Source organism: Oryctolagus cuniculus, chromosome 18 (assembly GCF_051225735.1).
Source record: "Oryctolagus cuniculus isolate XC-2025 breed Fujian yellow rabbit chromosome 18, ASM5122573v1, whole genome shotgun sequence".
Lineage (NCBI taxonomy): Eukaryota > Metazoa > Chordata > Mammalia > Lagomorpha > Leporidae > Oryctolagus > Oryctolagus cuniculus.
The window spans coordinates 36,195,242-36,267,330 of record NC_142884.1 but is presented as its reverse complement, the minus strand read 5'-3'; positions in this window follow the sequence as shown (position 1 = coordinate 36,267,330).

Below are 72,089 nucleotides of genomic sequence, written 5' to 3'. Positions count from 1 at the left end.
GTATTTGACTCCAGGTGGAACCAATTCGCGTTTGCCAGCAGAAAACAAAAAGGGTCCTGCTAAAATGCATTCCAAACCTTAAAGTCCATAGAGAATATCCAGAAAACACAAACACACACAGAGGCTGTAGCAAGATCTGGGATTGAGATAGCTACAAATCACCAGATAATTTTGTTTTCATCCAGGAGTATCTGGACAAATTGTTGCAGTTTTGAAGTGAAATTTAACCAAAAAATGACCGTGAAAGTGATTTTGGAGAAAAGCACAATCTTCCTGTTCGGCAAATGTATCCAATGTCATGTTTACTGAAAGAAATATCATGTTTTCTCAGGTTTCTGAAGCTTTCTTCCTAGAAAAATCGAATGTGTGGAGGATTTGACTCCAGGTGGAACCAATTAGCGTTTGCCAGCAGAAAACAAAAAGGGTCCTGCTAAAATGCATTCAAAACCTTAAAGTCCATAGAGAATATCCAGAAAACACAAACACACACAGAGGCTGTAGCAAGATCTGGGATTGAGATAGCTACAAATCACCAGATAGTTTTGCTTTCAGCCAGGAGTATCTGGACAAATTGTTGTGGATTTCGGGTGAAATTTAACCAAAAACTGACCGTGAAAGTGGTTTTGGAGAAAAGCACAATCTTCCTGTTCGGCAAATCTATCCAATGTCCTGTTTACAGAAAGAAATATCATGTTTTCTCAGGTTTCTGAAGATTTCTTCCTAGAAAACTCGAATGTGTGGAGTGTTTGACTCCAGGTTGAACCAATTAGCGTTTGCCAGCAGAAAACAAAAAGGGTCCTGCTAAAATGCATTCAAAACCTTAAAGTCCATAGAGAATATCCAGAAAGCACAAACACACACAGAGGCTGTAGCAAGATCTGGAATTGAGATAGCTACAAATCACCAGATAGTTTTGTTTTCATCCAGGAGTATCTGGACAAATTGTTGTAGTTTTGAATTGCAATTTAATTTAGAAATCACCGTGAAATTGGTTTTGGAGAAAAGCACAATCTTCCTGTTTGGCAAATGTATCCAATGTCATGTTTACAGAAAGAAATATCATGTTTGCTCAGGTTTCTGAAGCTTTCTTCCTAGAAAACTCGAATGTGTGGAGGATTTGACTCTAGGTGGAACCAATTAGCGTTTGCCAGCAGAAAACAAAAAGCGTCCTCCTGAAATGCATTCAAAACCTTAAAGTCCATAGAGAATATCCAGAAAACACAAACACACACAGAGGCTGTAGCAAGATCTGGGATTGAGATAGCTACAAATCACCAGATAATTTTGTTTTCATCCAGGAGTATCTGGACAAATTGTTGCAGTTTTGAAGTGAAATTTAACCAAAAAATGACCGTGAAAGTGGTTTTCGAGAAAAGCACAATCTTCCTGTTCGGCAAATGTATCCAATGTCATGTTTACACAAAGAAATATCATGTTTTCTCAGGTTTCTGAAGCTTTCTTCCTAGAAAAATCGAATGTGTGGAGGATTTGACTCCAGGTGGAACCAATTAGCGTTTGCCAGCAGAAAACAAAAAGGGTCCTGCTAAAATGCATTCAAAACCTTAAAGTCCATAGAGAATATCCAGAAAACACAAACACACACAGAGGCTGTAGCAAGATCTGGGATTGAGATAGCTACAAATCACCAGATAGTTTTGTTTTCATCCAGGAGTATCTGGACAAATTGTTGTAGTTTTGAAGTGAAATTTAACTAAAAAATCACCGTGAAAGTGGTTGTGGAGAAAAGCACAATCTTCCTGTTTGGCAAATGTATCCAATGTCATGTTTACAGAAAGAAATATCATGTTTTCTCAGGTTTCTGAAGATTTCTTCCTAGAAAACTCGAATGTGTGGAGTGTTTGACTCCAGGTGGAACCAATTAGCGTTTGCCAGCAGAAAACAAAAAGGGTCCTGCTAAAATGCATTCAAAACCTTAAAGTCCATAGAGAATATCCAGAAAGCACAAACACACACAGAGGCTGTAGCAAGATCTGGAATTGAGATAGCTACAAATCACCAGATAGTTTTGTTTTCATCCAGGAGTATCTGGACAAATTGATGTGGATTTCGGGTGAAATTTAACCAAAAAATCACCGTGAAAGTGGTTTTGGAGAAAAGCACAATCTTCCTGTTCGGCAAATGTATCCAATGTCATGTTTACAGAAAGAAATATCATGTTTTCTCGGGTTTCTGAAGCTTTCTTCCTAGCAAACTCGAATGTGTGGAGTGTTTGACTCCAGGTGGAACCAATTAGCTTTTGCCAGCAGAAAACAAAAAGGGTCCTGCTAAAATGCATTCAAAACCTTAAAGTCCATAGAGAATATCCAGAAAACACAAACACACACAGAGGCTGTAGCAAGATCTGGGATTGAGATAGCTACAAATCACCAGATAGTTTTGATTTCATCCAGGAGTATCTGGACAAATTGTTGTGGATTTCGGGTGAAATTTAACCAAAAAGTCACTGTGAAAGTGGTTTTGGAGAAAAGCACAATCTTCCTGTTCGGCAAATGTATCCAATGTCATGTTTACAGAAAGAAATATCATGTTTTCTCAGGTTTCTGGAGCTTTCTTCCTAGAAAACTCGAATGTGTGGAGTATTTGACTCCAGGTGGAACCAATTAGCGTTTGCCAGCAGAAAACAAAAAGGGTCCTGCTAAAATGCATTCAAAACCTTAAAGTCCATAGAGAATATCCAGAAAACACAAACACTCACAGAGGCTGTAGCAAGATCTGGGATTGAGATAGCTACAAATCACCAGATAGTTTTGTTTTCATCCAGGAGTATCTGGACAAATTGTTGTAGATTTGAAGTGAAATTTAACCAAAAAATCACCGTGAAACGTTTTTAGAGAAAAGCACAATCTTCCAGTTCGGCAATTGTATCCAATGTCATGTTTACAGAAAGAAACATCATGTTTTCTCAGGTTTCTGAAGCTTTCTTCCTAGAAAACTCGAATGTGTGGAGTGTTTGGCTCCAGGTGGAACCAATTAGCGTTTGCCAGCAGAAAACAAAAAGGGTCCCCCTGAAATGCATTCAAAACCTTAAAGTTCATAGAGAATATCCAGAAAACACAAACACACAGAGAGGCTGTAGCAAGATCTGGGATTGAGAAAGCTACAAATCACCAGATAGTTTTGTTTTCATCCAGGAGTATCTGGACAAATTGTTGTAGTTTTGAAGTGAAATTTAACCAAAAAATGACCGTGAAAGTGGTTTTGGAGAAAAGCACAATCTTCCTGTTCGGCAAATGTATCCAATGTCATGTTTACAGAAAGAAATATCATGTTTTCTCAGATTTCTGAAGCTTTCTTCCTAGAAAACTCGAATGTGTGGAGTGTTTGACTCCAGGTGGAACCAATTAGCGTTTGCAAGCAGAAAACAAAAAGGGTCCTGCTAAAATGCATTCAAAACCTTAAAGTCCATAGAGAATATCCAGAAAACACAAACACACACAGAGGCTGTAGCAAGATCTGGGATTGAGATAGCTACAAATCACCGGATAGTTTTGTTTTCATCTAGGAGTATCTGGACAAATTGTTGTGGATTTCGGGTGAAATTTAACAAAAAAATCACCGTGAAAGTGGTTTTGCAGAAAAGCACAATCTTCCTGCTCTGCAAATGTATCCAATGTCATGTTTACAGAAAGAAATATCATGTTTTCTCAGGTTTCTGAAGCTTTCTTCCTAGAAAACTCGAATGTGTGGAGGATTTGACTCCAGGTGGAACCAATTAGCGTTTGCCAGCAGAAAACAGAAAGGGTCCTGCTAAAATGCATTCAAAACCTTAAAGTCCATAGAGAATATCCAGAAAACACAAGCACACACAGAGGCTGTAGCAAGATCTGGGATTGAGATAGCTACAAATCACCAGATAGTTTTGTTTTCATCCAGGAGTATCTGGACAAATTGTTGTAGATTTGAAGTGAAATTTAACCAAAAAATGACCGTGAAAGTGGTTTTGGAGAAAAGCACAATCTTCCTGTTTGGCAAATGTATCCAATGTCATGTTTCCAGAAAGAAATATCATGTTTTCTCAGGTTTCTGAAGCTTTCTTCCTAGAAAACTCGAATGTGTGGAGTGTTTGACTCCAGGTGGAACCAATTAGCTTTTGCCAGCAGAAAACAAAAAGGGTCCTGCTAAATGCATTCAAAACCTTAAAGTCCATAGAGAATATCCAGAAAACACAAACACACACAGAGGCTGTAGCAAGATCTGGGATTGAGATAGCTACAAATCACCAGATAGTTTTGTTTTCATCCAGGAGTATCTGGACAAATTGTTGTGGATTTGAAGTGAAATTTAACCAAAAAATCATCGTGAAATGTTTTTGGAGAAAAGCCCAATTTTCCTGTTCGGCAAATGTATCCAATGTAATGTTTACAGAAAGAAACATCATGTTTTTTCAGGTTTCTGAAGCTTTCTTCCTAGAAAACTCGAATGTGTGGATCATTTGACTCCAGGTGGAACCAATTAACGTTTGCCAGCAGAAAACAAAAAGGGTCCTGCTAAAATGCATTCAAAACCTTAAAGTCCATAGAGAATATCCAGAAAACACAAACACACACAGAGGCTGTAGCAAGATCTGAGATTGAGATAGCTACAAATCAACAGATAGTTTTGTTTTCATCCAGGAGTATCTGGACAAATTGTTGTGGATTTCGGGTGAAATTTAACCAAAAATCACCGTGAAAGTGGTTTTGGAGAAAAGCACAATCTTCCTGTTCGGAAAATGTATCAAATGTCATGTTTACAGAAAGAAATATCATGTTTTCTCAGGTTTCTGAAGCTTTCTTCCTAGAAAACTCGAATGTGTGGAGTGTTTGACTCCAGGTGGAACCAATTAGCGTTTGCCAGCAGAAAACAAAAAGGGTCCTGCTAAAATGCATTCAAAACCTTAAAGTCCATAGAGAATATCCAGAAAACACAAACACACACAGAGGCTGTAGCAAGATCTGGGATTGAGATAGCTACAAATCACCAGATAGTTTTGTTTTCATCCAGGAGTATCTGGACAAATTGTTGTAGTTTTGAAGTGAAATTTCATGAAAAAATGACCGTGAAAGTGATTTTGGAGAAAAGCACAATCTTCCTGTTCGGCAAATGTATCCAAGGTCATGTTTACAGAAAGAAATATCATGTTTTCTCAGGTTTCTGAAGCTTTCTTCCTAGAAAACTCGAATGTGTGGAGTGTTTGACTCTAGGTGGAACCAATTAGCGTTTGCCAGCAGAAAACAAAAGGGTCCTCCTGAAATGCATTCAAAACCTTAAAGTCCATAGAGAATATCCAGAAAACACAAACACACACAGAGGCTGTAGCAAGATCTGGGATTGAGATAGCTACAAATCACCAGATAGTTTTGTTTTCATCCAGGAGTATCTGGACAAATTGTTGTGGATTTCGGGTGAAATTTAACCAAAAAATGACCGTGAAAGAGGTTTTGGAGAAAAGCACAATTTTCCTGTTCGGCAAATGTATCCAATGTCATGTTTACAGAAAGAAATATCATGTTTTCTCAGGTTTCTGAAGCTTTCTTCCTAGAAAACTCGAATGTGTGGAGTGTTTGACTCCAGGTGGAACCAATTAGCGTTTGCCAGCAGAAAACAAAAAGGGTCCTGCTAAAATGCATTCAAAACCTTAAAGTCCATAGAGAATATCCAGAAAACACAAACACACACAGAGGCTGTAGCAAGATCTGGGATTGAGATAGCTACAAATCACCAGATAGTTTTGTTTTCATCCAGGAGTATCTGGACAAATTGTTGTAGTTTTGAAGTGAAATTTAACCACAAAATGAGCATGAAAGTGGTTTTGGAGAAAAGCACAATCTTCCTGTTCGGCAAATGTATCCAATGTCATGTTTACAGAAAGAAACATCATGTTTTCTCAGGTTTCTGAAGCTTTCTTCCTAGAAAACTCGAATGTGTGGATCATTTGACTCCAGGTGGAACCAATTAACGTTTGCCAGCAGAAAACAAAAAGGGTCCTGCTAAAATGCATTCAAAACCTTAAAGTCCATAGAGAATATCCAGAAAACACAAACACACACAGAGGCTGTAGCAAGATCTGAGATTGAGATAGCTACAAATCACCAGATAGTTTTGTTTTCATCCAGGAGTATCTGGACAAATTGTTGTGGATTTCGGGTGAAATTTAACCAAAAATGACCGTGAAAGTGGTTTTGTAGAAAAGCACAATCTTCCTGTTCGGAAAATGTATCAAATGTCATGTTTACAGAAAGAAATATCATGTTTTCTCAGGTTTCTGAAGCTTTCTTCCTAGAAAACTCGAATGTGTGGAGTGTTTGACTCCAGGTGGAACCAATTAGCGTTTGCCAGCAGAAAACAAAAAGGGTCCTGCTAAAATGCATTCCAAACCTTAAAGTCCATAGAGAATATCCAGAAAACACAAACACACACAGAGGCTGTAGCAAGATCTGGGATTGAGATAGCTACAAATCACCAGATAGTTTTGTTTTCATCCAGGAGTATCTGGACAAATTGTTATAGTTTTGAAGTGAAATTTCATGAAAAAATGACCGTGAAAGTGGTTTTGGAGAAAAGCACAATCTTCCTGTTCGGCAAATGTATCCAATGTCATGTTTACAGAAAGAAATATCATGTTTTCTCAGGTTTCTGAAGCTTTCTTCCTAGAAAACTCGAATGTGTGGAGTGTTTGACTCCAGGTGGAACCAATTAGCGTTTGCCAGCAGAAAACAAAAAGGGTCCTGCTAAAATGCATTCAAAACCTTAAAGTCCATAGAGAATATCCAGAAAACACAAACACACACAGAGGCTGTAGCAAGATCTGGGATTGAGATAGCTACAAATCACCAGATAGTTTTGTTTTCATCCAGGAGTATCTGGACAAATTGTTGTAGTTTTGAAGTGAAATTTAACCACAAAATGAGCATGAAAGTGGTTTTGGAGAAAAGCACAATCTTCCTGTTCGGCAAATGTATCCAATGTCATGTTTACAGAAAGAAATATCACGTTTTCTCAGGTTTCTGAAGCTTTCTTCCTAGAAAACTCGAATGTGTATAGTATTTGACTCCAGGTGGAACCAATTAGCGTTTGCCAGCAGAAAACAAAAAGGGTCCTGCTAAAATGCATTCAAAACCTTAAAGTCCATAGAGAATATCCAGAAAACACAAACACACACAGAGGCTGTAGCAAGATCTGGGATTGAGATAGCTACAAATCACCAGATAGTTTTGTTTTCATCCAGGAGTATCTGGACAAATTGTTGTAGTTTTGAAGTGAAATTTAACCACAAAATGAGCATGAAAGTGGTTTTGGAGAAAAGCACAATCTTCCTGTTCGGCAAATGTATCCAATGTCATGTTTACAGAAAGAAACATCATGTTTTCTCAGGTTTCTGAAGCTTTCTTCCTAGAAAACTCGAATGTGTGGATCATTTGACTCCAGGTGGAACCAATTAACGTTTGCCAGCAGAAAACAAAAAGGGTCCTGCTAAAATGCATTCAAAACCTTAAAGTCCATAGAGAATATCCAGAAAACACAAACACACACAGAGGCTGTAGCAAGATCTGAGATTGAGATAGCTACAAATCACCAGATAGTTTTGTTTTCATCCAGGAGTATCTGGACAAATTGTTGTGGATTTCGGGTGAAATTTAACCAAAAATGACCGTGAAAGTGGTTTTGTAGAAAAGCACAATCTTCCTGTTCGGAAAATGTATCAAATGTCATGTTTACAGAAAGAAATATCATGTTTTCTCAGGTTTCTGAAGCTTTCTTCCTAGAAAACTCGAATGTGTGGAGTGTTTGACTCCAGGTGGAACCAATTAGCGTTTGCCAGCAGAAAACAAAAAGGGTCCTGCTAAAATGCATTCCAAACCTTAAAGTCCATAGAGAATATCCAGAAAACACAAACACACACAGAGGCTGTAGCAAGATCTGGGATTGAGATAGCTACAAATCACCAGATAGTTTTGTTTTCATCCAGGAGTATCTGGACAAATTGTTATAGTTTTGAAGTGAAATTTCATGAAAAAATGACCGTGAAAGTGGTTTTGGAGAAAAGCACAATCTTCCTGTTCGGCAAATGTATCCAATGTCATGTTTACAGAAAGAAATATCATGTTTTCTCAGGTTTCTGAAGCTTTCTTCCTAGAAAACTCGAATGTGTGGAGTGTTTGACTCCAGGTGGAACCAATTAGCGTTTGCCAGCAGAAAACAAAAAGGGTCCTGCTAAAATGCATTCAAAACCTTAAAGTCCATAGAGAATATCCAGAAAACACAAACACACACAGAGGCTGTAGCAAGATCTGGGATTGAGATAGCTACAAATCACCAGATAGTTTTGTTTTCATCCAGGAGTATCTGGACAAATTGTTGTAGTTTTGAAGTGAAATTTAACCACAAAATGAGCATGAAAGTGGTTTTGGAGAAAAGCACAATCTTCCTGTTCGGCAAATGTATCCAATGTCATGTTTACAGAAAGAAATATCACGTTTTCTCAGGTTTCTGAAGCTTTCTTCCTAGAAAACTCGAATGTGTATAGTATTTGACTCCAGGTGGAACCAATTAGCGTTTGCCAGCAGAAAACAAAAAGGGTCCTGCTAAAATGCATTCAAAACCTTAAAGTCCATAGAGAATATCCAGAAAACACAAACACACACAGAGGCTGTAGCAAGATCTGGGATTCAGATAGCTACAAATCACCAGATAGTTTTGTTTTCATCCAGGAGTATCTGGACAAATTGTTGTGGATTTCGGGTGAAATTTAACCAAAAATCACCGTGGAAGTGGTTTTGGAGAAAAGCACAATCTTCCTGTTCGGCAAATGTATCCAATGTCATGTTTACAGAAAGAAATATCATGTTTTCTCAGGTTTCTGAAGCTTTCTTCCTAGAAAACTCGAATGTGTGGAGTATTTGACTCCAGGTGGAGCCAATTAGCGTTTGCAAGCAGAAAACAAAAAGGGTCCTGCTAAAATGCATTCAAAACCTTAAAGTCCATAGAGAATATCCAGAAAACACAAACACACACAGAGGCTGTAGCAAGATCTGGGATTGAGAAAGCTACAAATCACCAGATAGTTTTGTTTTCATCCAGGAGTATCTGGACAAATTGTTGTAGTTTTGAAGTGAAATTTAACCAAAAATCACCGTGAAAGTGGTTTTGGAGAAAAGCACAATCTTCCTGTTCGGCAAATGTATCCAATGTCATGTTTACAGAAAGAAATATCATGTTTTCTCAGGTTTCTGAAGCTTTCTTCCTAGAAAACTCGAATGTGTGGAGTATTTGACTCCAGGTGGAACCAATTAGCGTTTGCCAGCAGAAAACAAAAAGGGTCCTGCTAAAATGCATTCAAAACCTTAAAGTCCATAGAGAATATCCAGAAAACACAAACACACACAGAGGCTGTAGCAAGATCTGGGATTGAGATAGCTACAAATCACCAGATAGTTTTGTTTTCATCCAGGAGTATCTGGACAAATTGTTGTAGTTTTGAAGTGAAATTCAACCAAAAATCACTGTGAAAGTGGTTTTGGAGAAAAGCACAATCTTCCTGTTCGGCAAATGTATCCAGTGTCATGTTTACAGAAAGAAATATCATGTATTCTCAGGTTTCTGGAGCTTTCTTCCTAGAAAACTCGAATGTGTGGAGGATTTGACTCCAGGTGGAACCAATTAGCGTTTGCCAGCAGAAAACAAAAAGGGTCCTGCTAAAATGCATTCAAAACCTTAAAGTCCATAGAGAATATCCAGAAAGCACAAACACACACAGAGGCTGTAGCAAGATCTGGGATTGAGATAGCTACAAATCACCAGATAGTTTTGCGTTCATCCAGGAGTATCTGGACAAATTTTTGTGGATTTCAGGTGAAATTTAACCAAAAATCACCGTGAAAGTGGTTTTGGAGAAAAGCACAATCTTCCTGTTCGGCAAATGCATCTAATGTCATGTTTCCAGAAAGAAATATCATGTTTTCTCAGGTTTCTGAAGCTTTCTTCCTAGAAAACTCGAATGTGTGGAGTATTTGACTCCAGGTGGAACCAATTAGCGTTTGCCAGCAGAAAACAAAAAGGGTCCTGCTAAAATGCATTCAAAACATTAAAGTCCATAGAGAATATTCAGAAAGCACAAACACACACAGAGGCTGTAGCAAGATCTGGGATTGAGATAGCTACAAATCACCAGATAGTTTTGTTTTCATCCAGGAGTATCTGGAGAAATTGTTGTGGATTTCGGGTGAAATTTAACCAAAAATCACCGTGAAAGTGGTTTTGGAGAAAAGCACAATCTTCCTGTTCGGCAAATGTATCCAATGTCATGTTTACAGAAAGAAATATCATGTTTTCTCAGGTTTCTGAAGCTTTCTTCCTAGAAAACTCGAATGTGTGGAGTATTAGACTCCAGGTGGAGCCAATTAGCATTTGCCAGCAGAAAACAAAAAGGGTCCTCCTGAAATGCATTCAAAACCTTAAAGTCCATAGAGAATATCCAGAAAACACAAACACACACAGAGGCTGTAGCAAGATCTGGGATTGAGATAGCTGCAAATCACCAGATAGTTTTGTTTTCATCCAGGAGTATCTGGACAAATTGTTGTAGTTTTGAAGTGAAATTTAACCAAAAAATCACCGTGAAAGTGGTTTTGGAGAAAAGCACAATCTTCCAGTTCGGCAAATGTATCCAATGTCATGTTTACAGAAAGAAATATCATGTTTTCTCAGGTTTCTGAAGCTTTCTTCCTAGAAAACTCGAATGTGTGGAGTATTAGACTCCAGGTGGAGCCAATTAGCATTTGCCAGCAGAAAACAAAAAGGGTCCTCCTGAAATGCATTCAAAACCTTAAAGTCCATAGAGAATATCCAGAAAACACAAACACACACAGAGGCTGTAGCAAGATCTGGGATTGAGATAGCTGCAAATCACCAGATAGTTTTGTTTTCATCCAGGAGTATCTGGACAAATTGTTGTAGTTTTGAAGTGAAATTTAACCAAAAAATCACCGTGAAAGTGGTTTTGGAGAAAAGCACAATCTTCCAGTTCGGCAAATGTATCCAATGTCATGTTTACAGAAAGATGTATCACGTTTTCTCAGGTTTCTGAAGCTTTCTTCCTAGAAAACTCGAATGTGTGGAGTGTTTCACTCCAGGTGGAACCAATTAGCGTTTGCCAGCAGAAAACAAAAAGGGTCCTGCTAAAATGCATTCCAAACCTTAAAGTCCATAGAGAATATCCAGAAAACACAAACACACACAGAGGCTGTAGCAAGATCTGGGATTGAGATAGCTACAAATCACCAGATAGTTTTGCTTTCAGCCAGGAGTATCTGGACAAATTGTTGTGGATTTCGGGAGAAATTTAACCAAAAACTGACCGTGAAAGTGGTTTTGGAGAAAAGCACAATCTTCCTGTTCGGCAAATCTATCCAATGTCCTGTTTACAGAAAGAAATATCATGTTTTCTCAGGTTTCTGAAGCTTTCTTCCTAGAAAACTCGAATGTGTGGAGGATTTGACTCCAGGTGGAACCAATTAGCGTTTGCCAGCAGAAAACAAAAAGGGTCCTGCTAAAATGCATTCAAAACCTTCAAGTCCATAGAGAATATCCAGAAAACACAAACACACACAGAGGCTGTAGCAAGATCTGGGATTGAGATAGCTACAAATCACCAGATAGTTTTGCTTTCATCCAGGAGTATCTGGACAAAATGTTGTAGTTTTGAAGTGAAATTTAATCAAAAAATGACCATGAAAGTGGTTTTGGAGAAAAGCACAATCTTCCTGTTCGGCAAATGTATCCAATGTCATGTTTACAGAAAGAAATATCATGTTTTCTCAGGTTTCTGAAGCTTTCTTCCTAGAAAACTCGAATGTGTGGAGTATTTGACTCCAGGTGGAACCAATTAGCGTTTGCCAGCAGAAAACAAAAAGGGTCCTGCTAAAATGCATTCAAAACATTAAAGTCCATAGAGAATATTCAGAAAGCACAAACACACACAGAGGCTGTAGCAAGATCTGGGATTGAGATAGCTACAAATCACCAGATAGTTTTGTTTTCATCCAGGAGTATCTGGACAAATTGTTGTGGATTTCGGGTGAAATTTAACCAAAAATCACAGTGAAAGTGGTTTTGGAGAAAAGCACAATCTTCCTGTTCGGCAAATGTATCCAATGTCATGTTTAAAGAAAGAAATATCATGTTTTCTCAGGTTTCTGAAGCTTTTTTCCTAGAAAACTCGAATGTGTGGAGTATTAGACTCCAGGTGGAGCCAATTAGCATTTGCCAGCAGAAAACAAAAAGGGTCCTCCTGAAATGCATTCCAAACCTTAAAGTCCATAGAGAATATCCAGAAAACACAAACACACACAGAGGCTGTAGCAAGATCTTGGATTGAGATAGCTACAAATCACCAGATAGTTTTGTTTTCATCCAGGAGTATCTGGACAAATTGTTGTAGTTTTGAAGTGAAATTTAACCAAAAAATCACCGTGAAAGTGGTTTTGGAGAAAAGCACAATCTTCCTGTTCGGCAAATGTATCCAATGTCATGTTTACAGAAAGATGTATCACGTTTTCTCAGGTTTCTGAAGCTTTCTTCCTAGAAAACTCGAATGTGTGGAGTGTTTCACTCCAGGTGGAACCAATTAGCGTTTGCCAGCAGAAAACAAAAAGGGTCCTGCTAAAATGCATTCCAAACCTAAAAGTCCATAGAGAATATCCAGAAAACACAAACACACACAGAGGCTGTAGCAAGATCTGGGATTGAGATAGCTACAAATCACCAGATAGTTTTGTTTTCATCCAGGAGTATCTGGACAAATTGTTGTGGATTTCGGGTGAAATTTAACCAAAAATCACCGTGAAAGTGGTTTTGGAGAAAAGCACAATCTTCCTGTTCGGCAAATGCATCCAATGTCATGTGTACAGAAAGAAATATCATGTTTTCTCAGGTTTCTGAAGCTTTTTTCCTAGAAAACTCAAATGTGTGGAGTATTAGACTCCAGGTCGAGCCAATTAGCGTTTGCCAGCAGAAAACAAAAAGGGTCCTGCTAAAATGCATTCAAAACCTTAAAGTCCATAGAGAATATCCAGAAAACACAAACACACACAGAGGCTGTAGCAAGATCTGGGATCGAGATAGCTACAAATCACCAGATAGTTTTGCTTTCATCCAGGAGTATGTGGACAAATTGTTGTGGATTTCGGGTGAAATTTAACCAAAAAATGACCATGAAAGTGGTTTTGGAGAAAAGCACAATCTTCCTGTTCGGCAAATGTATCCAATGTCATGTTTACAGAAAAAATATCATGTTTTCTCAGGTTTCTGAAGCTTTCTTCCTAGAAAACTCGAATGTGTGGAGTATTTGACTCCAGGTGGAACCAATTAGCGTTAGCCAGCAGAAAACAAAAAGGGTCCTGCTAAATGCATTCAAAACCTTAAAGTCCATAGAGAATATCCAGAAAGCACAAACACACACAGAGGCTGTAGCAAGATCTGGGATTGAGATAGCTACAAATCACCAGATAGTTTTGTTTTCATCCAGGAGTATCTGGACAAATTGTTGTAGTTTTGAAGTGAAATTTAACCGAAAAATGACCGTGAAAGTGGTTTTGGAGAAAAGCACAAGCTTCCTGTTCGGCAAATGTATCCAATGTCATGTTTAAAGAAAGAAATATCATGTTTTCTCAGGTTTCTGAAGCTTTCTTCCTAGAAAACTCGAATGTGTGGAGTATTTGACTCCAGGTGGAACCAATTAGCGTTTGCCAGCAGAAAACAAAAAGGGTCCTGCTAAAATGCATTCCAAACCTTAAAGTCCATAGAGAATATCCAGAAAACACAAACACACACAGAGGCTGTAGCAAGATCTGGGATTGAGATAGCTACAAATCACCAGATAGTTTTGTTTTCATCCAGGAGTATCTGGACAAATTGTTGTAGTTTGAAGTGAAATTTAATCAAAAAATCACCGTGAAAGTGGTTTTGGAGAAAAGCACAAGCTTCCTGTTAGGCAAATCTATCCAATGTCATGTTTACAGAAAGACGTATCATGTTTTCTCAGGTTTCTGAAGCTTTCTTCCTAGAAAACTCGAATGTGTGGAGTGTTTGACTCAGGTGGAACCAATTAGTGTTTGCCCGCCGAAAACAAAAAGGGTCCTGCTAAAATGCATTCAAAACCATAAAGTCCATAGAGAATATCCAGAAAACACAAACACACACAGAGGCTGTAGCAAGATCTGGGATTGAGATAGCTACAAATCACCAGATAGTTTTGTTTTCATCCAGGAGTATCTGGACAAATTGTTGTGGATTTTGGGTGAAATTTAACCAAAAATAACCGTGAAAGTGGTTTTGGAGAAAATCACAATCTTCCTGTTTGGCAAATGTAACCAATGTCATGTTTACAGAAAGAAATATCATGTTTTCTCAGGTTTCTGGAGCTTTCTTCCTAGAAAACTCGAATGTGTGGAGTATTTGACTCCAGGTGGAACCAATTAGCGTTTGCCAGCAGAAAACAAAAAGGGTCCTGCTAAAATGCATTCAAAACCTTAAAGTCCATAGAGAATATCCAGAAAACACAAACACACACAGAGGCTGTAGCAAGATCTGGGATTGAGATAGCTACAAATCACCAGATAGTTTTGCTTTCATCCAGGAGTATCTGGACAAATTGTTGTAGTTTTGAAGTGAAATTTAACCAAAAAATGACCATGAAAGTGGTTTTGGAGAAAAGCACAATCTTCCTGTTCGGCAAATGTATCCAATGTCATGTTTACAGAAAGAAATATCATGTTTTCTCAGGTTTCTGAAGCTTTCTTCCTAGAAAACTCGAATGTGTGGAGTATTAGACTCCAGGTGGAACCAATTAGCGTTTGCCAGCAGAAAACAAAAAGGGTCCTGCTAAAATGCATTCAAAACCTAAAAGTCCATAGAGAATATCCAGAAAGCACAAACACAGACAGAGGCTGTAGCAAGATCTGGGATTGAGAAAGCTACAAATCACCAGATAGTTTTGTTTTCATCCAGGAGTATCTGGACAAATTGTTGTAGTTTGAAGTGAAATTTAATCAAAAAATCACCGTGAAAGTGGTTTTGGAGAAAAGCACAAGCTTCCTGTTCGGCAAATCTATCCAATGTCATGTTTACAGAAAGAAATATCATGTTTTCTCAGGTTTCTGAAGCTTTCTTCCTAGAAAACTCGAATGTGTGGAGTGTTTGACTCCAGGTGGAACCAATTAGCGTTTGCCAGCAGAAAACAAAAAGGGTCCTGCTAAAATGCATTCAAAACCTTAAAGTCCATAGAGAATATCCAGAAAACACAAACACACACACAGAGGCTGTAGCAAGATCTGGGATTGAGATAGCTACAAATCACCAGATAGTTTTGCTTTCATCCAGGAGTATCTGGACAAATTGTTGTAGTTTTGAAGTGAAATTTAACCAGAAAGTCACCGTGAAAGTGGTTTTGGAGAAAAGCACAATCTTCCTGTTCGGCAAATGTATCCAATGTCATGTTTACAGAAAAAATATCATGTTTTCTCAGGTTTCTGAAGCTTTCTTCCTAGAAAACTCAAATGTGTGGAGTATTTGACTCCAGGTGGAACCAATTAGCGTTTGCCAGCAGAAAACAAAAAGGGTCCTGCTAAAATGCATTCAAAACCTTAAAGTCCATAGAGAATATCCAGAAAACACAAACACACACAGAGGCTGTAGCAAGATCTGGGATTGAGATAGCTATAAATCACCAGATTGTTTTGCTTTCATCCAGGAGTATCTGGACAAATTGTTGTAGTTTTGAAGTGAAATTTAACCAAAAAATGACCATGAAAGTGGTTTTGGAGAAAAGCACAATCTTCCTGTTCGGCAAATCTATCCAATGTCATGTTTACAGAAAGAAATATCATGTTTTCTCAGGTTTCTGAAGCTTTTTTCCTAGAAAACTCGAATGTGTGGAGTATTAGACTCCAGGTGGAACGAATTAGCGTTTGCCAGCAGAAAACAAAAAGGGTCCTGCTAAAATGCATTCAAAACCTAAAAGTCCATAGAGAATATCCAGAAAACACAAACACACACAGAGGCTGTAGCAAGATCTGGGATTGAGATAGCTACAAATCACCAGATAGTTTTGTTTTCATCCAGGAGTATCTGGACAAATTGTTGTAGTTTTGAAGTGAAATTTAACCAAAAAATCACCGTGAAAGTGGTTTTGGAGAAAAGCACAAGCTTCCTGTTCGGCAAATGTATCCAATGTCATGTTTAAAGAAAGAAATATCATGTTTTCTCAGGTTTCTGAAGCTTTCTTCCTAGAAAACTCGAATGTGTGGAGTGTTTGACTCCAGTTGGAACGAATTAGCGTTTGCCAGCAGAAAACAAAAAGGGTCCTGCTAAAATGCATTCCAAACCTTAAAGTCCATAGAGAATATCCAGAAAACACAAACACACACAGAGGCTGTAGCAAGATCTGGGATTGAGATAGCTACAAATCACCAGATAGTTTTGCTTTCATCCAGGAGTATCTGGACAAATTGTTGTGGATTTTGGGTGAAATTTAAACAAAAATCACCGTGAAAGTGGTTTTGGAGAAAAGCACAATCTTCCTGTTTGGCAAATCTATCCAATGTCATGTTTACAGAAAGAAATATCATGTTTTCTCAGGTTTCTGAAGCTTTCTTCCTAGAAAACTCGAATGTGTGGAGTATTTGACTCCAGGTGGAACCAATTAGCGTTTGCCAGCAGAAAACAAAAAGGGTCCTGCTAAAATGCATTCAAAACCTTAAAGTCCATAGAGAATATCCAGAAAACACAAACACACACAGAGGCTGTAGCAAGATCTGGGATTGAGATAGCTACAAATCACCAGATAGTTTTGTTTTCATCCAGGAGTATCTGGACAAATTGTTGTGGATTTCGGGTGAAATTTAACCAAAAATCACCGTGAAAGTGGTTTTGGAGAAAAGCACAAGCTTCCTGTTCGGCAAATGTATCCAATGTCATGTTTACAGAAAGAAATATCCTGTTTTCTCAGGTTTCTGAAGCTTTCTTCCTAGCAAACTCGAATGTGTGGAGTATTTGACTCCAGGTGGAACCAATTAGCGTTTGCCAGCAGAAAACAAAAAGGGTCCTGCTAAAATGCATTCAAAACCTTAAAGTCCATAGAGAATATCCAGAAAACACAAACACACACAGAGGCTGTAGCAAGATCTGGGATTGAGATAGCTACAAATCACCAGATAGTTTTGCTTTCATCCAGGAGTATCTGGACAAATTGTTGTGGATTTCGGGTGAAATTTAACCAAAAATCACCGTGAAAGTGGTTTTGGAGAAAAGCACAATCTTCCTGTTTGGCAAATCTATCCAATGCCATGTTTACAGAAAGAAATATCATGTTTTCTCAGGTTTCTGAAGCTTTCTTCCTAGAAAACTCGAATGTGTGGAGTATTTGACTCCAGGTGGAGCCAATTAGCGTTTGCGAGCAGAAAACAAAAAGGGTCCTGCTAAAATGCATTCAAAACCTTAAAGTCCATAGAGAATATCCAGAAAACACAAACACACACAGAGGCTGTAGCAAGATCTGGGATTGAGATAGCTACAAATCACCAGATAGTTTTGTTTTCATCCAGGAGTATCTGGACAAATTGTTGTGGATTTCGGGTGAAATTTAACCCAAAATCACCGTGAAAGTGGTTTTGGAGAAAAGCACAATCTTCCTGTTCGGCAAATGTATCCAATGTCATCTTTACAGAAAGAAATATCATGTTTTCTCAGGTTTCTGAAGCTTTTTTCCTAGAAAACTCGAATGTGTGGAGTATTAGACTCCAGGTGGAACCAATTAGCATTTGCCAGCAGAAAACAAAAAGGGTCCTGCTAAAATGCATTCAAAACCTTAAAGTCCATAGAGAATATCCAGAAAACACAAACACACACAGAGGCTGTAGCAAGATCTGGGATTGAGATAGCTACAAATCACCAGATAGTTTTGTTTTCATCCAGGAGTATCTGGACAAATTGTGGATTTCGGGTGAAATTTAACCAAAAATCACCGTGAAAGTGGTTTTGGAGAAAAGCACAATCTTCCTGTTCGGCAAATGTATCCAATGTCATGTTTACACAAAGAAATATCATGTTTTCTCAGGTTTCTGAAGCTTTCTTCCTAGCAAACTCGAATGTGTGGAGTATTTGACTCCAGGTGGAACCAATTAGCGTTTGCCAGCAGAAAACAAAAAGGGTCCTGCTAAAATGCATTCCAAACCTTAAAGTCCATAGAGAATATCCAGAAAACACAAACACACACAGAGGCTGTAGCAAGATCTGGGATTGAGATAGCTACAAATCACCAGATAGTTTTGTTTTCATCCAGGAGTATCTGGACAAATTGTTGTAGTTTGAAGTGAAATTCAACCAGAAAGTCACCGTGAAAGTGGTTTTGGAGAAAAGCACAATCTTCCTGTTCGGCAAATGTATCCAATGTCATGTTTACAGAAAGACGTATCATGTTTTCTCAGGTTTCTGAAGCTTTCTTCCTAGAAAACTCGAATGTGTGGAGTGTTTGACTCAGGTGGAACCAATTAGCGTTTGCCCGCCGAAAACAAAAACGGTCCTGCTAAAATGCATTCAAAACCATAAAGTCCATAGAGAATATCCAGAAAACACAAACACACACAGAGGCTGTAGCAAGATCTGGGATTGAGATAGCTACAAATCACCAGATAGTTTTGTTTTCATCCAGGAGTATCTGGACAAATTGTTGTGTATTTTGGGTGAAATTTAACCAAAAATCACTGTGAAAGTGGTTTTGGAGAAAATCACAATCTTCCTGTTTGGCAAATGTATCCAATGTCATGGTTACAGAAAGAAATATCATGTTTTCTCAGGTTTCTGGAGCTTTCTTCCTAGAAAACTCGAATGTGTGGAGTATTTGACTCCAGGTGGAACCAATTAGCGTTTGCCAGCAGAAAACAAAAAGGGTCCTGCTAAAATGCATTCAAAATCTTAAAGTCCATAGAGAATATCCAGAAAACACAAACACACACAGAGGCTGTAGCAAGATCTGGGATTGAGATAGCTACAAATCACCAGATAGTTTTGCTTTCATCCAGGAGTATCTGGACAAATTGTTGTAGTTTTGAAGTGAAATTTAACCAAAAAATGACCATGAAAGTGGTTTTGGAGAAAAGCACAATCTTCCTGTTCGGCAAATGTATCCAATGTCATGTTTACAGAAAGAAATATCATGTTTTCTCAGGTTTCTGAAGCTTTCTTCCTAGAAAATTCGAATGTGTGGAGTATTTGACTCCAGGTGGAACCAATTAGCGTTTGCCAGCAGAAAACAAAAAGGGTCCTGCTAAAATGCATTCAAAACATTAAAGTCCATAGAGAATATCCAGAAAGCACAAACACACACAGAGGCTGTAGCAAGATCTGGGATTGAGATAGCTACAAATCACCAGATAGTTTTGTTTTCATCCAGGAGTATCTGGACAAATTGTTGTAGTTTGAAGTGAAATTTAATCAAAAAATCACCGTGAAAGTGGTTTTGGAGAAAAGCACAATCTTCCTGTTCGGCAAATCTATCCAACGTCATGTTTACAGAAAGAAATATCATGTTTTCTCAGGTTTCTGAAGCTTTCTTCCTAGAAAACTCGAATGTGTGGAGTGTTTGACTCCAGGTGGAACCAATTAGCGTTTGCCAGCAGAAAACAAAAAGGGTCCTGCTAAAATGCATTCAAAACCTTAAAGTCCATAGAGAATATCCAGAAAACACAAACACACACACAGAGGCTGTAGCAAGATCTGGGATTGAGATAGCTACAAATCACCAGATAGTTTTGCTTTCATCCAGGAGTATCTGGACAAATTGTTGTAGTTTTGAAGTGAAATTCAACCAGAAAGTCACCGTGAAAGTGGTTTTGGAGAAAAGCACAATCTTCCTGTTCGGCAAATGTATCCAATTTCCTGTTTACAGAAAGAAATATCATGTTTTCTCAGGTTTCTGAAGCTTTCTTCCTAGAAAACTCAAATGTGTGGAGTATTTGACTCCAGGTGGAACCAATTAGCGTTTGCCAGCAGAAAACAAAAAGGGTCCTGCTAAAATGCATTCCAAACCTTAAAGTCCATAGAGAATATCCAGAAAACACAAACACACACAGAGGCTGTAGCAAGATCTGGGATTGAGATAGCTACAAATCACCAGATTGTTTTGCTTTCATCCAGGAGTATCTGGACAAATTGTTGTAGTTTTGAAGTGAAATTTAACCAAAAAATGACCATGAAAGTGGTTTTGGAGAAAAGCACAATCTTCCTGTTCGGCAAATCTATCCAATGTCATGTTTACAGAAAGAAATATCATGTTTTCTCAGGTTTCTGAAGCTTTTTTCCTAGAAAACTCGAATGTGTGGAGTATTAGACTCCAGGTGGAACCAATTAGCGTTTGCCAGCAGAAAACAAAAAGGGTCCTGCTAAAATGCATTCAAAACCTTCAAGTCCATAGAGAATATCCAGAAAGCACAAACACACACAGAGGCTGTAGCAAGATCTGGGATTGAGATAGCTACAAATCACCAGATAGTTTTGCTTTCATCCAGGAGTATCTGGACAAATTGTTGTAGTTTTGAAGTGAAATTTAACCAAAAAATCACCGTGAAATTGGTTTTGGAGAAAAGCACTAGCTTCCTGTTCGGCAAATGTATCCAATGTCATGTTTAAAGAAAGAAATATCATGTTTTCTCAGGTTTCTGAAGCTTTCTTCCTAGCAAACTCGAATGTGTGGAGTGTTTGACTCCAGTTGGAACGAATTAGCGTTTGCCAGCAGAAAACAAAAAGGGTCCTGCTAAAATGCATTCAAAACCTTAAAGTCCATAGAGAATATCCAGAAAACACAAACACACACAGAGGCTGTAGCAAGATCTGGGATTGAGATAGCTACAAATCACCAGATAGTTTTGCTTTCATCCAGGAGTATCTGGACAAATTGTTGTGGATTTTGGGTGAAATTTAAACAAAAATCACCGTGAAAGTGGTTTTGGAGAAAAGCACAATCTTCCTGTTTGGGAAATCTATCCAATGTCATGTTTACAGAAAGAAATATCATGTTTTCTCAGGTTTCTGAAGCTTTCTTCCTAGAAAACTCGAATGTGTGGAGTATTTGACTCCAGGTGGAACCAATTAGCGTTTGCCAGCAGAAAACAAAAAGGGTCCTGCTCAAATGCATTCAAAACCTTAAAGTCCATAGAGAATATCCAGAAAACACAAACACACACAGAGGCTGTAGCAAGATCTGGGATTGAGATAGCTACAAATCACCAGATAGTTTTGCTTTAATCCAGGAGTATCTGGACAAATTGTTGTGGATTTCGGGTGAAATTTAACCAAAAATCACCGTGAAAGTGGTTTTGGAGAAAAGCACAATCTTCCTGTTCGGCAAATGTATCCAATTTCCTGTTTACAGAAAGAAATATCACGTTTTCTCAGGTTTCTGAAGCTTTTTTCCTAGAAAACTCGAATGTGTGGAGTATTTGACTCCAGGTGGAACCAATTAGCGTTTGCCAGCAGAAAACAAATAGGGTCCTGCTAAAATGCATTCCAAACCTTAAAGTCCATAGAGAATATCCAGAAAACACAAACACACACAGAGGCTGTAGCAAGATCTGGGATTGAGATAGCTACAAATCACCAGATAGTTTTGTTTTCATCCAGGAGTATCTGGACAAATTGTTGTAGTTTGAAGTGAAATTTAATCAAAAAATCACCGTGAAAGTGGTTTTGGAGAAAAGCACAATCTTCCTGTTCGGCAAATCTATCCAACGTCATGTTTACAGAAAGAAATATCATGTTTTCTCAGGTTTCTGAAGCTTTCTTCCTAGAAAACTCGAATGTGTGGAGTGTTTGACTCCAGGTGGAACCAATTAGCGTTTGCCAGCAGAAAACAAAAAGGGTCCTGCTAAAATGCATTCAAAACCTTAAAGTCCATAGAGAATATCCAGAAAACACAAACACACACACAGAGGCTGTAGCAAGATCTGGGATTGAGATAGCTACAAATCACCAGATAGTTTTGCTTTCATCCAGGAGTATCTGGACAAATTGTTGTAGTTTTGAAGTGAAATTCAACCAGAAAGTCACCGTGAAAGTGGTTTTGGAGAAAAGCACAATCTTCCTGTTCGGCAAATGTATCCAATTTCCTGTTTACAGAAAGAAATATCATGTTTTCTCAGGTTTCTGAAGCTTTCTTCCTAGAAAACTCAAATGTGTGGAGTATTTGACTCCAGGTGGAACCAATTAGCGTTTGCCAGCAGAAAACAAAAAGGGTCCTGCTAAAATGCATTCCAAACCTTAAAGTCCATAGAGAATATCCAGAAAACACAAACACACACAGAGGCTGTAGCAAGATCTGGGATTGAGATAGCTACAAATCACCAGATTGTTTTGCTTTCATCCAGGAGTATCTGGACAAATTGTTGTAGTTTTGAAGTGAAATTTAACCAAAAAATGACCATGAAAGTGGTTTTGGAGAAAAGCACAATCTTCCTGTTCGGCAAATCTATCCAATGTCATGTTTACAGAAAGAAATATCATGTTTTCTCAGGTTTCTGAAGCTTTTTTCCTAGAAAACTCGAATGTGTGGAGTATTAGACTCCAGGTGGAACCAATTAGCGTTTGCCAGCAGAAAACAAAAAGGGTCCTGCTAAAATGCATTCAAAACCTTCAAGTCCATAGAGAATATCCAGAAAGCACAAACACACACAGAGGCTGTAGCAAGATCTGGGATTGAGATAGCTACAAATCACCAGATAGTTTTGCTTTCATCCAGGAGTATCTGGACAAATTGTTGTAGTTTTGAAGTGAAATTTAACCAAAAAATCACCGTGAAATTGGTTTTGGAGAAAAGCACTAGCTTCCTGTTCGGCAAATGTATCCAATGTCATGTTTAAAGAAAGAAATATCATGTTTTCTCAGGTTTCTGAAGCTTTCTTCCTAGCAAACTCGAATGTGTGGAGTGTTTGACTCCAGTTGGAACGAATTAGCGTTTGCCAGCAGAAAACAAAAAGGGTCCTGCTAAAATGCATTCAAAACCTTAAAGTCCATAGAGAATATCCAGAAAACACAAACACACACAGAGGCTGTAGCAAGATCTGGGATTGAGATAGCTACAAATCACCAGATAGTTTTGCTTTCATCCAGGAGTATCTGGACAAATTGTTGTGGATTTTGGGTGAAATTTAAACAAAAATCACCGTGAAAGTGGTTTTGGAGAAAAGCACAATCTTCCTGTTTGGGAAATCTATCCAATGTCATGTTTACAGAAAGAAATATCATGTTTTCTCAGGTTTCTGAAGCTTTCTTCCTAGAAAACTCGAATGTGTGGAGTATTTGACTCCAGGTGGAACCAATTAGCGTTTGCCAGCAGAAAACAAAAAGGGTCCTGCTCAAATGCATTCAAAACCTTAAAGTCCATAGAGAATATCCAGAAAACACAAACACACACAGAGGCTGTAGCAAGATCTGGGATTGAGATAGCTACAAATCACCAGATAGTTTTGCTTTAATCCAGGAGTATCTGGACAAATTGTTGTGGATTTCGGGTGAAATTTAACCAAAAATCACCGTGAAAGTGGTTTTGGAGAAAAGCACAATCTTCCTGTTCGGCAAATGTATCCAATTTCCTGTTTACAGAAAGAAATATCACGTTTTCTCAGGTTTCTGAAGCTTTTTTCCTAGAAAACTCGAATGTGTGGAGTATTTGACTCCAGGTGGAACCAATTAGCGTTTGCCAGCAGAAAACAAATAGGGTCCTGCTAAAATGCATTCCAAACCTTAAAGTCCATAGAGAATATCCAGAAAACACAAACACACACAGAGGCTGTAGCAAGATCTGGGATTGAGATAGCTACAAATCACCAGATAGTTTTGTTTTCATCCAGGAGTATCTGGACGAATTGTGGATTTAGGGTGAAATTTAACCAAAAATCATCGTGAAAGTGGTTTTGGAGAAAAGCACAATCTTCCTGTTCGGCAAATGTATCCAATGTCATGTTTACAGAAAGAAATATCATGTTTTCTCAGGTTTCTGAAGCTTTCTTCCTAGAAAACTCGAATGTGTGGAGGATTTGACTCCAGGTGGAACCAATTAGCGTTAGCCAGCAGAAAACAAAAAGGGTCCTGCTAAAATGCTTTCAAAACCTTAAAGTCCATAGAGAATATCCAGAAAGCACAAACACACACAGAGGCTGTAGCAAGATCTGGGATTGAGATAGCTACAAATCACCAGATAGTTTTGCTTTCATCCAGGATATCTGGACAAATTGTTGTAGTTTTGAAGTGAAATTTAACCAAAAAATCACCGTGAAAGTGGTTTTGGAGAAAAGCACAAGCTTCCTGTTCGGCAAATGTATCCAATGTCATGTTTAAAGAAAGAAATATCATGTTTTCTCAGGTTTCTGAAGCTTTCTTCCTAGCAAACTCGAATGTGTGGAGTATTTGACTCCAGGTGGAACCAATTAGCGTTTGCCAGTAGAAAACAAAAAGGGTCCTGCTAAAATGCATTCAAAACCTTAAAGTCCATAGAGAATATCCAGAAAACACAAACACACACAGAGGCTGTAGCAAGATCTGGGATTCAGATAGCTACAAATCACCAGATAGTTTTGCTTTCATCCAGGAGTATCTGGACAAATTGTTGTGGATTTCGGGTGCAATTTAAACAAAAATCACCGTGAAAGTGGTTTTGGAGAAAAGCACAATCTTCCTGTTCGGCAAATCTATCCAATGCCATGTTTACAGAAAGAAATATCATGTTTTCTCAGGTTTCTGAAGCTTTCTTCCTAGAAAACTCGAATGTGTGGAGTATTTGACTCCAGGTGGAACCAATTAGCGTTTGCCAGCAGAAAACAAAAAGGGTCCTCCTGAAATGCATTCAAAACCTTAAAGTCCATAGAGAATATCCAGAAAACACAAACACACACAGAGGCTGTAGCAAGATCTGGGATTGAGATAGCTACAAATCACCAGATAGTTTTGTTTTCATCCAGGAGTATCTGGACAAATTGTTGTGGATTTCGGGTGAAATTTAACCAAAAATCACCGTGAAAGTGGTTTTGGAGAAAAGCACAATCTTCCTGTTCAGCAAATGTATCCAATGTCATGTTTACAGAAAGAAATATCATGTTTTCTCAGGTTTCTGAAGCTTTTTTCCTAGAAAACTCGAATGTGTGGAGTATTTGACTCCAGGTGGAACCAATTAGCATTTGCCAGCAGAAAACAAAAAGGGTCCTGCTAAAATGCATTCAAAACCTTAAAGTCCATAGAGAATATCCAGAAAACACAAACACACACAGAGGCTGTAGCAAGATCTGGGATTGAGATGGCTACAAATTACTAGATAGTTTTGCTTACATCCAGGAGTATCTGGACAAATTGTTGTGGATTTCGGTGAAATTTAACCATAAATCACCGTGAAAGTGGTTTTGTAGAAAAGCACAATCTTCCTGTTCGGCAAATGTATCCAATGTCATGTTTACAGAAAGAAATATCATGTTTTCTCAGGTTTCTGAAGCTTTCTTCCTAGAAAACTCGAATGTGTGGAGTGTTTGACTTCAGGTGGAACCAATTAGCGTTTGCCAGCAGAAAACAAAAAGGGTCCTGCTAAAATGCATTCAAAACCTTAAAGTCCATAGAGAATATCCAGAAAACACAAACACACACAGAGCCTGTAGCAAGATCTGGGATTGAGATAGCTACAAATCACCAGATAGTTTTGCTTTCATCCAGGAGTATCTGGACAAATTGTTGTAGTTTTGAAGTGAAATTTAACCAGAAAATCACCGTGAAAGTGGTTTTGGAGAAAAGCACAATCTTCCTGTTCGGCAAATGTATCCAATGTCATGTTAACAGAAAAAATATCATGTTTTCTCAGGTTTTTTAAGCTTTCTTCCTAGAAAACTCGAATGTGTGGAGTATTTGACTCCAGGTGGAACCAATTATCGTTTGCCAGCAGAAAACAAAGAGGGTCCTGCTAAAATGCATTCAAAAACTTAAAGTCCATAGAGAATATCCAGAAAACAAAAACACACACAGAGACTGTAGCAAGATCTGGGATTGAGATAGCTACAAATCACCAGATAGTTTTGCTTTCATCCAGGAGTATCTGGACAAATTGTTGTAGTTTTGAAGTGAAATTTAACCAAAAAATGACCATGAAAGTGGTTTTGGAGAAAAGCACAATCTTCCTGTTTGGCAAATGTATCCAATGTCATGTTTACAGAAAGAAATATCATGTTTTCTCAGGTTTCTGAAGCTTTCTTCCTAGCAAACTCGAATGTGTGGAGTGTTTGACTCCAGTTGGAACGAATTAGCGTTTGCCAGCAGAAAACAAAAAGGGTCCTGCTAAAATGCATTCAAAACCTTAAAGTCCATAGAGAATATCCAGAAAACACAAACACACACAGAGGCTGTAGCAAGATCTGGGATTGAGATAGCTACAAATCACCAGATAGTTTTGTTTTCATCCAGGAGTATCTGGACAAATTGTTGTGGATTTCGGGTGAAATTTAACCAAAAACCACCGTGAAAGTGGTTTTGGAGAAAAGCACAATCTTCCTGTTTGGCAAATCTATCTAATGTCATGTTTACAGAAAGAAATATCATGTTTTCTCAGGTTTCTGAAGCTTTCTTCCTAGAAAACTCGAATGTGTGGAGTATTTGACTCCAGGTGGAACCAATTAGTGTTTGCCAGCAGAAAACAAAAAGGGTCCTGCTGAAATGCATTCAAAACCTTAAAGTCCATAGAGAATATCCAGAAAACACAAACACACACAGAGGCTGTAGCAAGATCTGGGATTGAGATAGCTACAAATCACCAGATAGTTTTGCTTTCATCCAGGAGTATCTGGACAAATTGTTGTAGTTTTGAAGTGAAATTTAACCAAAAAATGATCATGAAAGTGGTTTTGGAGAAAAGCACAATCTTCCTGTTCGGCAAATGTATCCAATGTCATGTTTACAGAAAGAAATATCATGTTTTCTCAGGTTTCTGAAGCTTTCTTCCTAGAAAACTCGAATGTGTGGAGTATTTGACTCCAGGTTTAACCAATTAGCGTTTGCCAGCAGAAAACAAAAAGGGTCCTGCTAAAATGCATTCAAAACCTAAAAGTCCATAGAGAATATCCAGAAAGCACAAACAAACACAGAGGCTGTAGCAAGATCTGGGATTGAGATAGCTACAAATCACCAGATAGTTTTGTTTTCATCCAGGAGTATCTGGACAAATTGTTGTGGATTTCTGGTGAAATTTAACCAAAAACTGACCGTGAAAGTGGTTTTGGAGAACAGCACAATCTTCCTATTCGGCAAATCTATCCATTGTCATGTTTACAGAAAGAAATATCATGTTTTCTCAGGTTTCTGAAGCTTTCTTCCTAGAAAACTCGAATGTGTGGAGTATTTGACTCCAGTTGGAACCAATTAGCGTTTGCCAGCAGAAAACAAAAAGGGTCCTGCTGAAATGCATTCAAAACCTTAAAGTCCATAGAGAATATCCAGAAAACACAAACACACACAGAGGCTGTAGCAAGATCTGGGATTGAGATAGCTACAAATCACCAGATAGTTTTGCTTTCATCCAGGAGTATCTGGACAAATTGTTGTAGTTTTGAAGTGAAATTTAACCAAAAAATGATCATGAAAGTGGTTTTGGAGAAAAGCACAATCTTCCTGTTCGGCAAATGTATCCAATGTCATGTTTACAGAAAGAAATATCATGTTTTCTCAGGTTTCTGAAGCTTTCTTCCTAGAAAACTCGAATGTGTGGAGTATTTGACTCCAGGTTTAACCAATTAGCGTTTGCCAGCAGAAAACAAAAAGGGTCCTGCTAAAATGCATTCAAAACCTTAAAGTCCATAGAGAATATCCAGAAAGCACAAACACACACAGAGGCTGTAGCAAGATCTGGGATTGAGATAGCTACAAATCACCAGATAGTTTTGTTTTCATCCAGGAGTATCTGGACAAATTGTTGTGGATTTCTGGTGAAATTTAACCAAAAACTGACCGTGAAAGTGGTTTTGGAGAACATCACAATCTTCCTATTCCGCAAATGTATCCAATGTCATGTTTACAGAAAGAAATATCATGTTTTCTCAGGTTTCTGAAGCTTTCTTCCTAGAAAACTCGAATGTGTGGAGTATTTGACTCCAGGTGGAGACAATTAGCGTTTGCCAGCAGAAAACAAAAAGGGTCCTGCTAAAATGCATTCCAAACCTTAAAGTCCATAGAGAATATCCAGAAAACACAAACACACACAGAGGCTGTAGCAAGATCTGGGATTGAGATAGCTACAAATCACCAGATAGTTTTGTTTTCATCCAGGAGTATCTGGACAAATTGTTGTAGTTTTGTAGTGAAATTTAATCAAAAAATCACCGTGAAAGTGGTTTTGGAGAAAAGCACAAGCTTCCTGTTCGGCAATTGTATCCAATGTCATGTTTACAGAAAGAAATATCATGTTTTCTCAGGTTTCTGAAGCTTTCTTCCTAGAAATCTCGAATGTGTGGAATGTTTGACTTCAGGTGGAACCAATTAGCGTTTGCCAGCAGAAAACAAAAAGGGTCCTGCTAAAATGCATTCAAAACCTTAAAGTCCATAGAGAATATCCAGAAAACACAAACACACACAGAGGCTGTTGCAAGATCTGGGATTGAGATAGCTACAAATCACCAGATAGTTTTGTTTTCATCCAGGAGTATCTGGACAAATTGTTGTGGATTTCGGGTGAAATTTAACCAAAAATCACCGTGAAAGTGGTTTTGGAGAAAAGCACAATCTTCCTGTTCGGCAAATCTATCCAATGTCATGTTTACAGAAAGAAATATCATGTTTTCTCAGGTTTCTGAAGCTTTCTTCCTAGAAAACTCGAATGTGTGGAGTGTTTGTCTTCAGGTGGAACCAATTAGCGTTTGCCAGCAGAAAACAAAAAGGGTCCTGCTAAAATGCATTCAAAACCTTAAAGTCCATAGAGAATATCCAGAAAACACAAACACACACAGAGGCTGTAGCAAGATCTGGGATTGAGATAGCTACAAATCACCAGATAGCTTTGCTTTCATCCAGGAGTATCTGGACAAATTGTTTTGGATTTCGGGTGAAATTTTACCCAAAATCACCGTGAAAGTGGTTTTGGAGAAAAGCACAATCTTTTTGTTTGGCAAATCTATCCAATGTCATGTTTACAGAAAGAAATATCATGTTTTCTCAGGTTTCTGAAGCTTTCTTCCTAGAAAACTCGAATGTGTGGAGTGTTTCACTCCAGGTGGAACCAATTAGCGTTTGCCAGCAGAAAACAAAAAGGGTCCTGCTAAAATGCATTCCAAACCTTAAAGTCCATAGAGAATATCCAGAAAACACAAACACACACAGAGGCTGTAGCAAGATCTGGGATTAAGATAGCTACAAATCACCAGACAGTTTTGTTTTCATCCAGGAGTATCTGGACAAATTGTTGTGGATTTCGGTGAAATTTAACCAAAAATCACCGTGAAAGTGGTTTTGGAGAAAAGCACAATCTTCCTGTTAGGCAAATCTATCCAATGTCATGTTTACAGAAAGAAATATCATGTTTTCTCAGGTTTCTGAAGCTTTCTTCCTAGAAAACTCGAATGTGTGGAGTGTTTGACTTCAGGTGGAACCAATTAGCGTTTGCGAGCAGAAAACAAAAAGGGTCCTGCTAAAATGCATTAAAAACCTTAAAGTCCATAGAGAATATCCAGAAAACACAAACACACACAGAGCCTGTAGCAAGATCTGGGATTGAGATAGCTACAAATCACCAGATAGTTTTGCTTTCATCCAGGAGTATCTGGACAAATTGTTGTAGTTTTGAAGTGAAATTTAACCAGAAAATCACCGTGAACGTGGTTTTGGAGAACAGTACAATCTTCCTGTTCGGCAAATGTATCCAAGGTCATGTTAACAGAAAAAATATCATGTTTTCTCAGGTTTTTTAAGCTTTCTTCCTAGAAAACTCGAATGTGTGGAGTATTTGACTCCAGGTGGAACCAATTAGCGTTTGCCAGCAGAAAACAAAAAGGGTCCTGCTAAAATGCATTCAAAATCTTAAAGTCCATAGAGAATATCCAGAAAACAAAAACACACACAGAGACTTTAGCAAGATCTGGGATTGAGATAGCTACAAATCACCAGATAATTTTGCTTTCATCCAGGAGTATCTGGACAAATTGTTGTAGTTTTGAAGTGAAATTTAACCAAAAAATGACCGGGAAAGTGGTTTTGGAGAAAAGCACAATCTTCCTGTTTGGCAAATGTATCCAATGTCATGTTTACAGAAAGAAATGTCATGTTTTCTCAGGTTTCTGAAGCTTTCTTCCTAGAAAACTCGAATGTGTGGAGCATTTGACTCCAGGTGGAACCAATTAGCGTTAGCCAGCAGAAAACAAAAAGGGTCCTGCTAAAATGCATTCAAAACCTTAAAGTCCATAGAGAATATCCAGAAAACACAAACACACACAGAGGCTGTAGCAAGATCTGGGATTGAGATGGCTACAAATCACCAGATAGTTTTGCTTTCATCCAGGAGTATCTGGACAAATTGTTGTGGATTTCTGGTGAAATTTAACCAAAAAATGACCGTGAAAGTGGTTTTGGAGAACAGCACAATCTTCCTCTTAGGCAAATGTATCCAATGTCATCTTTACAGAAAGAAATATCATGTTTTCTCAGGTTTCTGGAGCTTTCTTCCTAGAAAACTCGAATGTGTGGAGTATTTGACTCCAGGTGGAACCAATTATCGTTTGCCAGCAGAAAACAAAAAGGGTCCTGCTAAAATGCATTCAAAACCTTAAAGTCCATAGAAAATATCCAGAAAGCACAAACACACACAGAGGCTGTAGCAAGATCTGGGATTGAGATAGCTACAAATCACCAGATAGTTTTGCTTTCATCCAGGAGTATCTGGACTTATTGTTGTGGATTTCTGGTGAAATTTAACCAACAATCACCGTGAAAGTCGTTTTGGAGAAAAGCACAATCTTCCTGTTCGGCAAATGTATCCAATGTCATGTTTACAGAAAGAAATATCATGTTTTCTCAGGTTTCTGAAGCTTTCTTCCTAGAAAACTCGAATGTGTGGAGTGTTTGACTCCAGGTGGAGCCAATTAGCATTTGCCAGCAGAAAACAAAAAGGGTCCTGCTAAAATGCATTCAAAACCTTAAAGTCCATAGAGAATATCCAGAAAGCACAAACACACACAGAGGCTGCAGCAAGATCTGGGATTGAGATAGCTACAAATCACCAGATAGTTTTGCTTTAATCCAGGAGTATCTGGACAAATTGTTGTGGATTTCGGGTGAAATTTAACCAAAAATCACCATGAAAGTGGTTTTGGAGAAAAGCACAATCTTCCTGTTCGGCAAATGTATCCAATGTCATGTTTACAGAAAGAAATATCATGTTTTCTCAGGTTTCTGAAGCTTTCTTCCTAGAAAACTCGAATGTGTGGAGGATTTGACTCCAGGTGGAACCAATGAGCGTTTGCCATCAGAAAACAAAAAAGGTCCTGCTAAAATGCATTCAAAATCTTAAAGTCCATAGAGAATTTCCAGAAAACACAAACACACACAGAGGCTGTAGCAAAATCTGGGATTGAGATAGCTACAAATCACCAGATAGTTTTGTTTTCATCCAGGAGTATCTGGACAAATTGTTGTGGATTTCGGGTGAAATTTAACCAAAAATCACCGTGAAAGTGGTTTTGGAGAAAAGCACAATCTTCCTGTTGGGCAAATGTATCCAATGTCATGTTTACAGAAAGAAATATCATGTTTTCTCAGGTTTCTGAAGCTTTCTTCCTAGAAAACTCGAATGTGTGGAGTATTTGACTCAAGGTGGAACCAATAAGCGTTAGCCAGCAGAAAACAAAAAGGGTCCTGCTAAAATGCATTCCAAACCTTAAAGTCCATAGAGAATATCCAGAAAACACAAACACACACAGAGGCTGTAGCAAGATCTGGGATTGAGATAGCTACAAATCACCAGATAGTTTTGCTTTCATCCAGGAGTATCCGGACAATTTGTTGTAGTTTTGAAGTGAAATTTAACCAAAAAATGACCGTGAAAGTGGTTTTGGAGAAAAGCACAATCTTCCTGTTCGGCAAATGTATCCAATGTCATGTTTACAGAAAGAAATATCATGTTTTCTCAGGTTTCTGAAGCTTTCTTCCTAGAAAACTCGAATGTGTGGAGTATTTGACTCCAGGTGGAAGCAATTAGCGTTTGCCAGCAGAAAACAAAAAGGGTCCTGCTAAAATGCATTCCAAACCTTAAAGTCCATAGAGAATATCCAGAAAACACAAACACACACAGAGGCTGTAGCAAGATCTGGGATTGAGATAGCTACAAATCACCAGATAGTTTTGTTTTCATCCAGGAGTATCTGGACAAATTGTTGTAGTTTTGAAGTGAAATTTAACCAAAAAATCACCGTGAAAATGGTTTTGGAGTAAAGCACAAACTTCCTGTTCGGCAAATGTATCCAATGTCATGTTTACAGAATGAAGTATCACGTTTTCTCAGGTTTCTGAAGCTTTCTTCCTAGAAAACTCGAATGTGTGGAGTGTTTGACTCCAGGTGGGACCAATTAGCGTTTGCCAGCAGAAAACAAAAAGGGTCCTGCTAAAATGCATTCAAAACCTTAAAGTCCATAGAAAATATCCAGAAAGCACAAACACACACAGAGGCTGTAGCAAGATCTGGGATTGAGATAGCTACAAATCACCAGATAGTTTTGTTTTCATCCAGGAGTATCTGGACAAATTGTTGTGGATTTCTGGTGAAATTTAACCATAAACTGACCGTGAAAGTGGTTTTGGAGAAAAGCACAATCTTCCTGTTCGGCAAATGTATCCAATGTCATGTTTACAGAAAGAAATATCATGTTTTCTCAGGTTTCTGAAGCATTCTTCCTAGAAAACTCGAATGTGTGGAGTGTTTGACTCCAGGTGGAGCCAATTAGCATTTGCCAGCAGAAAACAAAAAGGGTCCTGCTAAAATGCATTCAAAACCTTAAAGTCCATAGAGAATATCCAGAAAACACAAACACACACAGAGGCTGTAGCAAGATCTGGGATTGAGATGGCTACAAATCACCAGATAGTTTTGCTTTCATCCAGGAGTATCTGGACAAATTGTTGTAGTTTTGAAGTGAAATTTAACCAAAAAATGACCGTGAAAGTGGTTTTGGAGAAAAGCACAATCTTCCTGTTCGGCAAATGTATCCAATGTCATGTTTAATGAAAGAAATATCATGTTTTCTCAGGTTTCTGAAGCTTTCTTCCTAGAAAACTCGAATGTGTGGAGTGTTTGACTCCAGGTGGAACCAATTAGCGTTTGCCAGCAGAAAACAAAAAGGGTCCTGCTAAAATGCATTCAAAAACTTAAAGTCCATAGAGAATATCCAGAAAACACAAACACACACAGAGGCTGTAGCAAGATCTGGGATTGAGATAGCTACAAATTACCAGATAGTTTTGTTTTCATCCAGGAGTATCTGGACAAATTGTTGTGGATTTCGGGTGAAATTTAACCAAAAATCACCGTGAAAGTGGTTTTGGAGAAAAGCACAATCTTCCTGTTCGGCAAATGTATCCAATGTCATGTTTAATGAAAGAAATATCATGTTTTCTCAAGTTTCTGAAGCTTTCTTCCTAGAAAACTCGAATGTGTGGAGTGTTTGACTTCAGGTGGAACCAATTAGCGTTTGCCAGCAGAAAACAAAAAGGGTCCTGCTAAAATGCATTCAAAACCTTAAAGTCCATAGAGAATATCCAGAAAACACAAACACACACAGAGGCTGTAGCAAGATCTGGGATTGAGATAGCTACAAATTACCAGATACTTTTGTTTTCATCCAGGAGTATCTGGACAAATTGTTGTAGTTTTGAAGTGAAATTTAACCAAAAAATGACCGTGAAAGTGGTTTTGGAGAAAAGCACAATCTTCCTGTTCGGCAAATGTATCCAATGTCATGTTTACAGAAAGAAATATCATGTTTTCTCAGGTTGCTGAAGCTTTCTTCCTAGAAAACTCGAATGTGTGGAGTGTTTGACTCCAGGTGGAACCAATTAGCGTTTGCCAGCAGAAAACAAAAAGGGTCCTGCTAAAATGCATTCAAAACCTTAAAGTCCATAGAGAATATCCAGAAAACACAAACACACACAGAGGCTGTAGCAAGATCTGGGATTGAGATAGCTACAAATCACCAGATAGTTTTGCTTTCATCCAGGAGTATCTGGACAAATTGTTGTAGTTTGAAGTGAAATTTAATCAAAAAATCACCGTGAAAGTGGTTTTGGAGAAAAGCACAATCTTCCTGTTCGGCAAATGTATCCAATGTCATGTTCACAGAAAGAAATATCATGTTTTCTCAGGTTTCTGAAGCATTCTTCCTAGAAAACTCGAATGTGTGGAGTGTTTGACTCCAGGTGGAGCCAATTAGCATTTGCCAGCAGAAAACAAAAAGGGTCCTGCTAAAATGCATTCAAAACCTTAAAGTCCATAGAGAATATCCAGAAAACACAAACACACACAGAGGCTGTAGCAACATCTGGGATTGAGATAGCTATAAATCACCAGATAGTTTTGCTTTCATCCAGGAGTATCTGGACAAATTGTTGTGGATTTCGGGTGAAATTTAACCAAAAATCACCGTGAAAGTGGTTTTGGAGAAAAGCACAATCTTCCTGTTCGGCAAATGTATCCAATGTCATGTTTACAGAAAGAAATATCATGTTTTCTCAGGTTTCTGAAGCTTTCTTCCTAGAAAACTCGAATGTGTGGAGCATTTGACTCCAGGTGTAACCATTTAGCGTTTGCCATCAGAAACCAAAAAGGTCCTGCTAAAATGCATTCAAAACCTTAAAGTCCATAGAGAATTTCCAGAAAACACAAACACACACAGAGGCTGTAGCAAGATCTGGGATTGAGATAGCTACAAATCACCAGATAGTTTTGTTTTCATCCAGGAGTATCTGGACAAATTGTTGTGGATTTCGGGTGAAATTTAACCAAAAATCACCGTGAAAGTGGTTTTGGAGAAAAGCACAATCTTCCTGTTCGGCAAATGTATCCAATGTCATGTTTACAGAAAGAAATATCATGTTTTCTCAGGTTTCTGAAGCTTTCTTCCTAGAAAACTCGAATGTGTGGAGTATTTGACTCCAGGTGGAACCAATTAGCGTTAGCCAGCAGAAAACAAAAAGGGTCCTCCTAAAATGCATTCAAAACCTTAAGGTGCATAGAGAATATCCAGAAAACACAAACACACACAGAGGCTGTAGCAAGATCTGGGATTGAGATAGCTACAAATCACCAGATAGTTTTGTTTTCATCCAGGAGTATCTGGACAAATTGTTGTAGTTTGAAGTGAAATTTAACCAAAAATCACCGTGAAAGTGGTTTTGGAGAACAGCACAAGCTTCCTGTTCGGCAAATGTATCCAATGTCATCCTTAGAGAAAGACGTATCATGTTTTCTCAGGTTTCTGAAGCTTTCTTCTTAGAAAACTCGAATGTGTGGAGTGTTTGACTCCAGGTGGAACCAATTAGCGTTTGCCAGCCGAAAACAAAAAGGGTCCTGCTGAAATGCATTAAAAACCTTAAAGTCCATAGAGAATATCCAGAAAATACAAACACACACAGAGGCTGTAGCAAGATCTGGGATTGAGATAGCTATAAATCACCAGATAGTTTTGCTTTCATCCAGGAGTATCTGGACAAATTGTTGTAGTTTTGAAGTGAAATTTAACCAGAAATTCACCGTGAAATGTTTTTGGAGAAAAGCACAATCTTGCTGTTCGGCAAATGTATCCAATGTCATGTTTACAGAAAGAAATATCATGTTTTCTCAGGTTTCTGAAGCTTTCTTCCTAGAAAACTCGAATGTGTGGAGCATTTGACTCCAGGTGGAACCAATTAGCGTTTGCCAGCAGAAAACAAAAAGGGTCCTGCTAAAATGCATTCAAAACCTTAAAGTGCATAGAGAATATCCAGAAAACACAAACACACACAGAGGCTGTAGCAAGATCTGGGATTGAGATAGCTACAAATCACCAGATAGTTTTGTTTTCATCCAGGAGTATCTGGACAAATTGTTGTGGATTTCGGGTGAAATTTAACCAAAAATCACCGTGAAAGTGGTTTTGGAGAAAAGCACAATCTTCCTGTTGGGCAAATGTATCCAATGTCATGTTTACAGAAAGAAATATCATGTTTTCTCAGGTTTCTGAAGCATTCTTCCTAGAAAACTCGAATGTGTGGAGGATTTGACTCCAGGTGGAACCACTTAGCGTTTGCCAGCAGAAAACAAAAAGGGTCCTGCTAAAATGCATTCAAAACCTTCAAGTCCATAGAGAATATCCAGAAAACACAAACGCACACAGAGGCTATAGCAAGATCTGGGATTGAGATAGCTACAAATCACCAGATAGTTTTGCTTTCATCCAGGAGTATCCGGACAATTTGTTGTATTTTTGAAGTGAAATTTAACTAAAAAATGACCGTGAAAGTGGTTTTGGAGAAAAGCACAATCTTCCTTTTCGGCAAATGTATCCAATGTCATGTTTACAGAAAGAAATATCATGTTTTCTCAGGTTTCTGAAGCTTTCTTCCTAGAAAACTCGAATGTGTGGAGTATTTGACTCCAGGTGGAAGCAATTAGCGTTTGCCAGCAGAAAACAAAAAGGGTCCTGCTAAAATGCATTCCAAACCTTAAAGTCCATAGAGAATATCCAGAAAACACAAACACACACAGAGGCTGTAGCAAGATCTGGGATTGAGATAGCTACAAATCACCAGATAGTTTTGCTTTCATCCAGGAGTATCTGGACAAATTGTTGTAGTTTTGAAGTGAAATTTAACCAAAAAATGACCGTGAAAATGGTTTTGGAGTAAAGCACAAACTTCCTGTTCGGCAAATGTATCCAATGTCATGTTTACAGAATGAAGTATCACGTTTTCTCAGGTTTCTGAAGCTTTCTTCCTAGAAAACTCGAATGTGTGGAGTGTTTGACTCCAGGTGGGACCAATTAGCGTTTGCCAGCAGAAAACAAAAAGGGTCCTGCTAAAATGCATTCAAAACCTTAAAGTCCATAGAGAATATCCAGAAAACACAAACACACACAGAGGCTGTAGCAAGATCTGGGATTGAGATAGCTACAAATCACCAGATAGTTTTGCTTTCATCCAGGAGTATCTGGACAAATTGTTGTGGATTTCGGGTGAAATTTAACCAAAAATCACCGTGAAAGTGGTTTTGGAGAAAAGCACAATCTTCCTGTTCACCAAATGCATCCAATGTCATGTTTACAGAAAGAAATATCATGTTTTCTCAGGTTTCTGGAGCTTTCTTCCTAGAAAACTCGAATGTGTGGAGGATTTGACTCCAGGTGGAACCAATTAGCGTTTGCCAGCAGAAAACAAAAAGGGTCCTGCTAAAATGCATTCAAAACCTTAAAGTCCATAGAGAATATCCAGAAAACACAAACACACACAGAGGCTGTAGCAAGATCTGGGATTGAGATAGCTACAAATCACCAGATAGTTTTGCTTTCATCCAGGAGTATCTGGACAAATTGTTGTGGATTTCGGGTGAAATTTAACCAAAAATCACCGTGAAAGTGGTTTTGGAGAAAAGCACAATCTTCCTGTTCGGCAAATGTATCCAATGTCATGTTTACAGAAAGAAATATCATGTTTTCTCAGGTTTCTGAATCTTTCTTCCTAGAAAACTCTAATGTGTGGAGTGTTTGACTCCAGGTGGAACCTATTAGCGTTTGCCAGCAGAAAACAAAAAGGGTCCTGCTAAAATGCATTCAAAACATTCAAGTCCATAGAGAATATCCAGAAAACACAAACACACACAGAGGCTGTAGCAAGATCTGGGATTGAGATAGCTACAAATCACCAGATAGTTTTGCTTTCATCCAGGAGTATCCGGACAATTTGTTGTAGTTTTGAAGTGAAATTTAACCAAAAAACGACCGTGAAAGTGGTTTTGGAGAAAAGCACAATCTTCCTGTTCGGCAAATGTATCCAATGTCATGTTTACAGAAAGAAATATCATGTTTTCTCAGGTTTCTGAAGCTTTCTTCCTAGAAAACTCGAATGTGTGGAGCATTTGACGCCAGGTGGAGCCAATTAGCGTTTGCCAGCAGAAAACAAAAAGGGTCCTGCTAAAATGCATTCAAAACCTTCAAGTCCATAGAGAATATCCAGAAAACACAAACACACACAGAGGCTGTAGCAAGATCTGGGATTGAGATAGCTACAAATCACCAGATAGTTTTGCTTTCATCCAGGAGTATCCGGACAATTTGTTGTAGTTTTGAAGTGAAATTTAACTAAAAACTGACCGTGAAAGTGGTTTTGGAGAAAAGCACAATCTTCCTGTTCGGCAAATGTATCCAATGTCATGTTTACAGAAAGAAATATCATGTTTTCTCAGGTTTCTGAAGCTTTCTTCCTAGAAAACTCGAATGTGTGGAGGATTTGACTCCAGGTGGAACCAATGAGCGTTTGCCATCAGAAAACAAAAAAGGTCCTGCTAAAATGCATTCAAAATCTTAAAGTCCATAGAGAATTTCCAGAAAACACAAACACACACAGAGGCGAAGCAAGATCTGGGATTGAGATAGCTACAAATCACCAGATAGTTTTGTTTTCATCCAGGAGTATCTGGACAAATTGTTGTGGATTTCGGGTGAAATTTAACCAAAAATCACCGTGAAAGTGGTTTTGGAGAAAAGCACAATCTTCCTGTTGGGCAAATGTATCCAATGTCATGTTTACAGAAAGAAATATCATGTTTTCTCAGGTTTCTGAAGCTTTCTTCCTAGAAAACTCGAATGTGTGGAGTATTTGACTCAAGGTGGAACCAATAAGCGTTAGCCAGCAGAAAACAAAAAGGGTCCTGCTAAAATGCATTCCAAACCTTAAAGTCCATAGAGAATATCCAGAAAACACAAACACACACAGAGGCTGTAGCAAGATCTGGGATTGAGATAGCTACAAATCACCAGATAGTTTTGCTTTCATCCAGGAGTATCCGGACAATTTGTTGTAGTTTTGAAGTGAAATTTAACCAAAAAATGACCGTGAAAGTGGTTTTGGAGAAAAGCACAATCTTCCTGTTCGGCAAATGTATCCAATGTCATGTTTACAGAAAGAAATATCATGTTTTCTCAGGTTTCTGAAGCTTTCTTCCTAGAAAACTCGAATGTGTGGAGTATTTGACTCCAGGTGGAAGCAATTAGCGTTTGCCAGCAGAAAACAAAAAGGGTCCTGCTAAAATGCATTCCAAACCTTAAAGTCCATAGAGAATATCCAGAAAACACAAACACACACAGAGGCTGTAGCAAGATCTGGGATTGAGATAGCTACAAATCACCAGATAGTTTTGTTTTCATCCAGGAGTATCTGGACAAATTGTTGTAGTTTTGAAGTGAAATTTAACCAAAAAATCACCGTGAAAATGGTTTTGGAGTAAAGCACAAACTTCCTGTTCGGCAAATGTATCCAATGTCATGTTTACAGAATGAAGTATCACGTTTTCTCAGGTTTCTGAAGCTTTCTTCCTAGAAAACTCGAATGTGTGGAGTGTTTGACTCCAGGTGGGACCAATTAGCGTTTGCCAGCAGAAAACAAAAAGGGTCCTGCTAAAATGCATTCAAAACCTTAAAGTCCATAGAAAATATCCAGAAAGCACAAACACACACAGAGGCTGTAGCAAGATCTGGGATTGAGATAGCTACAAATCACCAGATAGTTTTGTTTTCATCCAGGAGTATCTGGACAAATTGTTGTGGATTTCTGGTGAAATTTAACCATAAACTGACCGTGAAAGTGGTTTTGGAGAAAAGCACAATCTTCCTGTTCGGCAAATGTATCCAATGTCATGTTTACAGAAAGAAATATCATGTTTTCTCAGGTTTCTGAAGCATTCTTCCTAGAAAACTCGAATGTGTGGAGTGTTTGACTCCAGGTGGAGCCAATTAGCATTTGCCAGCAGAAAACAAAAAGGGTCCTGCTAAAATGCATTCCAAACCTTAAAGTCCATAGAGAATATCCAGAAAACACAAACACACACAGAGGCTGTAGCAAGATCTGGGATTGAGATGGCTACAAATCACCAGATAGTTTTGCTTTCATCCAGGAGTATCTGGACAAATTGTTGTAGTTTTGAAGTGAAATTTAACCAAAAAATGACCGTGAAAGTGGTTTTGGAGAAAAGCACAATCTTCCTGTTCGGCAAATGTATCCAATGTCATGTTTAATGAAAGAAATATCATGTTTTCTCAGGTTTCTGAAGCTTTCTTCCTAGAAAACTCGAATGTGTGGAGTGTTTGACTCCAGGTGGAACCAATTAGCGTTTGCCAGCAGAAAACAAAAAGGGTCCTGCTAAAATGCATTCAAAAACTTAAAGTCCATAGAGAATATCCAGAAAACACAAACACACACAGAGGCTGTAGCAAGATCTGGGATTGAGATAGCTACAAATTACCAGATAGTTTTGTTTTCATCCAGGAGTATCTGGACAAATTGTTGTGGATTTCGGGTGAAATTTAACCAAAAATCACCGTGAAAGTGGTTTTGGAGAAAAGCACAATCTTCCTGTTCGGCAAATGTATCCAATGTCATGTTTAATGAAAGAAATATCATGTTTTCTCAAGTTTCTGAAGCTTTCTTCCTAGAAAACTCGAATGTGTGGAGTGTTTGACTTCAGGTGGAACCAATTAGCGTTTGCCAGCAGAAAACAAAAAGGGTCCTGCTAAAATGCATTCAAAACCTTAAAGTCCATAGAGAATATCCAGAAAACACAAACACACACAGAGGCTGTAGCAAGATCTGGGATTGAGATAGCTACAAATTACCAGATACTTTTGTTTTCATCCAGGAGTATCTGGACAAATTGTTGTAGTTTTGAAGTGAAATTTAACCAAAAAATGACCGTGAAAGTGGTTTTGGAGAAAAGCACAATCTTCCTGTTCGGCAAATGTATCCAATGTCATGTTTACAGAAAGAAATATCATGTTTTCTCAGGTTGCTGAAGCTTTCTTCCTAGAAAACTCGAATGTGTGGAGTGTTTGACTCCAGGTGGAACCAATTAGCGTTTGCCAGCAGAAAACAAAAAGGGTCCTGCTAAAATGCATTCAAAACCTTAAAGTCCATAGAGAATATCCAGAAAACACAAACACACACAGAGGCTGTAGCAAGATCTGGGATTGAGATAGCTACAAATTACCAGATACTTTTGTTTTCATCCAGGAGTATCTGGACAAATTGTTGTTGATTTCGGGTGAAATTTAACCAAAAATCACCGTGAAAGTGGTTTTGGAGAAAAGCACAATCTTCCTGTTCGGCAAATGTATCCAATGTCATGTTTACAGAAAGAAATATCATGTTTTCTCAGGTTTCTGAAGCTTTCTTCCTAGAAAACTCGAATGTGTGGAGTGTTTGACTCCAGGTGGAACCAATTAGCGTTTGCCAGCAGAAAACAAAAAGGGTCCTGCTCAAGTGCATTCAAAACCTTAAAGTCCATAGAGAATATCCAGAAAACACAAACACACACAGAGGCTGTAGCAAGATCTGGGATTGAGATAGCTACAAATCACCAGATAGTTTTGTTTTCATCCAGGAGTATCTGGACAAATTGTTGTAGTTTTGTAGTGAAATTTAATCAAAAAATGACCGTAAAGTGGTTTTGGAGAAAAGCACAATCTTCCTGTTCGGCAAATGTATCCAATGTCATGTTTACAGAAAGAAGTATCATGTTTTCTCAGGTTTCTGAAGGTTTCTTCCTAGAAAACTCGAATGTGTGTAGTGTTTGACTTCAGGTGGATCCAATTAGCGTTAGCCAGCCGAAAACAAAAAGGGTCCTGCTAAAATGCATTCAAAACCTTAAAGTCCATAGAGAATATCCAGAAAACACAAACGCACACAGAGGCTGTAGCAAGATCTGGGATTGAGATAGCTACAAATCACCAGATAGTTTTGCTTTCATCCAGGAGTATCTGGACAAATTGTTGTAGTTTGAAGTGAAATTTAATCAAAAAATCACCGTGAAAGTGGTTTTGGAGAAAAGCACAATCTTCCTGTTCGGCAAATGTATCCAATGTCATGTTCACAGAAAGAAATATCATGTTTTCTCAGGTTTCTGAAGCATTCTTCCTAGAAAACTCGAATGTGTGGAGTGTTTGACTCCAGGTGGAGCCAATTAGCATTTGCCAGCAGAAAACAAAAAGGGTCCTGCTAAAATGCATTCAAAACCTTAAAGTCCATAGAGAATATCCAGAAAACACAAACACACACAGAGGCTGTAGCAACATCTGGGATTGAGATAGCTATAAATCACCAGATAGTTTTGCTTTCATCCAGGAGTATCTGGACAAATTGTTGTGGATTTCGGGTGAAATTTAACCAAAAATCACCGTGAAAGTGGTTTTGGAGAAAAGCACAATCTTCCTGTTCGGCAAATGTATCCAATGTCATGTTTACAGAAAGAAATATCATGTTTTCTCAGGTTTCTGAAGCTTTCTTCCTAGAAAACTCGAATGTGTGGAGCATTTGACTCCAGGTGTAACCATTTAGCGTTTGCCATCAGAAACCAAAAAGGTCCTGCTAAAATGCATTCAAAACCTTAAAGTCCATAGAGAATTTCCAGAAAACACAAACACACACAGAGGCTGTAGCAAGATCTGGGATTGAGATAGCTACAAATCACCAGATAGTTTTGTTTTCATCCAGGAGTATCTGGACAAATTGTTGTGGATTTCGGGTGAAATTTAACCAAAAATCACCGTGAAAGTGGTTTTGGAGAAAAGCACAATCTTCCTGTTCGGCAAATGTATCCAATGTCATGTTTACAGAAAGAAATATCATGTTTTCTCAGGTTTCTGAAGCTTTCTTCCTAGAAAACTCGAATGTGTGGAGTATTTGACTCCAGGTGGAACCAATTAGCGTTAGCCAGCAGAAAACAAAAAGGGTCCTCCTAAAATGCATTCAAAACCTTAAGGTGCATAGAGAATATCCAGAAAACACAAACACACACAGAGGCTGTAGCAAGATCTGGGATTGAGATAGCTACAAATCACCAGATAGTTTTGTTTTCATCCAGGAGTATCTGGACAAATTGTTGTAGTTTGAAGTGAAATTTAACCAAAAATCACCGTGAAAGTGGTTTTGGAGAACAGCACAAGCTTCCTGTTCGGCAAATGTATCCAATGTCATCTTTAGAGAAAGACGTATCATGTTTTCTCAGGTTTCTGAAGCTTTCTTCTTAGAAAACTCGAATGTGTGGAGTGTTTGACTCCAGGTGGAACCAATTAGCGTTTGCCAGCCGAAAACAAAAAGGGTCCTGCTGAAATGCATTAAAAACCTTAAAGTCCATAGAGAATATCCAGAAAATACAAACACACACAGAGGCTGTAGCAAGATCTGGGATTGAGATAGCTATAAATCACCAGATAGTTTTGCTTTCATCCAGGAGTATCTGGACAAATTGTTGTAGTTTTGAAGTGAAATTTAACCAGAAATTCACCGTGAAATGTTTTTGGAGAAAAGCACAATCTTGCTGTTCGGCAAATGTATCCAATGTCATGTTTACAGAAAGAAATATCATGTTTTCTCAGGTTTCTGAAGCTTTCTTCCTAGAAAACTCGAATGTGTGGAGCATTTGACTCCAGGTGGAACCAATTAGCGTTTGCCAGCAGAAAACAAAAAGGGTCCTGCTAAAATGCATTCAAAACCTTAAAGTCCATAGAGAATATCCAGAAAACACAAACACACACAGAGGCTGTAGCAAGATCTGGGATTGAGATAGCTACAAATCACCAGATAGTTTTGTTTTCATCCAGGAGTATCTGGACAAATTGTTGTGGATTTCGGGTGAAATTTAACCAAAAATCACCGTGAAAGTGGTTTTGGAGAAAAGCACAATCTTCCTGTTGGGCAAATGTATCCAATGTCATGTTTACAGAAAGAAATATCATGTTTTCTCAGGTTTCTGAAGCATTCTTCCTAGAAAACTCGAATGTGTGGAGGATTTGACTCCAGGTGGAACCACTTAGCGTTTGCCAGCAGAAAACAAAAAGGGTCCTGCTAAAATGCATTCAAAACCTTCAAGTCCATAGAGAATATCCAGAAAACACAAACGCACACAGAGGCTATAGCAAGATCTGGGATTGAGATAGCTACAAATCACCAGATAGTTTTGCTTTCATCCAGGAGTATCCGGACAATTTGTTGTAGTTTTGAAGTGAAATTTAACTAAAAAATGACCGTGAAAGTGGTTTTGGAGAAAAGCACAATCTTCCTTTTCGGCAAATGTATCCAATGTCATGTTTACAGAAAGAAATATCATGTTTTCTCAGGTTTCTGAAGCTTTCTTCCTAGAAAACTCGAATGTGTGGAGTATTTGACTCCAGGTGGAAGCAATTAGCGTTTGCCAGCAGAAAACAAAAAGGGTCCTGCTAAAATGCATTCCAAACCTTAAAGTCCATAGAGAATATCCAGAAAACACAAACACACACAGAGGCTGTAGCAAGATCTGGGATTGAGATAGCTACAAATCACCAGATAGTTTTGCTTTCATCCAGGAGTATCTGGACAAATTGTTGTAGTTTTGAAGTGAAATTTAACCAAAAAATGACCGTGAAAATGGTTTTGGAGTAAAGCACAAACTTCCTGTTCGGCAAATGTATCCAATGTCATGTTTACAGAATGAAGTATCACGTTTTCTCAGGTTTCTGAAGCTTTCTTCCTAGAAAACTCGAATGTGTGGAGTGTTTGACTCCAGGTGGGACCAATTAGCGTTTGCCAGCAGAAAACAAAAAGGGTCCTGCTAAAATGCATTCAAAACCTTAAAGTCCATAGAGAATATCCAGAAAACACAAACACACACAGAGGCTGTAGCAAGATCTGGGATTGAGATAGCTACAAATCACCAGATAGTTTTGCTTTCATCCAGGAGTATCTGGACAAATTGTTGTGGATTTCGGGTGAAATTTAACCAAAAATCACCGTGAAAGTGGTTTTGGAGAAAAGCACAATCTTCCTGTTCACCAAATGCATCCAATGTCATGTTTACAGAAAGAAATATCATGTTTTCTCAGGTTTCTGGAGCTTTCTTCCTAGAAAACTCGAATGTGTGGAGGATTTGACTCCAGGTGGAACCAATTAGCGTTTGCCAGCAGAAAACAAAAAGGGTCCTGCTAAAATGCATTCAAAACCTTAAAGTCCATAGAGAATATCCAGAAAACACAAACACACACAGAGGCTGTAGCAAGATCTGGGATTGAGATAGCTACAAATCACCAGATAGTTTTGCTTTCATCCAGGAGTATCTGGACAAATTGTTGTGGATTTCGGGTGAAATTTAACCAAAAATCACCGTGAAAGTGGTTTTGGAGAAAAGCACAATCTTCCTGTTCGGCAAATGTATCCAATGTCATGTTTACAGAAAGAAATATCATGTTTTCTCAGGTTTCTGAATCTTTCTTCCTAGAAAACTCTAATGTGTGGAGTGTTTGACTCCAGGTGGAACCTATTAGCGTTTGCCAGCAGAAAACAAAAAGGGTCCTGCTAAAATGCATTCAAAACATTCAAGTCCATAGAGAATATCCAGAAAACACAAACACACACAGAGGCTGTAGCAAGATCTGGGATTGAGATAGCTACAAATCACCAGATAGTTTTGCTTTCATCCAGGAGTATCCGGACAATTTGTTGTAGTTTTGAAGTGAAATTTAACCAAAAAACGACCGTGAAAGTGGTTTTGGAGAAAAGCACAATCTTCCTGTTCGGCAAATGTATCCAATGTCATGTTTACAGAAAGAAATATCATGTTTTCTCAGGTTTCTGAAGCTTTCTTCCTAGAAAACTCGAATGTCTGGAGCATTTGACGCCAGGTGGAGCCAATTAGCGTTTGCCAGCAGAAAACAAAAAGGGTCCTGCTAAAATGCATTCAAAACCTTCAAGTCCATAGAGAATATCCAGAAAACACAAACACACACAGAGGCTATAGCAAGATCTGGGATTGAGATAGCTACAAATCACCAGATAGTTTTGCTTTCATCCAGGAGTATCCGGACAATTTGTTGTAGTTTTGAAGTGAAATTTAACTAAAAAATGACCGTGAAAGTGGTTTTGGAGAAAAGCACAATCTTCCTGTTCGGCAAATGTATCCAATGTCATGTTTACAGAAAGAAATATCATGTTTTCTCAGGTTTCTGAAGCTTTCTTCCTAGAAAACTCGAATGTGTGGAGTATTTGACTCCAGGTGGAACCAATTAGCGTTTGCCAGCAGAAAACAAAAAGGGTCCTGCTAAAATGCATTCCAAACCTTAAAGTCCATAGAGAATATCCAGAAAACACAAACACACACAGAGGCTGTAGCAAGATCTGGGATTGAGATAGCTACAAATCACCAGATAGTTTTGCTTTCATCCAGGAGTATCTGGAAAAATTGTTGTGGATTTCGGGTGAAATTTAACCAAAAATCACCGTGAAAGTGGTTTTGGAGAAAAGCACAATCTTCCTGTTCACCAAATGCATCCAATGTCATGTTTACAGAAAGAAATATCATGTTTTCTCAGGTTTCTGGAGCTTTCTTCCTAGAAAACTCGAATGTGTGGAGGATTTGACTCCAGGTGGAAGCAATTAGTGTTTGCCAGCAGAAAACAAAAAAGGTCCTGCTAAAATGCATTCAAAACCTTAAAGTCCATAGAGAATATCCAGAAAACACAAACACACACAGAGGCTGTAGCAAGATCTGGGATTGAGATAGCTACAAATCACCAGATAGTTTTGCTTTCATCCAGGAGTATCTGGACAAATTGTTGTGGATTTCGGGTGAAATTTAACCAAAAATCACCGTGAAAGTGGTTTTGGAGAAAAGCACAATCTTCCTGTTCGGCAAATGTATCCAATGTCATGTTTACAGAAAGAAATATCATGTTTTCTCAGGTTTCTGAATCTTTCTTCCTAGAAAACTCGAATGTGTGGAGTGTTTGACTCCAGGTGGAACCTATTAGCGTTTGCCAGCAGAAAACAAAAAGGGTCCTGCTAAAATGCATTCAAAACCTTAAAGTCCATAGAGAATATCCAGAAAACACAAACACACACAGAGGCTGTAGCAAGATCTGGGATTGAGATAGCTACAAATCACCAGATAGTTTTGCTTTCATCCAGGAGTATCTGGATAAATTGTTGTGGATTTCGGGTGAAATTTAACCAAAAACTGACCGTGAAAGTGGTTTTGGAGAAAAGCACAATCTTCCTGTTCGGCAAATGTATCCAATGTCATGAGTACAGAAAGAAATATCATGTTTTCTCAGGTTTCTGAAGCTTTCTGCCTAGAAAACTCGAATGTGTGGAGCATTTGACTCCAGGTGGAACCAATTAGCGTTTGCCAGCAGAAAACAAAAAGGGTCCTGCTAAAATGCATTCAAAACTTTAAGTCCATAGAGAATATCCAGAAAACACAAACACACACAGAGGCTGTAGCAAGATCTGGGATTGAGATAGCTACAAATCACCAGATAGTTTTGCTTTCATCCAGGAGTATCTGGACAAATTGTTGTGGATTTCGGGTGAAATTTAACCAAAAACTGACCGTGAAAGTGGTTTTGGAGAAAAGCACAATCTTCCTGTTCGGCAAATGTATCCAATGTCATGAGTACAGAAAGAAATATCATGTTTTCTCAGGTTTCTGAAGCTTTCTGCCTAGAAAACTCGAATGTGTGGAGCATTTGACTCCAGGTGGAACCAATTAGCGTTTGCCAGCAGAAAACAAAAAGGGTCCTGCTAAAATGCATTCAAAACCTTAAAGTCCATAGAGAATATCCAGAAAACACAAACACACACAGAGGCTGTAGCAAGATCTGGGATTGAGATAGCTACAAATCACCAGATAGTTTTGCTTTCATCCAGGAGTATCTGGACAAATTGTTGTGGATTTCGGGTGAAATTTAAGCAAAAAATGACCGTGAAAGTGGTTTTGGAGAAAAGCACAATCTTCCTGTTCGGCAAATGTATCCAATGTCATGTTTACAGAAAGAAATATCATGTTTTCTCAGGTTTCTGAAGCTTTCTTCCTAGAAAACTCGAATGTGTGGAGGATTTGACTCCAGGTGGAACCAATTAGCGTTTGCCAGCAGAAAACAAAAAGGGTCCTGCTAAAATGCATTCAAAACCTTAAAGTCCATAGAGAATATCCAGAAAACACAAACACACACAGAGGCTGTAGCAAGATCTGGGATTGAGATAGCTACAAATCACCAGATAGTTTTGCTTTCATCCAGGAGTATCTGGACAAATTGTTGTGGATTTCGGGTGAAATTTAACCAAAAATCACAGTGAAAGTGGTTTTGGAGAAAAGCACAATCTTCCTGTTCGGCAAATCTATCCAATGTCATGAGTACAGAAAGAAATATCATGTTTTCTCAGGTTTCTGAAGCTTTTTTCCTAGAAAACTCGAATGTGTGCAGTATTAGACTCCAGGTGGAACCAATTAGCGTTTGCCAGCAGAAAACAAAAAGGGTCCTGCTAAAATGCATTCAAAACCTTAAAGTCCATAGAGAATATCCAGAAAACACAAACACACACAGAGGCTGTAGCAAGATCTGGGATTGAGATAGCTACAAATCACCAGATAGTTTTGTTTTCATCCAGGTGTATCTGGACAAATTGTTGTGGATTTCGGGTGAAATTTAACCAAAAACTGACCGTGAAAGTGGTTTTGGAGAAAAGCACAATCTTCCTGTTCGGAAAATCTATCCAATGTCATGTTTACAGAAAGAAATATCATGTTTTCCCGGTTTCTGAAGCTTTCTTCCAAGAAAACTCGAATGTGTGGCGTATTTGACTCCAGGTGGACCCAATTAGCGTTTGCCAGCAGAAAACAAAAAGGGTCCTGCTAAAATGCATTCCAAACCTTAAAGTCCATAGAGAATATCCAGAAAACACAAACACACACAGAGGCTGTAGCAAGATCTGGGATTGAGATAGCTACAAATCACCAGATAGTTTTGCTTTCATCCAGGAGTATTTGGACAAATTGTTGTGGATTTCGGGTGAAATTTAACCAAAAATCACCGTGAAAGTGGTTTTGGAGAAAAGCACAATCTTCCTGTTCGGCAAATGTATCCAATGTCATGAGTACAGAAAGAAATATCATGTTTTCTCAGGTTTCTGAAGCTTTCTGCCTAGAAAACTCGAGTGTGTGGAGCATTTGACTCCAGGTGGAACCAATTAGCGTTTGCCAGCAGAAAACAAAAAGGGTCCTGCTAAAATGCATTCAAAACCTTAAAGTCCATAGAGAATATCCAGAAAACACAAACACACACAGAGGCTGTAGCAAGATCTGGGATTGAGATAGCTACAAATCACCAGATAGTTTTGCTTTCATCCAGGAGTATCTGGACAAATTGTTGTGGATTTCGGGTGAAATTTAAGCAAAAAATGACCGTGAAAGTGGTTTTGGAGAAAAGCACAATCTTCCTGTTCGGCAAATGTATCCAATGTCATGTTTACAGAAAGAAGTATCATGTTTTCTCAGGATTCTGAAGCTTTCTTCCTAGAAAACTCGAATGTGTGGAGCATTTGACTCCAGGTGGAACCAATTAGCGTTTGCCAGCAGAAAACAAAAAGGGTCCTGCTAAAATGCATTCAAAACCTTAAAGTGCATAGAGAATATCCAGAAAACACAAACACACACAGAGGCTGTAGCAAGATCTGGGATTGAGATAGCTACAAATCACCAGATAGTTTTGCTTTCATCCAGGAGTATCTGGACAAATTGTTGTGGATTTCGGGTGAAATTTAACCAAAAATCACAGTGAAAGTGGTTTTGGAGAAAAGCACAATCTTCCTGTTCGGCAAATGTATCAAATGTCATGTTTACAGAATGAAGTATCACGTTTTCTCAGGTTTCTGAAGCTTTCTGCCTAGAAAACTCGAATGTGTGGAGTGTTTGACTCCAGGTGGGACCAATTAGCGTTTGCCAGCAGAAAACAAAAAGGGTCCTGCTAAAATGCATTCCAAACCTTAAAGTCCATAGAGAATATCCAGAAAACACAAACACACACAGAGGCTGTAGCAAGATCTGGGATTGAGATAGCTACAAATCACCAGATAGTTTTGCTTTCATCCAGGAGTATCTGGACAAATTGTTGTGGATTTCGGGTGAAATTTAACCAAAAATCACCGTGAAAGTGGTTTTGGAGAAAAGCACAATCTTCCTGTTTGGAAATGCATCAAATGTCATGTTTACAGAAAGAAATATCATGTTTTCTCAGGTTTCTGGAGCTTTCTTCCTAGAAAACTCGAATGTGTGGAGGATTTGACTCCAGGTGGAACCAATTAGCGTTTGCCAGCAGAAAACAAAAAGGGTCCTGCTAAAATGCATTCAAAACCTTAAAGTCCATAGAGAATATCCAGAAAACACAAACACACACAGAGGCTGTAGCAAGATCTGGGATTGAGATAGCTACAAATCACCAGATAGTTTTGTTTTCATCCAGGAGTATCTGGACAAATTGTTGTAGATTTCTGGTGAAATTTAACCAAAAATCACCGTGAAAGTGGTTTTGGAGAACAGCACAATCTTCCTGTTCGGCAAATGTATCCAATGTCATGTTTACAGAAAGAAATATCATGTTTTCTCAGGTTTCTGAATCTTTCTTTCTAGAAAACTCGAAAGTGTGGAGGATTTGACTCCAGGTGGAACCAATTAGAGTTTGCCAGCAGAAAACAAAAATGGTCCTGCTAAAATGCATTCAAAACCTTAAAGTCCATAGAGAATATCCAGAAAACACAAACACACACAGAGGCTGTAGCAAGATCTGGGATTGAGATAGCTACAAATCACCAGATAGTTTTGCTTTCATCCAGGAGTATCTGGAAAAATTGTTGTGGATTTCGGGTGAAATTTAACCAAAAACTGACCGTGAAAGTGGTTTTGGAGAAAAGCACAATCTTCCTGTTCGGCAAATTTATCCAATGTCATGAGTACAGAAAGAAATATCATGTTTTCTCAGGTTTCTGAAGCTTTCTTCCTAGAAAACTCGAATGTGTGGAGGATTTGACTCCAGGTGGAACCAATTAGCGTTTGCCAGCAGAAAACAAAAAGGGTCCTGCTAAAATGCATTCAAAACCTTAAAGTCCATAGAGAATATCCAGAAAACACAAACACACACAGAGGCTGTAGCAAGATCTGGGATTGAGATAGCTACTAATCACCAGATAGTTTTGCTTTAATCCAGGAGTATCTGGAGAAATTGTTGTGGATTTCGGGTGAAATTTAACCAAAAAATGACCATGAAAGTGGTTTTGGAGAAAAGCACAATCTTCCTGTTCGGCAAATGTATCCAATGTCATGTTTACAGAAAGAAGTATCATGTTTTCTCAGGTTTCTGAAGCTTTCTTCCTAGAAAACTCGAATGTGTGGAGTATTTCACTCCAGGTGGAACCAATTAGCGTTTGCCAGCAGAAAACAAAAAGGGTCCTGCTAAAATGCATTCAAAACCTTAAAGTCCATAGAGAATATCCAGAAAACACAAACACACACAGAGGCTGTAGCAAGATCTGGGATTGAGATAGCTACAAATCACCAGATAGTTTTGCTTTCATCCAGGAGTATCTGGACAAATTGTTGTGGATTTCGGGTGAAATTTAACCAAAAATCACCGTGAAAGTGGTTTTGGAGAAAAGCACAATCTTCCTGTGCGGCAAATGTATCAAATGTCATGTTTACAGAATGAAGTATCACGTTTTCTCAGGTTTCTGAAGCTTTCTGCCTAGAAAACTCGAATGTGTGGAGTGTTTGACTCCAGGTGGGACCAATTAGCGTTTGCCAGCAGAAAACAAAAAGGGGCCTGCTAAAATGCATTCGAAACCTTAAAGTCCATAGAGAATATCCAGAAAACACAAACACACACAGAGGCTGTAGCAAGATCTGGGATTGAGATAGCTACAAATCACCAGATAGTTTTGCTTTCATCCAGGAGTATCTGGACAAATTGTTGTGGATTTCGGGTGAAATTTAACCAAAAATCACCGTGAAAGTGGTTTTGGAGAAAAGCACAATCTTCCTGTTCTGGAAATGCATCAAATGTCATGTTTACAGAAAGAAATATCATGTTTTCTCAGGTTTCTGGAGCTTTCTTCCTAGAAAACTCGAATGTGTGGAGGATTTGACTCCAGGAGGAACCAATTAGCGTTTGCCAGCAGAAAACAAAAAGGGTCCTGCTAAAATGCATTCAAAACCTTCAAGTCCATAGAGAATATCCAGAAAACACAAACACACACAGAGGCTGTAGCAAGATCTGGGATTGAGATAGCTACAAATCACCAGATAGTTTTGTTTTCATCCAGGAGTATCTGGACAAATTGTTGTAGATTTCGGGTGAAATTTAACCAAAAATCACCGTGAAAGTGGTTTTGTAGAAAAGCACAATCTTCCTGTTCGGCAAATGTATCCAATGTCATGTTTACAGAAAGAAATATCATGTTTTCTCAGGTTCTGAATCTTTCTTTCTAGAAAACTCGAAAGTGTGGAGGATTTGACTCCAGGTGGAACCAATTAGAGTTTGCCAGCAGAAAACAAAAATGGTCCTGCTAAAATGCATTCAAAACCTTAAAGTCCATAGAGAATATCCAGAAAACACAAACACACACAGAGGCTGTAGCAAGATCTGGGATTGAGATAGCTACAAATCACCAGATAGTTTTGCTTTCATCCAGGACTATCTGGAAAAATTGTTGTGGATTTCGGGTGAAATTTAACCAAAAAATGACCGTGAAAGTGGTTTTGTAGAAAAGCACAATCTTCCTGTTCGGCAAATGTATCCAATGTCATGTTTACAGAAAGAAATATCATGTTTTCTCAGGTTCTGAATCTTTCTTTCTAGAAAACTCGAAAGTGTGGAGGATTTGACTCCAGGTGGAACCAATTAGAGTTTTCCAGCAGAAAACAAAAATGGTCCTGCTAAAATGCATTCAAAACCTTAAAGTCCATAGAGAATATCCAGAAAACACAAACACACACAGAGGCTGTAGCAAGATCTGGGATTGAGATAGCTACAAATCACCAGATAGTTTTGCTTTCATCCAGGACTATCTGGAAAAATTGTTGTGGATTTCGGGTGAAATTTAACCAAAAACTGACCGTGAAAGTGGTTTTGGAGAAAAGCACAATCTTCCTGTTTGGCAAATGTATCCAATGTCATGAGTACAGAAAGAAATATCATGTTTTCTCAGGTTTCTGAAGCTTTCTTCCTAGAAAACTCGAATGTGTGGAGCATTTGACTCCAGGTGGAACCAATTAGCGTTTGCCAGCAGAAAACAAAAAGGGTCCTGCTAAAATGCATTCAAAACCTTAAAGTCCATAGAGAATATCCAGAAAACACAAACACACACAGAGGCTGTAGCAAGATCTGGGATTGAGATAGCTACTAATCACCAGATAGTTTTGCTTTAATCCAGGAGTATCTGGAGAAATTGTTGTGGATTTCGGGTGAAATTTAACCAAAAAATGACCGTGAAAGTGGTTTTGGAGAAAAGCACAATCTTCCTGTTCGGCAAATGTATCCAATGTCATGTTTACAGAAAGAAGTATCATGTTTTCTCAGGTTTCTGAAGCTTTCTTCCTAGAAAACTCGAATGTGTGGAGTATTTCACTCCAGGTGGAACCAATTAGCGTTTGCCAGCAGAAAACAAAAAGGGTCCTGCTAAAATGCATTCAAAACCTTAAAGTCCATAGAGAATATCCAGAAAACACAAACACACACAGAGGCTGTAGCAAGATCTGGGATTGAGATAGCTACAAATCACCAGATAGTTTTGTTTTCATCCAGGAGTATCTGGACAAATTCTTGTAGTTTTGAAGTGAAATTTAACCAAAAAATGACCGTGAAAGTGGTTTTGGAGTAAAGCACAAACTTCCTGTTCGGCAAATGTATCCAATGTCATGTTTACAGAATGAAGTATCACGTTTTCTCAGGTTTCTGAAGCTTTCTTCCTAGAAAACTCGAATGTGTGGAGTGTTTGACTCCAGGTGGGACCAATTAGCGTTTGCCAGCAGAAAACAAAAAGGGTCCTGCTAAAATGCATTCAAAACCTTAAAGTCCATAGAGAATATCCAGAAAACACAAACACACACAGAGGCTGTAGCAAGATCTGGGATTGAGATAGCTACAAATCACCAGATAGTTTTGCTTTCATCCAGGAGTATCTGGACAAATTGTTGTGGATTTCGGGTGAAATTTAACCAAAAATCACCGTGAAAGTGGTTTTGGAGAAAAGCACAATCTTCCTATTCACCAAATGCATCCAATGTCATGTTTACAGAAAGAAATATCATGTTTTCTCAGGTTTCTGGAGCTTTCTTCCTAGAAAACTCGAATGTGTGGAGGATCTGACTCCAGGTGGAACCAATTAGCGTTTGCCAGCAGAAAACAAAAAGGGTCCTGCTAAAATGCATTCAAAACCTTCAAGTCCATAGAGAATATCCAGAAAACACAAACACACACAGAGGCTGTAGCAAGATCTGGGATTGAGATAGCTACAAATCACCAGATAGTTTTGTTTTCATCCAGGAGTATCTGGACAAATTGTTGTGGATTTCGGGTGAAATTTAACCAAAAATCACCGTGAAAGTGGTTTTGGAGAAAAGCACAATCTTCCTGTTCGGCAAATGTATCCAATGTCATGTTTACAGAAAGAAATATCATGTTTTCTCAGGTTTCTGAAGCTTTCTTCCTAGAAAACTCGAATGTGTGGAGTGTTTGACTCCAGGTGGAACCAATTAGCGTTTGCCAGCAGAAAACAAAAAGGGTCCTGCTAAAATGCATTCAAAACCTTAAAGTCCATAGAGAATATCCAGAAAACACAAACACACACAGAGGCTGTAGCAAGATCTGGGATTGAGATAGCTACAAATCACCAGATAGTTTTGTTTTCATCCAGGAGTATCTGGACAAATTGTTGTGGATTTCGGGTGAAATTTAACCAAAAATCACCGTGAAAGTGGTTTTGGAGAAAAGCACAATCTTCCTATTCGGCAAATGTATCCAATGTCATGTTTACAGAAAGAAATATCATGTTTTCTCAGGTTTCTGAAGCTTTCTTCCTAGAAAACTCGAATGTGTGGAGGATCTGACTCCAGGTGGAACCAATTAGCGTTCGCCAGCAGAAAACAAAAAGGGTCCTGCTAAAATGCATTCAAAACCTTAAAGTCCATAGAGAATATCCAGAAAACACAAACACACACAGAGGCTGTAGCAAGATCTGGGATTGAGATAGCTACAAATCACCAGATAGTTTTGTTTTCATCCAGGAGTATCTGGACAAATTGTTGTGGATTTCGGGTGAAATTTAACCAAAAATCACCGTGAAAGTGGTTTTGGAGAAAAGCACAATCTTCCTGTTCGGCAAATGTATCCAATGTCATGTTTACAGAAAGAAATATCATGTTTTCTCAGGTTTCTGAAGCTTTCTTCCTAGAAAACTCGAATGTGTGGAGGATCTGACTCCAGGTGGAACCAATTAGCGTTTGCCAGCAGAAAACAAAAAGGGTCCTGCTAAAATGCATTCAAAACCTTCAAGTCCATAGAGAATATCCAGAAAACACAAACACACACAGAGGCTGTAGCAAGATCTGGGATTGAGATAGCTACAAATCACCAGATAGTTTTGTTTTCATCCAGGAGTATCTGGACAAATTGTTGTGGATTTCGGGTGAAATTTAACCAAAAATCACCGTGAAAGTGGATTTGGAGAAAAGCACAATCTTCCTGTTCGGCAAATGTATCCAATGTCATGTTTACAGAAAGAAATATCATGTTTTCTCAGGTTCTGAATCTTTCTTTCTAGAAAACTCGAAAGTGTGGAGGATTTGACTCCAGGTGGAACCAATTAGAGTTTGCCAGCAGAAAACAAAAATGGTCCTGCTAAAATGCATTCAAAACCTTAAAGTCCATAGAGAATATCCAGAAAACAAAAACACACACAGAGACTGTAGCAAGATCTGGGATTGAGATAGCTACAAATCACCAGATAGTTTTGCTTTCATCCAGGAGTATCTGGACAAATTGTTGTAGTTTTGAAGTGAAATTTAACCAAAAAATGACCATGAAAGTGGTTTTGGAGAAAAGCACAATCTTCCTGTTTGGCAAATGTATCCAATGTCATGTTTACAGAAAGAAATATCATGTTTTCTCAGGTTCTGAATCTTTCTTTCTAGAAAACTCGAAAGTGTGGAGGATTTGACTCCAGGTGGAACCAATTAGAGTTTGCCAGCAGAAAACAAAAATGGTCCTGCTAAAATGCATTCAAAACCTTAAAGTCCATAGAGAATATCCAGAAAACACAAACACACACAGAGGCTGTAGCAAGATCTGGGATTGAGATAGCTACAAATCACCAGATAGTTTTGCTTTCATCCAGGACTATCTGGAAAAATTGTTGTGGATTTCGGGTGAAATTTAACCAAAAACTGACCGTGAAAGTGGTTTTGGAGAAAAGCACAATCTTCCTGCTTGGCAAATGTATCCAATGTCATGAGTACAGAAAGAAATATCATGTTTTCTCAGGTTTCTGAAGCTTTCTTCCTAGAAAACTCGAATGTGTGGAGCATTTGACTCCAGGTGGAACCAATTAGCGTTTGCCAGCAGAAAACAAAAAGGGTCCTGCTAAAATGCATTCAAAACCTTAAAGTCCATAGAGAATATCCAGAAAACACAAACACACACAGAGGCTGTAGCAAGATCTGGGATTGAGATAGCTACTAATCACCAGATAGTTTTGCTTTAATCCAGGAGTATCTGGAGAAATTGTTGTGGATTTCGGGTGAAATTTAACCAAAAAATGACCGTGAAAGTGGTTTTGGAGAAAAGCACAATCTTCCTGTTCGGCAAATGTATCCAATGTCATGTTTACAGAAAGAAGTATCATGTTTTCTCAGGTTTCTGAAGCTTTCTTCCTAGAAAACTCGAATGTGTGGAGTATTTCACTCCAGGTGGAACCAATTAGCGTTTGCCAGCAGAAAACAAAAAGGGTCCTGCTAAAATGCATTCAAAACCTTAAAGTCCATAGAGAATATCCAGAAAACACAAACACACACAGAGGCTGTAGCAAGATCTGGGATTGAGATAGCTACAAATCACCAGATAGTTTTGTTTTCATCCAGGAGTATCTGGACAAATTCTTGTAGTTTTGAAGTGAAATTTAACCAAAAAATGACCGTGAAAGTGGTTTTGGAGAAAAGCACAATCTTCCTGTTCGGCAAATGTATCCAATGTCATGTTTACAGAAAGAAGTATCATGTTTTCTCAGGTTTCTGAAGCTTTCTTCCTAGAAAACTCGAATGTGTGGAGTATTTCACTCCAGGTGGAACCAATTAGCGTTTGCCAGCAGAAAACAAAAAGGGTCCTGCTAAAATGCATTCAAAACCTTAAAGTCCATAGAGAATATCCAGAAAACACAAACACACACAGAGGCTGTAGCAAGATCTGGGATTGAGATAGCTACAAATCACCAGATAGTTTTGTTTTCATCCAGGAGTATCTGGACAAATTCTTGTAGTTTTGAAGTGAAATTTAACCAAAAAATGACCGTGAAAGTGGTTTTGGAGTAAAGCACAAACTTCCTGTTCGGCAAATGTATCCAATGTCATGTTTACAGAATGAAGTATCACGTTTTCTCAGGTTTCTGAAGCTTTCTTCCTAGAAAACTCGAATGTGTGGAGTGTTTGACTCCAGGTGGGACCAATTAGCGTTTGCCAGCAGAAAACAAAAAGGGTCCTGCTAAAATGCATTCAAAACCTTAAAGTCCATAGAGAATATCCAGAAAACACAAACACACACAGAGGCTGTAGCAAGATCTGGGATTGAGATAGCTACAAATCACCAGATAGTTTTGCTTTCATCCAGGAGTATCTGGACAAATTGTTGTGGATTTCGGGTGAAATTTAACCAAAAATCACCGTGAAAGTGGTTTTGGAGAAAAGCACAATCTTCCTGTTTGGCAAATCTATCCAATGTCATGTTTACAGAAAGAAATATCATGTTTTCTCAGGTTTCTGGAGCTTTCTTCCTAGAAAACTCGAATGTGTGGAGGATCTGACTCCAGGTGGAACCAATTAGCGTTTGCCAGCAGAAAACAAAAAGGGTCCTGCTAAAATGCATTCAAAACCTTCAAGTCCATAGAGAATATCCAGAAAACACAAACACACACAGAGGCTGTAGCAAGATCTGGGATTGAGATAGCTACAAATCACCAGATAGTTTTGTTTTCATCCAGGAGTATCTGGACAAATTGTTGTGGATTTCGGGTGAAATTTAACCAAAAATCACCGTGAAAGTGGTTTTGGAGAAAAGCACAATCTTCCTGTTCGGCAAATGTATCCAATGTCATGTTTACAGAAAGAAATATCATGTTTTCTCAGGTTTCTGAAGCTTTCTTCCTAGAAAACTCGAATGTGTGGAGTGTTTGACTCCAGGTGGAACCAATTAGCGTTTGCCAGCAGAAAACAAAAAGGGTCCTGCTAAAATGCATTCAAAACCTTAAAGTCCATAGAGAATATCCAGAAAACACAAACACACACAGAGGCTGTAGCAAGATCTGGGATTGAGATAGCTACAAATCACCAGATAGTTTTGTTTTCATCCAGGAGTATCTGGACAAATTGTTGTGGATTTCGGGTGAAATTTAACCAAAAATCACCGTGAAAGTGGTTTTGGAGAAAAGCACAATCTTCCTGTTCGGCAAATGTATCCAATGTCATGTTTACAGAAAGAAATATCATGTTTTCTCAGGTTTCTGAAGCTTTCTTCCTAGAAAACTCGAAAGTGTGGAGGATTTGACTCCAGGTGGAACCAATTAGCGTTCGCCAGCAGAAAACAAAAAGGGTCCTGCTAAAATGCATTCAAAACCTTAAAGTCCATAGAGAATATCCAGAAAACACAAACACACACAGAGGCTGTAGCAAGATCTGGGATTGAGATAGCTACAAATCACCGGATAGTTTTGTTTTCATCCAGGAGTATCGGGACAAATTGTTGTGGATTTCGGGTGAAATTTAACCAAAAATCACCGTGAAAGTGGTTTTGGAGAAAAGCACAATCTTCCTGTTCGGCAAATGTATCCAATGTCATGTTTACAGAAAGAAATATCATGTTTTCTCAGGTTTCTGCAGCTTTCTTCCTAGAAAACTCGAATGTGTGGAGTGTTTGACTCCAGGTGGAACCAATTAGCGTTTGCCAGCAGAAAACAAAAAGGGTCCTGCTAAAATGCATTCAAAACCTTAAAGTCCATAGAGAATATCCAGAAAACACAAACACACACAGAGGCTGTAGCAAGATCTGGGATTGAGATAGCTACAAATCACCAGATAGTTTTGTTTTCATCCAGGAGTATCTGGACAAATTGTTGTGGATTTCGGGGGAAATTTAACCAAAAATCACCGTGAAAGTGGTTTTGGAGAAAAGCACAATCTTCCTGTTCGGCAAATGTATCCAATGTCATGTTTACAGAAAGAAATATCATGTTTTCTCAGGTTTCTGAATCTTTCTTCCTAGAAAACTCGAAAGTGTGGAGGATTTGACTCCAGGTGGAACCAATTAGCGTTCGCCAGCAGAAAACAAAAAGGGTCCTGCTAAAATGCATTCAAAACCTTAAAGTCCATAGAGAATATCCAGAAAACACAAACACACACAGAGGCTGTAGCAAGATCTGGGATTGAGATAGCTACAAATCACCAGATAGTTTTGCTTTCATCCAGGAGTATCTGGACAAATTGTTGTGGATTTCGGGTGAAATTTAACCAAAAACTGACCGTGAAAGAGGTTTTGGAGAAAAGCACAATCTTCCTGTTCGGCAAATGTATCCAATGTCATGAGTACAGAAAGAAATATCAAGTTTTCTCAGGTTTCTGAAGCTTTCTTCCTAGAAAACTCGAATGTGTGGAGCATTTGACTCCAGGTGGAACCAATTAGCGTTTGCCAGCAGAAAACAAAAAGGGTCCTGCTAAAATGCATTCCAAACCTTAAAGTCCATAGAGAATATCCAGAAAACACAAACACACACAGAGGCTGTAGCAAGATCTGGGATTGAGATAGCTACAAATCACCAGATAGTTTTGTTTTCATCCAGGAGTTTCTGGAAAAATTGTTGTTGATTTTGGGTGAAATTTAACCAAAAATCACAGTGAAAGTGGTTTTGGAGAAAAGCACAATTTTCTGTTCAGATAATGAATCCAATGTCATGTTTACAAATACAAATATCATGATTTCTCAGGTTTCTGGAGCTTTTTTCCTAGAAAACTCGAATGTGTGGAGGATTTGACTCCAGGTGGAACCAATTAGCGTTTGGCAGCTAAAAACAGAAACTTACATGCTAAAATGCAATCAAAACCTTAAAGTCCATAGAGAATGTCCAGAAAACACAAACACACACAGAGGCTGTAGCAAGATCTGGGATTGAGATAGCTACAAATCACCAGATAGTTTTGTTTTCATCCAGGAGTATCTGGACAAATTGTTGTGGATTTCGGGTGAAATTTAACCGAAAATCACCGTGAAAGTGGTTTTGGAGAAAAGCACAATCTTCCTGTTCGGCAAATGTATCCAATGTCATGTTTACAGAAAGAAATATCATGTTTTCTCAGCTTTCTGAAGCTTTCTTCCTAGAAAACTCGAATGTGTGGAGTATTTGACTCCAGGTGGAACCAATTAGCGTTTGCCAGCAGAAAACAAAAAGGGTCCTGCTCAAATGCATTCAAAACCTTAAAGTCCATAGAGAATGTCCAGAAAACACAAACACACACAGAGGCTGTAGCAAGATCCGGGATTGAGATAGCTACAAATCACCAGATAGTTTTGTTTTCATCCAGGAGTATCTGGACTTATTGTTGTAGTTTTGAAGTGAAATTTAACCAAAAATCACCGTGAAAGTTGTTTTGGAGAAAAGCACAATCTTTCTGTTCAGAAAATGATTCCAATGTCATGTTTCCAAATACAAATATCATGTTTTCTCAGGTTTCTGGAGCTTTTTTCCTAGAAAACTCGAATGTGTGGAGGATCTGACTCCAGGTGGAACCAATTAGCGTTTGCCAGCAGAAAACAAAAAGGGTCCTGCTAAAATGCATTCAAAACCTTCAAGTCCATAGAGAATATCCAGAAAACACAAACACACACAGAGGCTGTAGCAAGATCTGGGATTGAGATAGCTACAAATCACCAGATAGTTTTGTTTTCATCCAGGAGTATCTGGACAAATTGTTGTGGATTTCGGGTGAAATTTAACCAAAAATCACCGTGAAAGTGCTTTTTCAGAAAAGCACAATCTTCCTGTTCTGCAAATGCATCCAATGTCATGTTTACAGAAAGAAATGTCATGTTTTCTCAGGTTTCTGAAACTTTCTTCCAAGAAAACTCGAATGTGTGGAGTGATTGACTCCAGGTGGAACCAATTAGCGTTTGCCAGCAGAAAACAAAATGGGTCCTGCTCAAATGCATTCAAAACCTTAAAGTCCATAGAGAATATCCAGAAAACACAAACACACACAGAGGCTGTAGCAAGATCTGGGATTGAGATAGCTACAAATCACCAGATGGTTTTGTTTTCATCCAGGAGTATCTGGACAAATTGTTGTGGATTTCGGTGAAATTTAACCAAAAATCACCGTGAAAGTGCTTTTCCAGAAAATCACAATCTTCCTGTTCAGCAAATTCATCCAATGTCATGTTTACAGAAAGAAATTTCATGTTTTCTCAGGTTTCTGAAGCTTTCTTCCTAGAAAACTCGAATGTGTGGAGTATTTGACTCCAGGTGAAACCAATTAGCGTTTGGCAGCAGAAAACAAAAAGGGTCCTGCTAAAATGCATTCAAAACCTTAAAGACCATAGAGAATGTCCAGAAAACACAAACACACACAGAGGCTGTAGCAAGATCTGGGATTGAGACAGCTACAAATCACCAGATAGTTTTGTTTCATCCAGGAATATCTGGACAAGTTGTTGTAGTTTTGAAGGGAAATTTAACCAAAAAATCACCGTGAAAGTGGTTTTGCAAAAAATCACAATCTTTGTGTTCAGCAAATGAATTCAATGTCATGTTTACAAATAAAAATATCATGTTTTCTCATGTTTCTGGAGCTTTCTTCCTAGAAAACTCGAATGTGTGGAGTATTTGACTCCAGGTGGAACCAATTAGCGTTTGGCAGCAGAAAACAAAAAGGGTCCTGCTAAAATGCATTCCAAACCTTAAAGTCCATAGAGAATATCCAGAAAACACAAACACACACAGAGGCTGTAGCAAGATCTGGGATTGAGATAGCTACAAATCACCAGATAGTTTTGTTTTCATCCAGGAGTATCTGGACTTATTGTTCTAGTTTTGAATTGAAATTTAACCAAAAATCACCGTGAAAGTGGTTTTGGAGAAAAGCACAATCTTTCTGTTCAGCAAATGAATCCAATGTCATGTTTACAAATACAAATATCATGTTTTCTCAGGTTTCTGGAGCTTTTTTCATAGAAAATTTGAATGTGTGGAGTATTTGACTCCAGGTGGAACCAATCAGCGTTTGCCAGCAGAAAACAAAAAGGGTCCTTCTAAAATGCATTCAAAACCTTAAAATCCATAGAGAATGTCCAGAAAACACAAACACACACAGAGGCTGTAGCAAGATCTGGGATTGAGATAGCTACAAATCACCAGATAGTTTTGTTTTCATCCAGGAGTATATGGACAAATTGTTGTGGATTTCGGGTGAAATTTAACCAAAAATCACCGTGAAAGTGGTTTTGGAGAAAAGCACATTCTTCCTGTTCGGCAAATGTATCCAATGTCATGTTTACAGAAAGAAATATCATGTTTTCTCAGGTTTCTGAAGCTTTCTGCCTAGAAAACTCGAATGTGTGGAGGATTTGACTCCAGGTGGAACCAATTAGCGTTTGACAGCAGAAAAGAAAAAGGGTCCTGCTAAAATGCATTCAAAACCTTAAAGTACATAGAGAATGTCCAGAAAACACAAACACACACAGAGGCTGTAGCAAGATCTGGGATTGAGATAGCTACAAATCACCAGATAGTTTTGTTTTCATCCAGGAGTATCTGGAGAAATTGTTGTGGATTTCGGGTGAAATTTAACCAAAAATCACCGTGAAAGTGCTTTTGCAGAAAATCGCAATCTTCCTGTTCGGCAAATGAATCCAATGTCATGTTTACAAATACAAATATCATGTTTTCTCAGGTTTCTGAAGCTTTCCTCCTAGAAATCTCGAATGTGTGGAGTGTTTGACTCCAGGTGGAGCGAATTAGCGTTTGCCAGCAGAAAACAAAAAGGGTCCTGCTAAAATGCATTCAAAACCTTAAAGTCCATAGAGAATATCCAGAAAACACAAACACACACAGAGGCTGTAGCAAGATCTGGGATTGAGAAAGCTACAAATCACCAGATAGTTTTGTTTTCATTCAGGAGTATCTGGACAAATTGTTGTAGTTTTGAAGGGAAATTTAACCAAAAAATCACCCTGAAAGTGGTTTTGAGAAAAGCACAATCTTTCTGTTCAGCAAATGAATCCAATGTCATGTTTACAAATACAAATATCATGTTTTCTCAGGTTTCTGAAGCTTTCTTCCTAGAAAACTCGAATGTGTGGAGTATTTGACTCCAGGTGGAACCAATTAGCGTTTGGCAGCAGAAAACAAAAAGGGTCCTGCTAAAATGCATTCAAAACCTTAAAGTCCATAGAGAATATCCAGAAAACACAAACACACACAGAGGCTGTAGCAAGATCTGGGATTGAGATAGCTACAAATCACCAGATAGTTTTGTTTTCATCCAGGAGTATCTGGACAAATTGTTGTGGATTTCGGGGGAAAACTAACCAAAAATCACCGTGAAAGTGGTTTTGGAGAAAAGCACAATCTTTCTCTCGGCAAATGTATCCAATGTCATGTTTACAGAAAGAAATATCATGTTTTCTCAGGTTTCTGAAGCTTTCTTCCTAGCAAACTCGAATGTGTGGAGTGTTTGACTCCAGGTGGAACCAATTAGCGTTTGCCAGCAGAAAACAAAAAGGGTCCTGCTCAAATGCATTCAAAACCTTAAAAACCATAGAGAATATCCAGAAAACACAAACACACACAGAGGCTGTAGCAAGATCTGGGATTGAGATAGCTACAAATCACCAGATAGTTTTGTTTTCATCCAGGAGTATCTGGACAAATTGTTGTGGATTCGGGTGAAATTTAACCAAAAATCACCGTGAAAGTGCTTTTGCAGAAAATCACAATCTTCCTGTTCAGCAAATTCATCCAATGTCATGTTTACAGAAAGAAATATCATGTTTTCTCAGGTTTCTGAAACTTTCTTCCTAGAAAACTCGAATGTGTGGAGTGTTTGACTCCAGGTGGAACCTATTAGCGTTTGCCAGCAGAAAACAAAAAGGGTCCTGCTCAAATGCATTCAAAACCTTAAAGTCCATAGAGAATGTCCAGAAAACACAAATACACACAGAGGCTGTAGCAAGATCTGGGATTGAGATAGCTACAAATCACCAGATAGTTTTGTTTTCATCCAGGAGTATCTGGACAAATTGTTGTGGATTTCGGGTGAAAATTAACCAAAAATGACCGTGAAAGTGGTTTTGGAGAAAGGCACAATCTTCCTGTTCGGCAAATGTATCCAATGTCATGTTTACAGAAAGAAATATCATGTTTTCTCAGGTTTCTGAAGCTTTCTGCCTAGAAAACTCGAATGTGTGGAGTATTTGACTCCAGGTGGAACCAATTAGCGTTTGCCAGCAGAAAACAAAAAGGGTCCTGCTAAAATGCATTCCAAACCTTAAAGTCCATAGAGAATGTCCAGAAAACACAAACACACACAGAGGCTGTAGCAAGATCTGGGATTGAGATAGCTACAAATCACCAGATAGTTTTCTTTTCATCCAGGAGTATCTGTATAAACTGTTGTAGTTTTGAAGGGAAATTTAACCAAAAAACCACTGTGAAAGTGGTTTTGGAGAAAAGCTAAAATGCATTCAAAACCTTAAAGTCCATAGAGAATATCCAGAAAACACAAACACACAAAGAGGCTCTAGCAAGATCTGGGATTGAGATAGCTAAAAATCACCAGATAGTTTTCTTTTCATCCAGGAGTATCTGTATAAACTGTTGTAGTTTTGAAGGGAAATTTAACCAAAAAACCACTGTGAAAGTGGTTTTGGAGAAAAGCACAATCTTTCTGTTCACAAATGAATCCAATGTCATGTTCACAAATACAAATATCATGTTTTCTCAGGTTTCTGAAGCTTTCTTCCTAGAAAACTCAAATGTGTGGAGTATTTGACTCCAGGTGGAACCAAGTAGCGTTTGCCAGCAGAAAACAAAAAGGGTCCTGCTAAAATGCATTCAAAACCTTAAAGTCCATAGAGAATGTCCAGAAAACACAAACACACACAGAGGCTGTAGCAAGATCTGGGATTGAAATAGCTACAAATCACCAGATAGTTTTGTTTTCATCCAGGAGTATCTGGACAAATTGTTGTGGATTTCGGGTGAAATTTAACCAAAAATCACCGTGAAAGTGGTTTTGGAGAAAAGCACAATCTTCCTGTTCGGCAAATGCATCCAATGTCCTGTTTACAGAAAGAAATATCATGTTTTCTCAGGTTTCTGAAGCTTTCTTCCCAGAAAACTCGAATGTGTGGAGTGTTTGACTCCAGGTGGAGCCAATTAGCGTTTGCCAGCAGAAAACAAAAAGGGTCCTGCTAAAATGCATTCAAAACCTTAAAGTCCATAGAGAATATCTAGAAAACACAAACACACACAGAGGCTCTAGCAAGATCTGGGATTGAGATAGTTACAAATCACCAGATAGTTTTGTTTTCATCCAGGAGTATCTGGACAAATTGTTGTGGATTTCGGGTGAAATTTAACCAAAAATCACCGTGAAAGTGGTTTTGGAGAAAAGCACAATCTTCCTGTTTTGCAAATGAATTCAAGGTCATGTTTACAGAAAGAAATATCATGTTTTCTCAGGTTTCTGAAGCTTTCTTCCTAGAAAACTCGAATGTGTGGAGTATTTGACTCCAGGTGGAACCAATTAGCGTTTGCCAGCAGAAAACAAAAAGGGTCCAGCTAAAATGCATTCAAAACCTTAAAGTCCATAGAGAATGTCCAGAAAACACAAACACACACAGAGGCTGTAGCAAGATCTGGGATTGAGATAGCTACAAATCACCAGATAGTTTTGTTTTCATCCAGGAGTATCTGGACAAATTGCTGTGGATTTCGGGTGAAATTTAACTAAAAATCACCGTGAAAGTGGTTTTGGAGAAAAGCACAATCTTCCTGTTCTGCAAATGTATCCAATGACATGTTTACAGAAAGAAATATCATGTTTTCTCAGGTTTCTGAAGCTTTCTTCCTAGAAAACTCGAATGTGTGGAGTAGTTGACTTCAGGTGGAACCAATTAGCGTTTGCCAGCAGAAAACAAAAAGGGTCCTGCTAAAATGCATTCCAAACCTTAAAGTCCATAGAGCATGTCCAGAAAACACAAACACACACAGAGGCTGTAGCAAGATCTCGGATTGAAATAGTTACAAATCACCAGATAGTTTTGTTTTCATCCAGGAGTATCTGGACAAATTGTAGTAGTTTTGAAGTGAAATTTAACCAAAAATCACCGTGAAAGTGGTTTTGGAGAAAAGCACAATCTTCCTGTTCGGCAAATGCATCTAATGTCATTTTTACAGAAAGAAATATCATGTTTTCTCAGGTTTCTGAAGCTTTCTTCCTAGAAAACTCGAATGTGTGGAGGATTTGACTCCAGGTGGAACCAATTAGCGTTTGGCGGCTAAAAACAAAACTTAAATGCCTAAATGCATTCAAAACCGTAAAGTCCATAGAGAATGTCCAGAAAACACAAACATACACAGAGGCTATAGCAAGATCTGGGATTGAGATAGCTACAAATCACCAGATAGTTTTGTTTTCATCCAGGAGTATCTGGACAAATTGTTGTGGATTTCGGGTGAAATTTAACCAAAAATCACCGTGAAAGTGGTTTTGGAGAAAAGCACAATCTTCCTGTTCGGCAAATGCATCCAATGTCCTGTTTACAGAAAGAAATATCATGTTTTCTCAGGTTTCTGAAGCTTTCTTCCCAGAAAACTCGAATGTGTGGAGTGTTTGACTCCAGGTGGAGCCAATTAGCGTTTGCCAGCAGAAAACAAAAAGGGTCCTGCTAAAATGCATTCAAAACCTTAAAGTCCATAGAGAATATCTAGAAAACACAAACACACACAGAGGCTCTAGCAAGATCTGGGATTGAGATAGCTACAAATAACCAGATAGTTTTGTTTTTATCCAGTAGTATCTGGACAAATTGTTGTGGATTTCGGTTGAAATTTAACCAAAAATCACCGTGAAAGTGGTTTTGGAGAAAAGCACAATCTTCCTGTTTTGCAAATGAATTCAAGGTCATGTTTACAGAAAGAAATATCATGTTTTCTCAGGTTTCTGAAGCTTTCTTCCTAGAAAACTCGAATGTGTGGAGTATTTGACTCCAGGTGGAACCAATTAGCATTTGCCAGCAGAAAACAAAAAGGGTCCAGCTAAAATGCATTCAAAACCTTAAAGTCCATAGAGAATATCCAGAAAACACAAACACACACAGAGGCTGTAGCAAGATCTGGGATTGAGATAGCTACAAATCACCAGATAGTTTTGTTTTCATCCAGGAGTATCTGGACAAATTGTTGTGGATTTCGGGTGAAATTTAACTAAAAATCACCGTGAAAGTGGTTTTGGAGAAAAGCACAATCTTCCTGTTCTGCAAATGTATCCAATGACATGTTTACAGAAAGAAATATCATGTTTTCTCAGGTTTCTGAAGCTTTCTTCCTAGAAAACTCGAATGTGTGGAGTAGTTGACTTCAGGTGGAACCAATTAGCGTTTGCCAGCAGAAAACAAAAAGGGTCCTGCTAAAATGCATTCCAAACCTTAAAGTCCATAGAGCATGTCCAGAAAACACAAACACACACAGAGGCTGTAGCAAGATCTCGGATTGAAATAGTTACAAATCACCAGATAGTTTTGTTTTCATCCAGGAGTATCTGGACTTATTGTTGTAGTTTTGAAGTGAAATTTAACCAAAAATCACCGTGAAAGTGGTTTTGGAGAAAAGCACAATCTTCTTGTTCGGCAAATGCATCTAATGTCATTTTTACAGAAAGAAATATCATGTTTTCTCAGGTTTCTGAAGCTTTCTTCCTAGAAAACTCGAATGTGTGGAGGATTTGACTCCAGGTGGAACCAATTAGCGTTTGGCGGCTAAAAACAAAAACTTAAATGCCTAAATGCATTCAAAACCTTAAAGTCCATAGAGAATGTCCAGAAAACACAAACATACACAGAGGCTATAGCAAGATCTGGGATTGAGATAGCTACAAATCACCAGATAGTTTTGTTTTCATCCAGGAGTATCTGGACAAATTGTTGTGGATTTCGGGTGAAATTTAACCAAAAATCACCGTGAAAGTGGTTTTGGAGAAAAGCACAATCTTCCTGTTCGGCAAATGCATCCAATGTCCTGTTTACAGAAAGAAATATCATGTTTTCTCAGGTTTCTGAAGCTTTCTTCCCAGAAAACTCGAATGTGTGGAGTGTTTGACTCCAGGTGGAGCCAATTAGCGTTTGCCAGCAGAAAACAAAAAGGGTCCTGCTAAAATGCATTCAAAACCTTAAAGTCCATAGAGAATATCTAGAAAACACAAACACACACAGAGGCTCTAGCAAGATCTGGGATTGAGATAGTTACAAATCACCAGATAGTTTTGTTTTCATCCAGGAGTATCTGGACAAATTGTTGTGGATTTCGGGTGAAATTTAACCAAAAATCACCGTGAAAGTGGTTTTGGAGAAAAGCACAATCTTCCTGTTTTGCAAATGAATTCAAGGTCATGTTTACAGAAAGAAATATCATGTTTTCTCAGGTTTCTGAAGCTTTCTTCCTAGAAAACTCGAATGTGTGGAGTATTTGACTCCAGGTGGAACCAATTAGCGTTTGCCAGCAGAAAACAAAAAGGGTCCAGCTAAAATGCATTCAAAACCTTAAAGTCCATAGAGAATGTCCAGAAAACACAAACACACACAGAGGCTGTAGCAAGATCTGGGATTGAGATAGCTACAAATCACCAGATAGTTTTGTTTTCATCCAGGAGTATCTGGACAAATTGCTGTGGATTTCGGGTGAAATTTAACTAAAAATCACCGTGAAAGTGGTTTTGGAGAAAAGCACAATCTTCCTGTTCTGCAAATGTATCCAATGTCATGTTTACAGAAAGAAATATCATGTTTTCTCAGGTTTCTGAAGCTTTCTTCCTAGAAAACTCGAATGTGTGGAGTAGTTGACTTCAGGTGGAACCAATTAGCGTTTGCCAGCAGAAAACAAAAAGGGTCCTGCTAAAATGCATTCCAAACCTTAAAGTCCATAGAGAATGTCCAGAAAACACAAACACACACAGAGGCTGTAGCAAGATCTCGGATTGAGATAGCTACAAATCACCAGATAGTTTTGTTTTCATCCAGGAGTATCTGGACAAATTGCTGTGGATTTCGGGTGAAATTTAACTAAAAATCACCGTGAAAGTGGTTTTGGAGAAAAGCACAATCTTCCTGTTCTGCAAATGTATCCAATGACATGTTTACAGAAAGAAATATCATGTTTTCTCAGGTTTCTGAAGCTTTCTTCCTAGAAAACTCGAATGTGTGGAGTAGTTGACTTCAGGTGGAACCAATTAGCGTTTGCCAGCAGAAAACAAAAAGGGTCCTGCTAAAATGCATTCCAAACCTTAAAGTCCATAGAGCATGTCCAGAAAACACAAACACACACAGAGGCTGTAGCAAGATCTCGGATTGAAATAGTTACAAATCACCAGATAGTTTTGTTTTCATCCAGGAGTATCTGGACAAATTGTAGTAGTTTTGAAGTGAAATTTAACCAAAAATCACCGTGAAAGTGGTTTTGGAGAAAAGCACAATCTTCCTGTTCGGCAAATGCATCTAATGTCATTTTTACAGAAAGAAATATCATGTTTTCTCAGGTTTCTGAAGCTTTCTTCCTAGAAAACTCGAATGTGTGGAGGATTTGACTCCAGGTGGAACCAATTAGCGTTTGGCGGCTAAAAACAAAACTTAAATGCCTAAATGCATTCAAAACCGTAAAGTCCATAGAGAATGTCCAGAAAACACAAACATACACAGAGGCTATAGCAAGATCTGGGATTGAGATAGCTACAAATCACCAGATAGTTTTGTTTTCATCCAGGAGTATCTGGACAAATTGTTGTGGATTTCGGGTGAAATTTAACCAAAAATCACCGTGAAAGTGGTTTTGGAGAAAAGCACAATCTTCCTGTTCGGCAAATGCATCCAATGTCCTGTTTACAGAAAGAAATATCATGTTTTCTCAGGTTTCTGAAGCTTTCTTCCCAGAAAACTCGAATGTGTGGAGTGTTTGACTCCAGGTGGAGCCAATTAGCGTTTGCCAGCAGAAAACAAAAAGGGTCCTGCTAAAATGCATTCAAAACCTTAAAGTCCATAGAGAATATCTAGAAAACACAAACACACACAGAGGCTCTAGCAAGATCTGGGATTGAGATAGCTACAAATCACCAGATAGTTTTGTTTTTATCCAGTAGTATCTGGACAAATTGTTGTGGATTTCGGTTGAAATTTAACCAAAAATCACCGTGAAAGTGGTTTTGGAGAAAAGCACAATCTTCCTGTTTTGCAAATGAATTCAAGGTCATGTTTACAGAAAGAAATATCATGTTTTCTCAGGTTTCTGAAGCTTTCTTCCTAGAAAACTCGAATGTGTGGAGTATTTGACTCCAGGTGGAACCAATTAGCATTTGCCAGCAGAAAACAAAAAGGGTCCAGCTAAAATGCATTCAAAACCTTAAAGTCCATAGAGAATATCCAGAAAACACAAACACACACAGAGGCTGTAGCAAGATCTGGGATTGAGATAGCTACAAATCACCAGATAGTTTTGTTTTCATCCAGGAGTATCTGGACAAATTGCTGTGGATTTCGGGTGAAATTTAACTAAAAATCACCGTGAAAGTGGTTTTGGAGAAAAGCACAATCTTCCTGTTCTGCAAATGTATCCAATGACATGTTTACAGAAAGAAATATCATGTTTTCTCAGGTTTCTGAAGCTTTCTTCCTAGAAAACTCGAATGTGTGGAGTAGTTGACTTCAGGTGGAACCAATTAGCGTTTGCCAGCAGAAAACAAAAAGGGTCCTGCTAAAATGCATTCCAAACCTTAAAGTCCATAGAGCATGTCCAGAAAACACAAACACACACAGAGGCTGTAGCAAGATCTCGGATTGAAATAGTTACAAATCACCAGATAGTTTTGTTTTCATCCAGGAGTATCTGGACTTATTGTTGTAGTTTTGAAGTGAAATTTAACCAAAAATCACCGTGAAAGTGGTTTTGGAGAAAAGCACAATCTTCCTGTTCGGCAAATGCATCTAATGTCATTTTTACAGAAAGAAATATCATGTTTTCTCAGGTTTCTGAAGCTTTCTTCCTAGAAAACTCGAATGTGTGGAGGATTTGACTCCAGGTGGAACCAATTAGCGTTTGGCGGCTAAAAACAAAAACTTAAATGCCTAAATGCATTCAAAACCGTAAAGTCCATAGAGAATGTCCAGAAAACACAAACATACACAGAGGCTATAGCAAGATCTGGGATTGAGATAGCTACAAATCACCAGATAGTTTTGTTTTCATCCAGGAGTATCTGGACAAATTGTTGTGGATTTCGGGTGAAATTTAACCAAAAATCACCGTGAAAGTGGTTTTGGAGAAAAGCACAATCTTCCTGTTCGGCAAATGCATCCAATGTCCTGTTTACAGAAAGAAATATCATGTTTTCTCAGGTTTCTGAAGCTTTCTTCCCAGAAAACTCGAATGTGTGGAGTGTTTGACTCCAGGTGGAGCCAATTAGCGTTTGCCAGCAGAAAACAAAAAGG